This window comes from Nycticebus coucang, unplaced genomic scaffold (assembly GCF_027406575.1).
Source record: "Nycticebus coucang isolate mNycCou1 unplaced genomic scaffold, mNycCou1.pri scaffold_60, whole genome shotgun sequence".
NCBI classification, from domain to species: Eukaryota; Metazoa; Chordata; class Mammalia; order Primates; family Lorisidae; genus Nycticebus; species Nycticebus coucang.
Window position 1 is genome coordinate 737619 of NW_026515587.1, and position 72089 is coordinate 809707.

A 72089-nucleotide genomic window follows, 5' to 3' on the forward strand; every position below is an offset into this window, starting at 1 on the left:
AAGTGTAGAATATAAATATTTTAACATAATAACTAAGAAAATGTGGTGAAGGTTATGTTAACTAGTTTGATGAAAGTATTTCAAATTACATATAAAACCAGCACATTGTACACCATAATTGCATTAATATACATAGCTATGATTTGAAAAAAAATAAATGAATGAATAAATACATAAATTTGACTTGATGAAAAATTTTAAATGTGTTTGTCAATGGACACAATCAAAGAGAGAGAAAGTCAAACACTAACAGAAGAAACACATGCTGATCACATATCTGAGAAGGCTCTACTATCTCATGTATAATAGAAAGTCTCACAACTGAACATAAAAAGCAACCACCCTGTCCATGGTGCAGCATGGGCAGAGAGAAAGCAAAGCCAGCATCCTAGGCCTTTCCAACTAACAGGTCTTGGCTGGGCTGTTGCTGTCCTTTGTGGTTCTAGTGAGCTGACCCCACAACAAATCCACAGTGGAAGAAATGGCCACAGATTAAACTGCCAAGGAGTCCCTGTCACTGAAGTCAGCACTTAGCCAAGGTGAACAGCTGTCCTGTGGAGGAGCCACCAGGGAGTAAAGGGGTCCTTCTGACTGAGGACAGCAGCAGAGAAGGGGTGGGGAGCCCAGTGTTCTCCCCAGGGTCCCCTGTTGGGCATCCCAGACCTGAGCAAATCCACCCCAGGGGCAGCAAGGGGCACTGTGGAGCTGGGTGGCTGGAAACCAGCCACCTGTTCTCTGCTGGGGGCCTGGGGCTCACTGTCCCCTGGGACAGACTGGCTGCTTAATCTTAGTCCCAGGGAGGCTCAGGCCAGGCCCTGCCAGCCTCATGTAGAGAAATCTCCGTGCCCAGGGACTGGGAGGCCATGTGAGGGGAGGGGACTAATTTGAATTAAAGGCCTCTCAGTCCCCACAGTGGGGAAGTAGGTACAAGAGACAGGGGCAGCTCTGAGGCAGCTGTGGATCCCCAGGAATCAGAGATGACAGGAATCTCCACCATGGCCTGTGCCCCTCTCCTGCTCACCCTCCTCACTCTCTGCCCAGGTGACAGGCCCTGGGAAGCAGAAGTGCCTGGGTGGGGTACACCTGGTTGATTTCTCCCTTTCATTTTGAGAGCATGTGGTGGAAAATGACCCCAGACTACCTATGTGTGTCTCCACCTCTTCTGTTCCAGGATCCTGGGCACAGTCCAGACTGACACAGGAAGCCTGGGTGTCAGCATCTATGGGAGAGACGATCACCCTGTCCTGTACTGGAAACAGCAACAATATTGGAAAGTATAATGTGGGCTGGTACCAGCAGATTTCTCCTGGTGCCCCCCAAACTGTCATGCTTGGAATTTCACGGCCCTTAGGAATCCCTGATCAGTTCTCTGGCTCCAATACTGGCAACACTGACTCCCTGACCATCTCAGGCCTCTAGCCTGAGGATGAGGCTGTTTATTACTGCTCATCATGGGATGATAGCCTGAGTGCTCACACAGTGCTCCAGACACATGGAGAACTGAGACAAAAACTGCCCTTGGCCTACCGTGAGGTAAATAACCCCATGACTGCCTGTGACAAATGCAGACGATGACTGTGGCCAACCCTGTGTTGTCAGTGTTAGAGGAAGTGAGGTTCAGCACATTGCACCTTCTAATTGTCAGTGGGGTTTTTTCCCACGTAGTATTCATTTATTAAAAATAAGAGGGCAGCGCCTGTGGCTCAGTGAGTAGGGCGCCGGCCCAATATGCCGAGGGTGGTGGGTTCAAACTCAGCCCCAGCCAAACTGCAACAACAACAAAAAAATAGCCGGGCGTTGTGGCGGGCGCCTGTAGTCCCAGCTGCTCGGGAGGCTGAGGCAAGAGAATCACGTAAGCCCAAGTGTTAGAGGTTGCTGTTAGCCGTGTGATGCCACGGCACTCTACCCGAGGGAGGTACAGCGAGACTCTGTCTCTACAAAAAAAAAAAATAAATAAATAAATAAATAAGAGATATACTCGACATACTATTAAAGGTACAATTAAATCGTTTTACTATGTACACAGAATTATTCTTCCACCTCATAATCCAATTTTACAATACTTTTATGAACTCCCCCACCAAATCCCACAATTATCAGTCAGTCCACATTCTTCCCCCACCCCCAGCCACTGGTAATCCCTAATCCACTATCTATGAGGGATATAAACTTAAAGTGCAAAGAAACTTAGTGACTCAAAACCAGATACACTTAATAAAAACCATGTCCAAACAATAATAATGTGCTGAAACCAGAGATAAAGGCAAAGTCACATAAATAAAATCAGACAGAAAATATTATAATATATACAGAAGATCAACAAATGAAACAATTGTGACTATTTCATGTGCACACATTGAGAAAATATAGTGACATTAGATTTTCACACTGTTAAGAAAGAAAGAACTGTCACCATGTAATGAACTTTCCAGGTGTATTTTTTTTTTTTTGAGAAAAAAGGACAAATTAAGATCGTGTCAGCTGAAGACAACCTGAAATGTTTCATCTCCAATAAATACCCCAAAGTCAAATAAATAAATAGATAAATAAATACATTAATAAATTAAAAAAAAATCCATCAAATAAAGAAGTAAATGGTCACGTAGCACAGTTCCTGGAACAGAAACCCTACCTCTTCCCAGACACCCGCTTTCCAGTCCAGAGAAAAACACCAGTCGTCAGTTAAGTTTCGTTTGTTTCTTTGTTTGTTTGTTTGTAGAGACAGAGTGTCACTTTATAACCCTCGGGTCCAGTGCCATGGCATCACACAGCTCACAGCAACCTCCAACTCCTGGGCTTAAGCGATTCTCTTGCCTCAGCCTCCCGAGTAGCTGGGACTACAGACGCCCGCCACAAGGCCCAGCAATTTTTTGGTTGCAGTTCAGCCGGGGCCGGGTTTGAATCCGCCACCCTCGTTATATGGGGCAGGCGCATTACAGACTGAGCCACAGGCGCCGCCCCTCAGTTAAGTTTTCGACCTTTCTTTTTTTTTTTTTTTTGTAGAGACAGAGTCTCACTGTACCGCCCTCGGGTAGAGTGCTGTGGTGTCACACGGCTCACAGCAACCTCTTAACTCTTGGGCTTACGCGATTCTCTTGCCTCAGCCTCCCGAGTTTTCGACCTTTCTTTCTGATCTGTTCCGTTTTACAGGAGAGCTAGGTAGCCAAACACTGAGGCGCTGACCTGACCTGACCCGAGAGCCGAGGTTGAAGGGAAGAACGCCTAGGATCTGTCCCCGCCCTTCCCCGCACCGCCTCCTCACTGGGCTTTGAGAGGACGGATCTGTCCTTCGCGGAACAGCTGCATACAGACACGAAGAAGTTACGGGGCCGGGGGCGGTTTATCTCCACTCTAATGCTAGCATTCTGGGAGGCCGAGGCCGGTGGAGACAGGAGACGACCGCCCCCCTCCCCACCATAGTCCCAGCTGTTCGGGAATCTGAAGCAGAAGCATCCCTGGAGCTCAAGAATTCCAGTGTGCTGTGACTTGTGAATGGCGAGAGCCCGCTCTTCCTATGGAAGGTGGACTGAGAGTGTATGGGCAAAAAAAAATCTATGAATAAATAATTATATAATCGCACAGACATATATTGTCCTAGCTGGTTGTGTAGACGTGAATGAAGAAGAGCTGTTTTTTTGTTTTTTTTTTTTGTTTGTTTTTCTTAGATAGAAATGACAGACCCCCTAGGCTCACACGCTGCTCCGCTCGCTCCTCAGCTCTAGTAGTTACACAGGAGGCAAGCAGTGCATAGTGTCAGAAGAACCGTTTCAGGATAAAGGGAGAGAGAGAATGAGGGGGGTAGAGAGAGAGAGCTGGGAGAAAGAGAGGCGGAGAGGGAGAGAGAGAGAGGGAGATAGAGAGAGCAGACGAACACGAAAGCAGGAACACGGGGTTTGGAGGGGCTAGGCGAGGCTCCGAGCCTCAGGGGGACCAGAACTTATACACGGCCGCCACCTGCTGGACTAAGTACGCCAAAGCACGCAGAAGAGACATCTGGTGGACGGACAGGCGCTAAGGTGACAAGATCCCCGGTCTAAGGTCGGCCACGGACGTCTGGTCATGGGCGGGGCACTGGGGAGACCGAAGTTACCTAACACGTGGAGCACATTTCATGCATGCCTGCCTGCCTGGCAAGAGAACACGGGGTGCTCATTCCTCGCTAGCTCAGGTGTTTCATATGCAGGTGCGGTTGCCTGGGGGGGATGTTACCAGGGAAGAAGAGAAAGAAAGGGGAGAGGGAGGGAAGGAGGGAGGGATGCGTGTCGCAGCATCTCCTTTAGTAGTTTATAAGCGTCATGATGATGTGTTCGAGCACACGTGTGAGATGTGGAAAGAGAGAAACAAGGGAAGAAAGAAGAAAAAAGAAACCCCGAAAGTGGTGCCTTTGGCCACGCAGTCACAACAAGTCAGCAACCTGCACAAACGCAGGACCGGCACGCTCCGCTGCCAATTGGAGGCCCACAAGAGGTTAGGGTCTGCGGCCTCAGCGGGGGTGGGTGGGTGGGTGGGGTTGCTCAGTTCAGAAACGCGTGTGCGTTTGAGTGGGCGCAGTCCGTGGCTCAAGGAGCAGGTCGCCGGCCCCATATTATACCGTGGGTGTTTGTTCAAGCCCGGACTCCGCCAGAACTGGAAAACAAAGAAACAAACAAATTTTCGGGAGGTCAACTCAGTGAGCTGAAGCGATCCGCCCACCTAGACCTCCCAAAGTGCTACGATTACGGGCCTGAGCCACCTCACGGTCGCCCAGCCTAATTCGATTTAGTTAAATATCATTCTCCCACACCTGGTTTCACTGTATCTGGAGAGTTGTATGTGTGGCGGGGGGAAGCTTTTGTTAAGAATGGAAGAGAACGGGGGCGGGTCCTGTTGCTCAGTGAGCAGGGCACCGGCCCCATATACCGAGGGTGGTGGGTTCAAACCCAGCCCCGGCCGAACTGCAACAAAAAAATAGCCGGGCATTTTGGAAGGTGCCTGTAGTCCCAGCTACTCGGCAGGCTGAGGCTGGAGAATCGCCTAAGATCAGGAGTTGGAGGTTGCTGTGAGCTGTGTGACGCCGCGGCACTCTACAGAGGGCAATAGAGTGAAACTCTGTCTCTACAGACAAGAAAAAGAATAGAAGTTGACGGGTGGCGCCTGTGAGTGAAAGGAGTAGTGTGCCGGCCCCATATACAGAGGTGGTGGCTGGCGAGAAAAACTGCCCCCTCCTCAACATCATTTAGTTGAAAGGGTTCGCCTGCGGGCACCCCCGCCCAACCCTCCCGCATATGCGGGAGGTGGCGGGGTCAAACCAAGCCCCGGCCAAAAACTGGAAAGGAAATGAACGAGAAAGAAGGATGCAAGGAAGAGAGGGAGAAAGGGAGGGACAAAGGATGGGAAGGAAGGAAGGAAGGAAGGAAGGAAGGAAGGAAGGAAGGAAGGAAGGAAGGAAAATCCAAGAGTAAAAGTTGTTCATTGCCTGTGGCTGAGAGGGGTAGGGCACCGGCCCCATGTACTGGAGGTGGCGGGTTGAAAGCGGGCCCCAGTCAAACACCGCAAAAGAAGGAAAATAGTAAAAAAATAAATAGATAAATAAATAGTCTGGGGTGGGGTGGGGGGGTGGTGCATAGCCCAGTGGTTAAGGCACCAACCACATCCACCCAGGAGGGTGGCGGATTCCAGCCCTGCCTGACAAGCTAAACAACAATGACAACTGCAACAAAGCAAAAATACCCCGGCGTTGTGGCTGGCTCATGCAGTCCCAGGTACTTGGGACGCTGAGGCCAGAGAATCCTTAATGCCCAGGAGTTGGAGGTTCTTGTGAGCTGTGACAGCACACCAAAGCAATCTACGGAGGGTGACTCAGTGAGAGTCTGCCTCACCAAGAAATAGAAAAAAAATCAAATGAACGAAAAAATAAATAAATATTAAAATCCATCAAATAAAGAAGTAAATGGTCACGTAGCACAGTTTCTGGAACAGAAACCCTACCTCTTCCCCGACACCCGCTTTCCAGTCCAGAGAAAAACACCAGTCGTCAGTTAAGTTTCGTTTGTTTCTTTGTTTGTTTTTTTGTAGAGACAGAGTGTCACTTTATAACCCTCGGGTCCAGTGCCATGGCATCACACAGCTCACAGCAACCTCCAACTCCTGGGCTTAAGCGATTCTCTTGCCTCAGCCTCCCGAGTAGCTGGGACTACAGACGCCCGCCACAAGGCCCAGCAATTTTTTGGTTGCAGTTCAGCCGGGGCCGGGTTTGAATCCGCCACCCTGGTTATATGGGGCAGGCCCCTTACAGACTGAGCCACAGGCGCCGCCCCTCAGTTAAGTTTTCGACCTTTCTTTCTGATCTGTTCCGTTTTACGGGAGAGCTAGGTAGCCAAACACTGAGGCGCTGACCTGACCTGACCCGAGAGCCGAGGTTGAAGAGAAGAACGCCTAGGATCTGTCCCCGCCCTTCCCCGCACCGCCTCCCCACTGGGCTTTGAGAGGACGGATTTGTCCTTCGCGGAACAGCTGCATACAGACACAAAGAAGTTACGGGGCCGGGGGCGGTTGATCTCCACTCTAATGCTAGCATTCTGGGAGACCGAGGCCGGTGGAGACAGGAGACGACCGCCCCCCTCCCCACCATAGTCCCAGCTGTTCGGGAATCTGAAGCAGAAACATCCCTGGAGCTCAAGAATTCCAGTGTGCTGTGACTTGTGAATGGCGAGAGCCCGCTCTTCCTATGGAAGGTGGACTGAGAGTGTATGGGCAAAAAAAAATCTATGAATAAATAATTATATAATCCCACAGAAATATATTGTCCTAGCTGGTTGTGTAGACGTGAATGAAGAAGAGCTGTTTTTTTGTTTTTGATAGATAGAAATGACACACCCCCTAGGCTCACACGCTGCTCCGCTCGCTCCTCAGCTCTAGTAGTTACACAGGAGGCAAGCAGTGCATAGTGTCAGAAGAACCGTTTCAGGTTAAAGGGAGAGAGAGAATGAGGGGGGTAGAGAGAGAGAGCTGGGAGAAAGGGAGGCGGAGAGGGAGAGAGAGAGAGAGGGAGATAGAGAGAGCAGACGAACACGAAAGCAGGAACACGGGGTTTGGAGGGGCTAGGCGAGGCTCCGAGCCTCAGGGGGACCAGAACTTATACACGGCCGCCACCTGCTGGACTGAGTACGCCAAAGCACGCAGAAGAGACCTCTGGTGGACCGACAGGCGCTAAGGTGACAAGATCCCCGGTCTAAGGTCGGCCACGGACGTCTGGTCATGGGCGGGGCACTGTGGAGACCGAAGTTACCTAACACCCACGTGGAGCACATGTCATGCATGCCTGCCTGCCTGGCAAGAGAACACGGGGTGCTCATTCCTCGCTAGCTCAGGTGTTTCATATGCAGGTGCGGTTGCCTGGGGGGGATGTTACCAGGGAAGAAGAGAAAGAAAGGGGAGAGGGAGGGAAGGAGGGAGGGATGCGTGTCGCAGCATCTCCTTTAGTAGTTTATAAGCGTCATGATGATGTGTTCGAGCACACGTGTGAGATGTGGAAAGAGAGAAACAAGGGAAGAAAGAAGAAAAAAGAAACCCCGAAAGTGGTGCCTTTGGCCACGCAGTCACAACAAGTCAGCAACCTGCAGAAATGCAGGACCCGCACGCTCCGCAGCCAATTGGAGGCCCACAAGAGGTCAGGGTCTGGGGCCTCACCGGGGGTGGGTGAGTGGGTGGGGTTGCTCAGTTCAGAAACGCGTGTGAGTTTGAGTGGGCGCAGTCCGTGGCTCAAGGAGTAGGGGCCGGCCCCATACTATACCGTGGGTGTTGGTTCAAGCCCTGACTCCGCCAGAACTGGAAAACAAAGAAACAAACAAATTTTCGGGAGGTCAATTCAGTGAGCTGAAGCGATCCGCCCACCTAGACCTCCCAAGTTCTATGATTACAGTCCTGTGCCACCTCACATCGCCCAGCCTAATTCGATTTAGTTAAATATCATTCTCCCACACCTGGTTTCACTGTATCTGGAGAGTCGTATGTGTGGCGGGGCGAAGCTATTGTTAAGAATGGAATAGGGGGCGGCGCCTGTGGCTCAGCGGGTAGGGCGCCGGCCCCACATGCCGAGGGTGGTGGGTTCAAACCCGGCCCCGGCCAAACTGCAACAAAAAAATAGCCGGGCGTTGTGGCGGGCGCCTGTAATCCCAGCTACTTGGGAGGCTCAGGCAAGAGAATCGCCTAAGCCTAGGAGTTGGAGGTTGCTGTGAGCTGTGTGACGCCCCGGCACTCTACCAAGGGTGATAAAGTGAGACTCTGTCTCTACAAAAAAAAAAAAAAAAAGAATGGAATAGGACCGGGGCGGGTCCCGTGGCTCAGTGAGCAGGGCGCCGGCCCCATATACCGAGGGTGTTGGTTTCAAACCCAGCCCCGGCCCAACTGCAACAAAAAAATAGCCGGGCATTGTGGCGCGCGCCTGTAGTCCCAGCTGTACTACCTTATGTAGTGATTCTTCTGATTGATCTGGGGAAAGCAAATTGTAAATCTTCTGGAAAGTATTCACTAGTCTAGATGCCATTAAAAACATTGATGATTCTCCTGTAGTCCCAGCTACTCAGGAGGCTGAGGCAAGAGAATCACTTAAGCCCAGGCGTTGGAGGTTGCTGTGAGCTGGGTGAGGCCACGGTACTCTACCGATGGCCACAGAATGAAACTCTCCCTCTACAAAAAAAAAAAAATAATAATAATAAAAAAAATTGATGATTCATGAGAAGGTATCAAAACAGCAATATTAACAGGAGTTTTGAACAAGTTGATTTCAACCCTCATGGATGACTTGAGAGGTTTAATTTTTAATGTAGTAAGAAACTGGTAATAGCAAGAAAATCAGAATTGGAATTGGAGCCTAACTATATGCTGAATTGCTGCAATCTCATGATAAAACATGAACAGATGAGTAGGAGGCTTCTTAATAATGAGCAAGGAAAGTGCATCCTTGAGATAGAACTGCTAGTGAAGGTGCAGTGAACATTGTTAAAAGGATTATGTAAACTTAGTTGATAAAGCAGTGTCCGGATTTGATAGAATTTTGAAAGAAATTCCACTGTGGGTAAAATACTATCAAACAGATAAATGTTTTGTAAAGGGAAAAGTCAACAGATGCAGCAAAATGTATTGTTGTCTATGAAATTTCCACAGCCACCTCCACCATCAGCAGCTAGCACCCCTGTCAGTCAGTCAGCCATCAACATTGAAGCAGGATCCTCAATCAGCAAAAATATTATGACCTGCTGAAGGCTCAGATGATTGTTAACACTTTTTGACAATAAAGGATTTTTAATTAAGGTAGGTATGTTGTTTTCTTGAACATAATACTATTGCACACTTAATAGACTACAGTATAATATAAACATAACTTTCATTTGCACTGGGAAACCCACACATTTGTGTGACTTGCTTTCTTGTAATTTGCATTACTGCAATCACCTGAGATCTGAGCCCATAATATGTTTGAGGTATACCTGTATTTTTAACTCATCTCCTAGCAAAACAAATTTCCCAATTTTTCCTGACGATGCATCTTTTGGAAGGATTATCTCCAACCCAACATCAAATCCCAACCCTGGGGGTTTTCTTCTGCTGACTGACTGAATACTGACTACTACCTTATTCTCCCAGTCTTCATTTTTCACTACTCAGGTGATCACAAAAACAAAATCAATTCTTATCCCCCAACCCCTGCTGCGGTCTCCAATACTGGGCTTGGTTTCTGCAGTAAAGAAGATCTTGCTCCAAAAATCAGCCCTGTTACTTCTCGGCTATGAGAGGTTGGATGTGCTATTTGAGAAATTCATAAGTGCCCATTTCTTTGTCTGTAAAATGGGGATAACTGATATCTGAGAGTGGTTGTGAAGGTGAAATAACTAAAAGAATGCCAAGTCTCTGAAACGTAATTGTGTCCTCCCTACTGAATCAGTTCTTTCTCCTTTGTTTCAGAAGGCCGCTCCCATCCTCCTCTTGAATAAGGCAGCCCAAATCTACCTTGTCGCGTTGAAAAAACAGAAGTGCCCCAAAGCTCTGTACTGTTGTGGCTTACAGAAACTTCTCTGGGAGGTTTCCAAAGCATGCTCTGCAGAATAGTTGCTCTACAAGTCACTGTAGAAAAAAAGTCTCAGAAGAAATAAATGTGAGAATACTGTGCATTGGAGATTTAACTTGGAGAGTCATGGCACATATTTACTTGCTGAAGTTTCTGGAAAAAAAGTCCTGCATTAAAGAAATACATTTAATCAAGTATTTTACACACTTATTTGATGGTGAGTCCCTTACTTATGTAAGACATTTATTATCTTAAAGGACATGTTGTGGTCTGTTCACTTGGTCCCAGTCATCTCAGCTCCCTCCCTTTTAGCAATAATTCATGATTCAGAAGTTTGAACTGGAGGAAGTATACTTTAGATTAATAGAGAACAACCTGCTCCTACTTATTATAAGCTATGCATGAAATAACACAGACTTCGGACCTATTAACAGGTTGTCAAAATAAGACATGGTAAATGCAGAAAGCACTAAAGCAGTGATTTTTCAACTGCAAAAATATTTGAAGATCATTACATTATTTTCCAAAGAAGTTCAAAACACAGTCCTTTTTGATCGACATAATTTAAGTGTGCCATGAGATTAAAAAGGTTGAAAAACATTGCTTTAGAGACGCATAGATTTTCTCATTCTATAGAGCTTAGCCTCCTCTAAACCTCTGAGAGAGGCTGTGCAAATGGCACAGGTCAGTCAGAAAGGGCGATACTGTGGGAACCCCCACTTGTGTAGAAGCCAGTCTCATTCCCAACACCAGGCTGCCTCCAAAGGTGTCAGGTGAGGCTGCAGGTTCCCAGGGGTCGGCAGAGCTCAGGTGCTCCGCATCAGTTCTGAAGTCCTGCCTGACTACCCAATCAAGGATGAGACACCGGGGGCTGGGAATTCTGTCCTCCAGTGCCCTCGTATTATCCTCAAGCAGCGTGGATTCTCAGTTCTGAACCCTAAGTGAAACAAGGAACTGGGGCTAGCAGCTTCTTCCATCTAAAGTCCCAGGCCCTGCTACTGCCCCATTCCTCTTAAGGAGCCATCTTTCTCTGCACCCAAGCTTCGCTTTCTAGAAGTACTGGTATTAACCAGGCTGCAGCTGGCATTAGCTAGAATCCACACTGCCGGCTGCTGCTTTGCGGAAAGAGCAGAGCGAAGGACCAGGCTGCCCCCCAGTGGGAAACTGGCAAAGAGCAGCGACGCTTCTAATCAGTGGCCACCTTGCAGGAGGGAGCATTTCAAGGAAGCGAAAAGGCTCCCGCATTTTCTGCTCTGAGGACCCTCTTGAGAACATCTGGGGAGGAAATTGGGGGTGCGGATTCTTTACCAATGCGGGGCGTGGTGGGAGGCGCGTGGACAAAAAATGGGCGAACCCATTGTCAATCTCCCGACCCTATAAATATCCCCGGGTTAAATTCAGATTCCAGGTCCTCTCCTGGGAGATTTTCTTTAGCAAAATTTTAGTGGTTTCTAACCAGCGTGATTCTGATCATCCAGCAAAATCTGAACATTCTGGGGTGGGATGCGACTTTCTGTTTGCAGTTCCCAGACCCTGGCAGGGGCGGAGAACTTGCGGATCCCTGGCACTGGACAGTCGCTCTCCCGGCCCGCGTTTGCTCAGCCCGCAGCCGCGTCTCTGGCGCCTCCTGGCGGGTCCGACCCTAGCCATCCACAGCTCGGCAATTTCCATCGCGACCCGGCTGCGAGGTGTTAGCATCCCACCTGCTTGTGAAGAGCCACCTATCTGCCCAGGCACTCATGGCGCCACCTGCAAAGGGGCAGTCTCCTCCAGAACGTCAGGCTAAGAAGTAACTCTCATTATTCTTATTGTTAACATTGCTTATTAGTTTAAGTACGTCTTGTGTTCATCATTAAAACTAAGTTTTAAGAAGTGTTTTATGTTTGGAAGGGGAGAGGAATTTATGTGACATGTCTTTTCAGTACTTTTCCTTAATATTTTACTTTCAGATTCAAATGCTCAGGACAGACTGCCTGAGCTCCCTGGCTGAAGGAGTCTGGAAAGCCTACCTGAGCAACAATTTGCCTTTGCACATTCCTCCTACGGGGTAGAGGGATACCAGGTATGTGGCTGATATAAGGTTTCCAGACCATGGACATTTTGGTCCTTTCTTTACTGCGCTGATCTGTCTCCTGTCAAAAGCCTGCTGCCTCAGCTGAACCACATGTAGGAGGTAGGTTTCCAGGTGGCCCATTGAGAAAGCAAAGGCTGTGTTCTCTAAAGCTCTGGGGGTGAGCTGCTGCTCAGAAGCCTAGTAACTATTCTAACCAACTTCCCCCGTGAGAGATACACGGACTGGAGGTGCTGGTTTTCTGCTTATCAATGTGGCCTGTGCATCACTTACAAGGTGTTTTAGGTAGTTTGGTCAGCATGTTTCAGCTAGTCAGGTTTTACCCTACAGGTCTTTATTTCTGGAATGGCCTGAAGGACTTTCAGAACCCTGGATGACCTCCAATTCAGGATGAGTTCTGGAGGCCAAATGGAAATCTAGACATCTCAGAAAGCCTGTGCTGGGGGAGGGGGGGTTCAAACAGAGGAGATGAGGGGGAATGCCAGGGAAGGATATTGCTCTACATGTCACAGTAACCCAAAAAAAAAACTATGTCATATCCATGTCATAGACCAGAAAAGGGAGGCACAGAGAATTACATAAACTTGCCCCTTGTGGATACCAGAGTCAAGCTCACCCACCTGATATGGCTTCTAAGGTCACACTTAGTGCTTTGAATTTAACTTGACTTTCTTTTGCCCTAACAGAGCTCTTAATTCATCCTCCACCCACTCCCTGTCCCATGAATTTAACCAAATTTATGTATTCATTCATTGATGAGCTATTTCATTTCTGCCCTCTTTCCTTTGACTCTGGTTCCACAGGAACAGAGACAATCACATTTGATTTATGAAGTTCTGTTTCTGGCACATGGTAGAAGTTTGATGAATGAATAAAGAATTAAGAGAGTGAGTGCTTCTGAGTTTTTGCATTTTTGTATAAATTATAAGGAGAAGGAAATGTAAGTGACATTTACAATTACCTTTTCTGGGTCAGGTGGCTGAGTATATTTTATCCCCATTTATTCTGTACTAGGAGATAGGAAAGTAATTTAAGTCTCATTCCCCCCACTTTTTTTTAATGGATGAAGAAACAGAGGTTGAGTTAGCTGCCTAAAGACACACTGATAGTAGACCTGGGATTTAAATCCAGGATTGTTTGCCTGACTGCAGAATCCATATATTTTCTATCTATCTATCTGTTGTAGATCTTTCTGGGTTGCCCATGCTGATCTCAAACTCCTGCACTTGAGTGATCCTCCTGCATCAGCCTCCAAAATGCAGGGACTACTGCCATATGTCACAAGGCTCAGCAGAATCCATATCCTTGTTATATGCTAGACCATCTGCTGAGTTGAAGTTCAACAGAATGTTGAAGTAGTGGCCAAGGGGAAGGTAGAATCTTTTTTTCCTAAGTGAAAAGTTTACAGTGAAAATTTGATAGTAGTTGAGTTACTCTGTAACCCACCAACAAGACTGTTCAGGTGGATGAGATTAGACAGGAAGCACATGTATAATAATGAAGTACTGAGGCTGGAGAGAGTTCTTCCTTCTTTCTTTGGGGTCTTCCCTTAGGACGCTTTGAAGCTCTGGCCTTAAAGTAGGGACTGGGAACATGAGAAGAGTTTTAGCCACCAGCTACTTCCATTATAGGCTTGCTTGAGATGGAATTGCAGATTGTTTTGTTCTGCTATTTTAGATGCAAAAGGCATATTATACAAGCACCAGAAACAAAACAGTGGTGTCTGTTGGATTTGGGCAGGGAGAGTCTTGGTGCGGAACGTGTAGTGTTTTGTTAGAATCCGTGGTTTGTTTCCCAGTTTATCTTTGTAGAAGAATCTCTGCTGTGTTCTAATTGTTTACCAGTGCGCATATGGTTTGGCTTTCATAAAAAAACAACCTCTGTGTCCAGTTTGCAAGTGACACACTCTTCTGGTTCCCAGCCCTTCACTTAATGTGGTTGTGCTTCCATTTTTTCCCTCAGTTCAGTCACCGCACTAGTCCCCAGCTCTCTCTCAGTGTTGCCGGGTTTTATACTAACCACCTCCCTTGCCTCTGCCATGATTTCTGCTCTGCCTGGGATGACAGATAGTTAAGCAATCCCGCAGGCTGCTCTGGAGAAAGCTCGTGTCTTTTATGCATGCCTGTAGGTGGCATGTACAGACTGCAGTCTGAAAAGGGGCTGGATAGTAAAGCTTAATTCTTAGAAGTTATCAGTTAATTGCAAGGAACAGCTATTGATGCAACAAAGTGCCTCAATGTGAGGTCCAAAACCAAATCTTGTCATTCAAGAAAGAAAGACTTATTAAGCAAATATCTGTTTGTCTGCATACAGACACTGCCAGTTCTGCATCATGCTCTAAAGTATTGCAAACTGTAATTTTCACAACATTTTTTTTTTTTTGTATTTAGCTTCAGATATTTTCTTTTTCATGGGAAAACTAGTTTATTTGTGTATAAATTAATGGCTTGCCAGTTTTGGATATAGAAACACAACTCAAATGTGTATTGGTTATGACAAGGCAGAAGTAACAAAATAATGAAAATCAAGAGGCTGCATATCCAAGAGGTAACAGAAGGACTTCTAGAACCAGTAGACTTAGGCTGAGATTCTGGCTTTCCCACCTATATGATGTATGACCTTGAGCAAGTTACTTGACCTATTTGTACTTCTTTTTCAAAGTGTTAAGTGCTATGTGCTAGCAGTGATTGTATACTAGTACAATTATCTGACAATGGGCTTTCATACTTTTATTGTTTATAGACAGGAAGCTGTGGAAAGAACACTGGGCTTTCAAAAGCCACAGGTTCCCTCATAACTTGGTGGCCCTGTACTTCCTGTGATCCTACTATCTCTGGACCTGCATGTCTGTCTCTAATGAGTGACAGGTACAGTTGGCCTAGACAAAAGCCAAGTCATCTTTATCCCACTGGAGCACTAACAACACTCTTATCTGCATGATGGTGAAAAATTAGGCCAGTTTAAGGCAATGTGCAGTGTAATGAAAAGTGGGTAGAAAGACCATAAGTGCCCTTCAGACTAATTCCCACAGTTCTTATTTCTCACTTCTTGATGAGTGAGTCCAATCTGCTGAGGCTGTTTGGGCCAGCGGAGAATGAAATGTTCTTGGCTTCAAATGGGAAAAGAGAGAAATCAGCTACTTTGAAAAAACATTTTGGCAACTCCTTAAAAAGTGAAACACCAGAGTTACCATATGACCTGGAATTTCACCCCCGGATTTACACACAACAGAGTTTAAAACATATGTCAACAACAACAACAAAAAAAACATGAGCATGAATGTTCATGACAGCCAAAAACTGAACAACTCAAAGGTCCAACAGATGAATAAATAAAAACGTCTACCCATTCAGAGGAACACCATTTGGCTATAAAAAGGAATGGAGTACTGAGAAAGACAGCAACATGGATTAAATTGGAAGACATCGTGCTTAGTGATAGAGCCAGATACAAAAGAATCATATATGATTACATTTAAACTGAAATGTCTAGAAGCAGTCGATAAATACAGACAGAAAGTAGAAGGTGGTTGCCAGGGGAAGGCGTGGGAGTATAGAGGGGCTGTTAATAGGTCTGGGCTTTCCTTCTGGGTGACAAAGACATGCTGGAGTTGTGGTGATGATTATACAATGTTGTGAATATACTACAAAAACCACTGAACACTATGCCTGTCTGAATGATATCTCAATAAACAAAAGAAATCTCTGAAGTGAGAAGACACTCTAGGACAGTGGTATCCAACCTTTTTGGCACCAGTGACCAGTTTCATGAAAGACAGTTTTCCCTCCTGGGCGCAGGGACTCATGCCTGTAATCCTAGCACTCTGGGAGGCTGAGGCCGGTGGACTGCCCTGAGATCACGGGTTCCAGACTAGCCTGAACAAGAACAAGACCCCGTCTCTAAAAATAGTTGGGTGTTGTGGCAGGTGCCTGTAGTTCGAGGCAGGGGCAGGAGGCTGAGGCAGAAGGATTACTTGAGCCCAGGATTCTGAGGTTGCTGTGAGTTATGATGCCATAGCACTTTACAGAGGGCAAGAAAGTGAGATTCTGTCTAAAAAAAAGACAGTTTGCCCATGGGAAATTCCCAGCGGGAGGGAGGTATCTGACAGGAGGCAGAGCTCAGGCAATGATGAAAGGATAGGGAATGGCTGTCAATACAGATGAAGCTTTGCTCTTTTGCTCACTGCTTGTCTCCTACCATGTGGCCCAGTTCCTAAGAGGCTAGGGACCAGTACCAGTTCACAGCCCAGAAGTTGTGTACTGCAGCTCTAGGAATTTATAGCTAAGCAATAGCATTAAGATTTGTGTTTAGAGATTCCCATGTTTACTTTGAAACTTGGGTAGACCTGTTTCATTTTGAGCATGTTATAATATTTATAAATGGGTACTTTTTACAAAATGTAAAATCATGAATCTTATACAAATATAAAATGAACACATATCAAGGGCTTTATTTAATTCATCAATTAACAAAGGAACTAGAAAGATGTTACAAGTTTAAAGGAGAATTGAAAAAATTAGAACTATATGGGCAATAAGTATTATGAAATGAATTTTCAAATAAATGTAAAAATGGTCTGCCCTCAGGGTAATAGTCAATTACATTTCACAAGACACAATTCCTTTGCATTTCTATGGACAAGCATCATTTACATTGTTATCAGTTTTTTTCCAATTTACAACATTGCAAAGTGGCTCAAAGTCAATAAAAAGCAGAGAAAACCACAGAAAGGTGTGCTAAAGAGGACATTTAGCAACCAAACTATTTGCCCATCTCAAAATTCAAAAATTTTCCTGGCTTATCTGGGACATCGTAAGTACTTTGATGGTTGAATAATAGAAGATGAATGCTATTGTTTTTATCATGATTATCCTGAATATTACTTTGGGAGCTTGACAGAGGCTGCATAGAACATCTCCTTCTGCCACATGTTACATGCCTGAAATAATGAGTCTATTCCATCACTCAGTACTATGGTAGTAAAAATAGCACTAAAGCTGGACCAGGTGAATACGTTTCTTTTTCTCTGTTCAAACTACCTTTTGAAACTTGCAGCCTATAGGTTATTTGAAATGTGATATATTTTGCCATCGAGATCCAAAAAGCACCTCTTTTTTCATAGTGGACAGTGCAAGATTCATCAACATCTTTCTTACCACAGAAGTAATATTAAAACATAATGCAAAATGCAAGAGACTTGGCAACTTAATTAATGTGTCAAGCTAATGTCTAGATATCTGTTTTAATTTTGTATTACCTTAGACTCCATCAGACATGTACTTTATTATACTCAGGGATTATCTTTGACTATGTCAGATGTGCACTTTAGTGGATCATTTAGAGTGTTTTCTACTTTGTGCTCACTAGGAATTAGCATAATCTCATCAATGAAAGGGACTTTTATAATGCTCCGTGGAATATCTGGATAATCATAATACCTTTGGAATATCAGGGAAAATACTTGACATATTCTTAAGGCAAATATAAAAAGAAATGTTGCCATCCTTACTTATAAGTTTTTTGCCAATACAGATAAAAGAAAATAAAACAGGTTGACAACAGCGTACTAGTTTCCAGATTCTGCTTTATTTTCTCTATCACCTGGCTAAAATGCTATCACTAAATGAAGAACTGAAGGAGTCTCAATAAATCTAAAGAATATCTTCACACACCTAATTTTTGCATGACCAAATATTCTAGGTTAAAAAGGTATTGATTCATATTGACCAATTCTGCAATCTTTAAGGATTTCATGATAGTGCTAAACTCTGCAATCCCTTCTATAAACACAGAATTGCTTTTAGTATCTCTGTTCAGAGGGGCATTTTTTTGGGCTTTCATTTCTCTCTCCCTGCCATTTCTGGAGTCTGGGATATGATGCAGGAATTCTGTCAATTATATATATCTATATATATGTGTGTGTGTGTGTAATCTCAATTATGTACCCTGTGTTTATAAAATAGAACATTAGATAATCACATAGTCCCAGAAATAAAGAAAAAGACATACATCATTTGTGACTCTATTTAAAACCTTATTTTAATAAATTCTTATTTGCGAAACTTGGTAAATGTAGAATGTAAATGTTTTGGCACAGTAACTGAGATAACGCCAGAAAGGCTATGTTAACCACTGTGATAAAAATGTGTCAAATGGTTTATGAAGCGAGTCTATGATGCCCCATGATCATTTCAATATATACAGTTATGATTTAATAATAAAAAATAAAATAAAATAAATTCTTCTTTATTGGACCACGGTGATTTTTCAGGATATCATGAATTAGCATCAGTATCTCAAAATTCCTAGAACTTTCAGTTTTCTCCTATCTCAGTGGAAAACCACTTTGATCACTTCTTTCATCTTCTAGAAAAATCCTGAGATATTCATGGTATATCACTTGGGCTGTGATGTAGAGTCTTTCCTCAAAAGAACCATAAACAGTCTGTGCACTGTGGGGTCTGAAACTGAGAATAGATTGTACACAGTATTCTGCCCATAAAAGCTAAAACTCATCTTGCCTAAATGTGACAAGTTATATCTTAGGTTGCAGTCAGTTTATTTCATTTCCATGATCAATCTTTCATTACTTATGCACATCTTGATTAATAAAACAGCAATAAATGTTTTATTTAAAATTAAACATTTTATTTTAAGACAATTATAGATTCATTTATTAGTCAGGGTTCTACAGATATGGAGAATAAGGAGACATACACACATGCAGGAGAAGAGTCCAAGAACCAAGAATGCCAGTGTCGAAGGGGAGGAGAAGATGGATATCCCAGTTCAAGAAAGGAGCAAGTTTTCCCTTCTTCTGGCTTTTTGTTCTATTCAAGCCTTCAATAGATTGGATGGGGCCATAAGGTAAGGACCACTTTTAATCAGTTAACTGATTACTCATTTATTACAGAAAAACCCTCACAGATACACAAAGAATATGTTTTACCTGCTATGTGAGGATCATATAACCTACAAAAATTGAAAAATAAAATTAACTATAACAATTCACATGTATGTGTGGGAAACAATGCAGAGATTCCATTTACTCATATTCACTCAACCTTGACATCTGGCAAAATCCTAGTGAAATATCAGAATTAGGGCATCAGCACTGATACAGTAAATCACTAAGGATATGGACATGGTAAGAAAATACATAGCAGAGCTGAAGGAGTTGATAAGGGCATACAAGAAGCTTTGAAACACAATAGAGACTCTCTTAGACTGAATATGGAGAAGAAAGAATTTCAGAAATTGAAGACAAGAATTTTGAACTCTCATAAGCAGTCAAAGTGATACAAACAAACAGAACAAAAAACAAAATATTCCTTTAGTTATGGTATGATTCTAAAAAATGAAATATCTAATTTGTAGGGATTCCTGAAGGAGAAGAGGATGATCCTAAAGGCACTGATGCTCTATGTCATGATACTATGGTGGAGATTTTCCAAAACATTTTTAGAGACACAGAAATTCAGATACTAGATAGTTTCAGAACCCCAGTATTACTCAGTCCTAACAAAGCAACTCCTAGAAACATTGTAATTAACATTTCTGAGATTAATATGAAACAGAAAATCCTGCAAGCAGCCAGGTGTAAGAAAAATCTTACCTAAAAAGGGAAAAAATCAGTATGACTGCAGACTCTTTATCTAAAACTTTTCAAACCAGAAGAGGATGGCCATTGAACTTCAACTTTCTTAAAAATTTTTTTTTTCAGCCCAGAATCCAATATCCTGCTAAACCAAGCTGTCGCACCCCCGGCATCTAGCCGGGGTGAAGTGGTGCTGTCCGCATTATAAAATGCGTGAGTAGGTGGTATGTGCTCCCCGGAGCGAAACCCCCAGCACCCCTGGTTTGCGACAGCAGCGCATAAGTTGCCTAGCATGCCTTTGTTTGAACGTAATGACTCATGAGGTGCGGCATAAAAGCCTAAAAAACCTTTGCTCTGAAACTTGTCTGTTCAGTTGAATGCCTGATTGTCTTGAGAAACTAAGAATAAACACAGTGACTTACTGATCCACAATTAAACACAGCAAGTATAGCTGTGTCGGACTCAGTGGCTTCAAGAGAGCCTGCACAACAGCACGTCCCTACCATAAATGTCAGTGACTTGAGACAATGTAGGCACGGCAAACAAGATGTTCCAACATGACACCTCCTGCAGTAAAACTTTACTTAGAAAAACATCTTACTTCACTAATTGTCATATGTAACACAAATCAATAGAGTAGTTTAATGTTTAACAAACAATGAATCAAAATATAGTTACTAATTAGAGTAAAAATACATAGAATATATATAGAAGTAGTCAAACATTATACATAAAAGAATATGTTCAGCTGTTTTTAAAAGAGATCATAAGAAACTGAAACCAATTACAGAACTAAGAGAAGTCACAAACCTTGACATTCCTAGATAGGGGGAAGCAACCAGGTGTTACTGATAAAACCACTTCCCTAAAATAAAAACCTTGAAAAAATAAACTACGTCTCTCCGCCACCTCCCTCTAGAGAGCAAAACCTTGAAAATATATAGTGCATGATAAACCACATATGAAGACACAAAGATAATTTACAAGCATAAATAAAATAATGATTATATTGTTTAAACCCTGGGAAGAAAATGTATAAATACCAGACTTAAAAATCAGTAAAGTACAACTGTTCCCATCATCACTCGTGGTGTGTGACAGTTTGTCATCCTACGTCGACCTTTTAACCAACCTGTGTCGTTCACCCTGAACACCCTCGGACTGAGGCCCATCGACTGGCGGTCCGCGACAGCTGGCGCCCTCGAACAGGGACTTGAAGGACAGGTGATCTTTCTTTTTCTTTCTTTCCTCTCTTTTCAGGTTGAAGGCGACTCTCACCAGGGAGCTCGAGTCCCGCCGGTAAAGGCTGACCGGTTAAGCGTGAGTAATCCGCAGGTTTCATGGGGCACACATTAGTTAAGGAAGAACGCATGCTCAGTGTCATGATACAGCGCTTGTTAGAGAAAAATGGTTTTCATGTGTCCCTCAAAAAGTTGGAGGAGCTTATGCATTTCATAAAACTGGTTAGTCCTTGGTTTCTGGAAGAGGGCTCCCTATCTCTCTCCGATTGGAAGAGAGTGGGGCGCGAGATGCGAGCTTATGTGCAGGAGCATGGGGAGCAGGTTCTGCCCCCACAGGCTTATCCTTTATGGCTGCAGGTTAGGGAACTTTTGGCTGACAATACCTTTCTGGAGGCTTTTATAAGGGAAACTGCTTCGGAGGCTGGAAGCCCCGAAACTAAGGCAGCCCCCATTCATGATGAGGTCTCTCCGGAGGCTTTCAAGGAACCTGAGCCGGCATTGAATGCTGAGGGCGTAATTCCCTCAGCACCAACACTTAAAGAACTTCTGCCGCCGCCTCCACCAGTTAAGGATAATCTTTCTGACAGTGATGAATGGGATGTGGTTGATGAATTGGCCAAAGAGGATGAGGAGAATGAGGAGGTTAATTTTATTGATCACCGCCGCGCTTACCCAGCAGTTCGCATTCCTATGACAACACCCAGACCGGCTTTACGGGCTCCACATTCTCGTGTGCCCCCTTGCCCCCCCGCGCCGGCCGCGGGTTTTCAGGCGGCAGTACGTGAAGCCCGTCAGCAGGGAGATTTTACTTTCGCTTTCCCAGTACGTTTTCCTACAGATGAAAGAACGCCGCCGGTCTGGGAACCTTTGTCATTAAAAACACTAAAGGAATTGCAGCAGGCTGTTCGTACTTCAGGTGCCTCTGCTCCTTATACATTGCAAATTGTAGAATCAATAGGTAGCTTGTGGCTTACTCCTTATGATTGGCAACAAACAGCCAAAGCCACACTTTCTCCAGGGGATTATATCTTATGGAGAACAGAGTATGAAGATAGATCAAGAGAAAGCATTAAGCAGCACAAGGGTAAGAAAGCACAGCCAACTATGTCAATGCTCCTAGGGACGGATGAGTTTGCCTCTACAGAAAGTCAAACTGCATTACCCCGACAATTTTTGGAGATAGTTAGTCACAATGCAGTTGCCGCTTGGCGCAAACTGCCTCCTCCAGGAACCAAGAGTACCACTCTAGCAGGAATAAAGCAAGGTATGGAGGAATCTTATCCTGGCTTTATTTCTCGCTTAGAAGAAGCCATTAATAGAATGCTTCCACCATCTGAGGGTACAACATTATTGCTCAAGCAACTGGCTTGGGAAAATGCTAACACGCTGTGTCAGGACTTAATACGTCCACTCAGGAAAACGGGCACATTACAGGATTATATTAAAGCATGCATGGATGCCTCACCAGCAATCGTACAGGGAATGGCGTTTGCTGCAGCAATGCGGGGTCAGAAATTCAGTTCATATGTTAAAAATGCTTTTGATAGAGACCCCAGTAATACATGTTTCAACTGTGACCCCCCACACGCTGTGCCCACCTGTTACAATTGTGGAAAACCGGGTCACATGCAAAAGGATTGTAAGAAATTTAATAATAGTAATAATGGTAACAAGACCCGTGGAATTCCCCCGGGTCCATGCCCTCGTTGTAAGAAGGGCAGACACTGGAGAAATGAGTGTAAATCTAAGTTTCATAATGATGGAACCCCCTTGTCAGACAAGGGTGCTAATTTTAATGAAGGCAACAAGCCAAAAAACTAGATGTGGGGCATTCTCCCAACCCTAACCCCAAGGGAGAATTGGCTGCACTCACCGAAGTGCAGCCTGTCTTGCAGCCTACATCTACATTAAATTGTCTACCCCCTGAATTTACTATTCATGACCTTCCACGAGGAACTCCTGGCAGCGCAGGTTTAGATCTTGCCAGCTCTAAAGATGTGATTTTATCTAAATGGGATGGTGTCACTCTCATTCCCACTGGTGTTAAAGGTAAATTATTACCAGGCACGGTTGGTGTTATATTAGGACGCAGTTCTAATTATACTAAACATTTTGAAGTTGTTCCGGGAGTAATTGACTCAGATACTGAAAACACCATTAAAGTTATGGTGAAAGCCCTGGTGGAAACTACACAGATTCATAAGGGGCAGAGAATTGCTCAATTACTATTGTTACCATACGTACCACTCCCTAACTATCACCTACATGATGCAAGGGGAGAAGGTCAATTTGGATCCACTGATCAAGATTGTGTAGCTCTTATTCATGACTTGTATGATCGACCAGTGTTAAAAATAAAGATAGAAGGCAGACCTATTAAAGGATTAATGGATACAGAGACTGATGTAACTTGTATTGCAGCCTCTGACTGGCCAAGATCCTGGCCAGTTCACCGAACCGGGTCTTCATTGATTGGTTTGGGTTCAGTTTCTGGTGTTATGCGCAACACATCTTTTGTAGCATGGGAGTACAAAGACAAGAAAGGCTACATTCAACCATATGTGTTGCCCTCTCTACCCTATACCTTGTGGGGCAGAGATCTTTTACATGTTATGGACATGAAGTTAGTTACTGCTGATCAATTAAATGATCAATGTTTTTCATAGGGGCCACTGCAGAGAACTATGCCTGTAAAATAAAATGGTTAACAGACACTCCTGTGTGGGTTAGTCAGTGGCCCCTAACAACGGAAAAATTACAGACATTACAAATTTTAGTGCAAGAACAATTAGATAAAGGACATTTGGAGGAATCCACTAGTCCATGGAATACTCCTGTATTTGTCATTAAAAAAAAATCTAACAAATAGAGACTTTTACAAAATTTAAGAACAGTGAATACCATTATGGAAGACATGGGTGCCCTTCAACCTGGGCTCTCGTCTCCTGTAGCAATACCTGAAAAATGGTCACTTATAATTATTGATTTGCAAGACTGCTTTTTTACTATTAACTTACACCCTGATGACTGTCCTCACTTTGCATTTAGTGTTCCTTCTCTTAACCTACGAAAACCATTTAAAAAATATCAGTGGAAAACTTTACCACAGGACATGAAAAATAGTCCTACATTATGTCAAAAATTTGTGGCAGCTGCATTGGCAGCACTACGAGAGCAATTTCCTGGTGCTTACATTATTCATTATATGGATGATATTTTACTAGCTCATCCTCAGCTGTCACAGGTGCAGTTTATTTTAGAAAGAGCTATAGAACAACTAACTAAGTTTGACTTGGTTATTGCCCCAGAAAAAGTTCAAAGAGATAAGCCACTTAGTTACCTGGGACAATGGATTCATTCAGATTACATCACACCACAGAAAGTACAAATATGGAGAGATAAGCTACAGACACTTAATGATTATCAAAAGTTATTAGGGGAAATAAATTGGATTCGACCTTTCTTAAAAATTACTACAGGAACTCTTAGCCCTTTATTTGCTATCTTGCAGGGGGACTCAAATCCGCGTTCCCCAAGACATTTAACTTCAGAGGCCTTACAAGCCTTAGAACTTGTTGAACAGGCTTTAACTCAAGCCAGAGTTAAACAAATCAATTATCAAAACCCATGGTCTTTACTAATTTTTTCTACTGAATATACTCCTACAGCCTACCTGTGGCAGGAAGGTATTTTAGAATAGATCCATTTACCACATGTTCAAGCAAAAATTGTTGCAGATTATCCATACTTAGTTTCATTACTGATAGACAAAGGAAGAAAAAGGTCACAAGAATTGTTTGGTAAAGAACCTCATGTAATTGTAACTGCTTATAATAAAACTCAAGTAGAACAACTATTTCAAAATAATGAAGATTGGGTATTAGCCTTACAAGGCTATACAGGTCAAATTTTATATCACTTTCCGAAACATCCTTTAATTGAATTTACAAAAACAGTTTCACTTGTGTTTCCTCTTATGTGTTCCAGACAACCACTGTCTGATGCGATAACCTTATTCACAAATGACTCTTCTACAGGAAAGGCTGTAGTTTTCAGCCCAGGTCTGTCTCCTCTCGTTAAGGAAGTAATGCAGGCTTCTGCTCAGCAAACAGAATTATGGACTTTAATTTCAGCTTTTAATAATTTCAAACAGAGGTTTAACTTATACACAGACTCTAAGTATGTTACTTCCCTTTTTCCAACCCTCAAAACTACTCTCCTAACAGGAACCTCAACTATTTTACCTTTGTTGAAGAAACTACAAACTTTAATTCAACAAAAGAATAATCAGTTTTATATTGGTCACATAAAAGGACACACTAACTTACCTGGCCCTTTGGCCCAAGGAAATACCACTGCAGATTTATTAACACGTGCCATGGTGACATCAGTAACTGAGACTGAAGAAAGCCATGCTTTACATCATCAAAATGCTAATGCATTAAGAAAAATGTTTCAGATTACCAGAGAGCAGACAAGACAAATAGTCTTAAAATGCAAAGCCTGCCCTATTACTCATCATTCTTTAAAATTTGGTGTCAATCCTCGGGGTCTACGCTCCAATGTATTGTGACAAATGGATGTTACACATGTACCAAGTTTTGGAAAATTGACATATGTACATGTCACTGTAAATACTTTCTCTCATTATATTTGTGCCTCTGCAAGAACTGGCGAGGCTTATAAAGATGTTATGCAACACCTGTTTGGCTGCTTTCAGCAGCTAAGTGTCCCTCTTCAACTAAAAACAGATAATGCTCCAGCTTATACCTCGCGAGCATTTGAACAGTTTTGTGTACAATGGAAAATTGCCCATTCTACAAGGATTCCTTATAATCCTCAAGGTCAAAGTATTGTAAAAAAAACTAATCAAATATTAAAATTACAGATTAAACGCCTACAAAAGACTCATAAATATTTTTCTCCTCATCATATTTTAACTCATGCTTTATTTGTTTTAAATCATCTAAATGTTAACTCTAATAATCAAACACCAACATTAACTCACTAGCAGCCAAAATCAGCTGCTACATTCCCAAAAGTGCTGTGGAAAGACCTGTTATCAGACCAATGGAAGGACCCCGATATATTACTAACCTCGGGACGAGGCTATGCTTGTGTATTTCCCCAGGATACCAAATCCCCCATCTGAATTCCGAACCGGCACATCAAACCGACTCCCCCGGAAGATCAGACGCAGGAGGCGACGCCTACAACAGATGAAAAGCCTGGCGACACAAATGAAGAAAGTGAAAGTACTATCGACACCTCCCAAGATCACGTGGACACAGATCAGAACCCTGGTGAAACAAGCTAAACAACTTATTTTAACACAAAACAATCCTTTAACTCCTACCATGTATTTTGTAACTTTCCTATCTCTTATATCTACTCCTAAAGTAGAAAGTGCAGCTTATTAGTCATACATTCCTAACCCACCACTACTCCACCCAGTGGGCTGGTTAAATCAAAATCCTGTTAAAATTCTAACTAATGATTCCCTCCGACTGAGAGGCTTACAAGACTCAAAGTCTAGAAACCATGCTGCGACGTTAATTAACTTCACTGGTAGAGCCGACTCAATACCTATTTGCTTTACCCTGAGAGGCAAAGCACCTCCCTTTTGTTTACCTACAAATTATAAAGTATTTTTAACTAATACTCCAGATCCTAATTATGCAGAAAAACGTTATGTTTAAGAATATGAATTACAAACTATTAAAACATTTAATTATAATGAAACCTACTTAACAGTAAACTGACTGCCTATTCCTAATTGTAAAAAAAATATAAAGATAAGAACCAATTCTGAAAATCATCTTTAACTAAGACACCTACTTAACTGTCCTGTAGGTTTCCAGATGCAGCCAACAAACATTTTCCTATAAATTCAGAAACAATCATCTGAGACTATTCCCCTACTTCTTGTTATAATCATGATAAATATTTATCAAAACAGTTAAATAAATACCATCAATACAGATGGTCTGGCACCCCTCAACCTATACAACGATGGTTTACACCTGGTTTAGTTGAACCCATATGGGTTGCCCAAGAAAAGAATAAAACTCAAATACATTATGATTTATTTAAACTCGTTGCTACATCCAACTTAATATTAGAGAAGAAACCCGGTATGACTAAACCTACAACAATATCAGTGAGAACTTGTGTTGGATATCCATATACTTTACTTCTAGCTCCTAATAAGTATTTAACTATTACACAGTTGAAAAATTCCTATCACATAACCTGTACTACTTGTAAAGTAACCAATTATCTTACTTCTACTGATTTGTTTAATGACAGACTGTTTAATTCTGTATTAATTGTAAAAAGACCGTCTTATGTACTGTTACCTGTAGACTTACAAAATAATCCTTAGTATGATAACTCTACCTTACAAGTTTTACATACTGTTAATGAATTAATTAAACCTAAGAGATTTATAGCAGCATTAATTTTAAGAATTTTAACTTTAATCTCTATAGTCACTACATTTACTGTAGCTACAACTGCCTTGGTACAAGAAATACATACAGCTCACTTTGTCAACTCTTTAAGCAACAACATTACTTTGACCTTAATGACACAAACCAACATAGATAATAAACTTGAAACAAAATTAAATATTTTAGAAGAAGTAGTATTAGCTTTAAAACAAGATATTAAGTTCATACAACATAAACTACAGACTAAGTGTCACTCAGCCTTTCAAGCTATCTGTGTTACACCTTTACCCTACAATCTTTCTACATCATGGAAAAAAACAAAGGCACATTTACAGGGTGTATAGAAAAACAATGACATAACACACAATTTACACACCCTACAAAAAGACATCTCAACTATAAGTGAAACTCATCTACCTATTGCGTCCCTGAATACATTAACTCAATCACTGACTGATAATCTTAAAGCCTTAAATCCTGTAACCTAAATTCAATACATTGTGTTTATTGTCATCATTGCATGTCTGATATTCTGTGTTATCTTACTGTTACCATGTCTTCTTCATTGTGTATTTTCCTCCATAAAGGCTGTTCGCCAAAACCTCTTTAAATTATGCTTCATAAACAAAAAAGGGGGAAATGCCGCACCCCCGGCATCTAGCCGGGGTGAAGTGGTGCTGTCCGCATTATAAAATGCGTGAGTAGGTGGTATGTGCTCCCCGGAGCGAAACCCCCAGCACCCCTGGTTTGCGACAGCAGCGCATAAGTTGCCTAGCATGCCTTTGTTTGAACGTAATGACTCACGAGGTGCGGCATAAAAGCCTAAAAAACCTTTGCTCTGAAACCTGTCTGTTCAGTTGAATGCCTGATTGTCTTGAGAAACTAAGAATAAACACAGTGACTTACTGATCCACAATTAAACACAGCAAGTATAGCTGTGCCGGACTCAGTGGCTCCAAGAGAGCCTGCACAACAGCACGTCCCTACCATAAATGTCAGTGACTTGAGACAATGCAGGCACGGCAAACAAGATGTTCCAACATGACACCTCCTGCAGTAAAACTTTACTTAGAAAAACATCTTACTTCACTAATTAGTAAAACTTTACTTAGAAAAACATCTTACTTCACTAATTGTCATATGTAACACAAATCAATAGAGTAGTTTAATGTTTAACAAACAATGAATCAAAATATAGTTACTAATTAGAGTAAAAATACATAGAATATATATAGAAGTAGTCAAACATTATACATAAAAGAATATGTTCAGCTGTTTTTAAAAGAGATCATAAGAAACTGAAACCAATTACAGAACTAAGAGAAGTCACAAACCTTGACATTCCTAGATAGGGGGAAGCAACCAGGTGTTACTGATAAAACCACCTCCCTAAAACAAAAACGTTGAAAAAATAAACTACGTCCCTCCGCCACCTCCCTCCAGAGAGCAAAACCTTGAAAATATATAGTGCATGATAAACCACATATGAAGACACAAAGATAATTTACAAGCATAAACAAAATAATGATTACATTGTTTAAACCCTGGGAAGAAAATGTATAAATACCAGACTTAAAAATCAGTAAAGTACAACTGTTCCCATCATCACTCGTGGTGTGTGACAGTTTGTCATCCTACGTCGACCTTTCAACCAACCTGTGTCGTTCACCCTGAACACCCTCGGACTGAGGCCCATCAACTGGCGGTCCGCGACACCAAGCTTAATTTGTGATGGAGAAATTAAATATTTTACTTACATACAAATATTGAGGAAATTTGCCATAACTGGACCAGGTCTACAAAAAGTACTCAGACCCATTCTTCATAATGACCAACAGGACAGTCCATCACCCAAGTGAGAACACACAGAAATTAATGTAAAAAGCTCAGTGTCCACAATGATGAAAGAGATAAAAATAAGCTCTGGACTTCTTAAAAATGAGATGACCAAAATCCCCCCATATCTATCAATTCTTTCAATAAATGTGAATGGGTTGAATTTTTCTCTAAAGAGGCAAAGCCTGGCTGACTAGATGAAAAGCTCTGACCCTATATCTATTGTATCCAAAAAACACACCTACCCTCAAAGGATAAAACAAGACTTAGGGTTAAAGGGTGGAAAACAATAATCCAGGAAAATAGAAATCAAAAAACTGGGGTTGTAATCTTATTTTCAGATACAACTGGATTCAAATCAACAAAAATAAGGAAAGACAAGAGTGGACACTACATACTTACCAAGGGAAGCATACAACATAAAGAGATTTTAGTAATTAATGTTTATGCACTATACCTGAACACTCCTTAGTTTATAAAGAAAATCCTAAATGATCTGAACAATATGATATCTTCCTTCACTATAATAGTTGGAGATTTTAATACTCTTTTGACAGTACTGGACAGAGCCTCTTAGCAAAAACTAAACAAAGAAATAATGGACTTAAACATGACTATAGAACAAATTAGCTTAACAGACATAACATTTCGTCATTTCATGAATTCATACCCAGCCCATGGATCGTCCTCCAAAATTGATAATATCTTATGACACAAGTCTACTGTCAACAAATTTTAAGAAATTATTCCTTGTATCTTCTCATAACATCAATGGAAGTTGAAGTCAACAGCAACAGAAATCTCATACTCAAATAAAGTCATGGAAACTAAAAAAAACATGCTGAATGACTGCTGGGTCCAGGATGAGATTAAGAAGAAAATTATTTGATTTATTGAAAACAATGATAATGAAGCCACAAAATATCAAAACCTCTGTGTAACTTCAAAGGTAATCCAAAGAGGCAGATTATAGCATTAGATGCCTTCATCAATAAAACAGAGTGCAAGCAATTTGACAGGTTAATGGACTACTTCAAGCAAATGGTTAGGAAGAAAAATCCAACCCCAAACACAAACCCAGCAAAAGAAAAGAAATAACCAAAATTCTAGCAGAAGTAAATGAAATTGAAAACAAAAGAATCATTCGGAAGATCAGGGAAACAACAAGTTGATTCTCTAAAATGATTAGTAAAATTGATAAACCCTTGGCCAAACTAACCAGAAACAAAAAAGTAAGATCTCAAATAACTTCCATCAGAAATGAAAAAGGGTAAAAACAGCAGATACTACAAAAATACAAAGGTCCTCAATGGATACTATAAAAAATTCTACATGCAGAAGTATGAAAGTGTAGAGAAAATGAAACTCTACCTGGAATCATACCACCTTTCTAAACTCAACCAGAAAGAATTAGAAATTTTCAATAGACCTATGTCAAGCACCAAAGTAGCATTAACTATACAAAATCTTCCAAAAAATAAAAGCCCTGGACCAGATGGTTTCACACCAGAATTCAACCAAACCTCTATAGAGGAAATTTGTATAATCTATTCCAAAGCAAGAAGGAAGAAATCCTTACCAGCACATTCTATGAAGCAAATATCACACTAATACTAAAACCAAGAAGAATCCAACAAAAAAAGATAACTATAGAACAATATTATTCATGCAAAAATATTCTATAGGATCTTGCCAAGCAGAACAAGAATATATTTAAAAAGTTATACATTACAATCAAGTAGGTTTTATCCCAGAAATATAAGGTTGTTTCAACATATTTAAACCATAAATGTAACTCACCATATAAATAAAATCAAAAGCAAAGACTATATGATTCTCTCAATTCATGCAAAAAGGCTTTTGGCAATATTCACCATCCTTTCTTGAGAAGAACACTTAAGAAAAAGGCATATATGGGACAATTCTTAAACTGATGGAAGCCATCTACAACAACCTCATAGCCAATATCACATAGGATGGAGTAAAAGTGAAAGCATTTCCACTCAGATGTGGAACTAGACAAGGATGTTCACTGTCACCAATGCGATTCAACATAGTGCTGGAAGTCCTAGCCAGGGTAATCAGGAAAGAGAAGGAGATCAAGGGTATTCAAGAGAACATGTCTTCACTATTATGGAATTGAAAATTAATACAATCTCTATGGAAAGAAGAATGGAGAATTCTCAAAAAACTAACAGTTGACCTTCCATGTGATCTTACAAATCCATTACTAGATATCTATCCAGAAGAACAAAAATCATCTTACCACAACAACATTTGAATGGATATGTTTATTCCAGCTCAATTCATAATTGCCAAGTCATGGAAGTAAACAAAATGTCCATCAACCTGTAACTGGATTAACAAACTCTGACATAAGTATAACATGAAGTATTATTCAGCCATAAGAAAAAATGGAGATTTCTGGGTGGCGCCTGTGGCTCAACGGGTAGGGCGCCAGTCCCATATGCCGGAGGTGGTGGGTTCAAGCCCAGCCCTGGCCAAAAATAAAAAATAAAAAAATAAAAAAAAAAGAAAAAATGGAGATTTCACATCTTTTATTTTTACCTGAATTGAATTGAAACGCATTCTTCTTAGCAAAGTAGCTCAAGGGGGGGGGGGAAGTATCCAATGTACTCAATACTAATATGAAACCAATATATAAACAATTACACTTCCAGACAAATGATAAAACACAAATATGGTCTACTGAGAGGCAGGGGAAAATAGTGGAGTGAGAGGGTGATTGGTGGAATCTCACCTAATCTGTACAATGTGAGAGTGTTTATCATGGCCCCTGGATGAAGGGCTCAACTACATCTTGAAATTTACCTTGGAAGTGAAAAAAATTCAACATAAAAAATATGTACCCTTATATTATTTTGAAATTAAAAATTAGAATATTAGGGAAAAAATAACTTCAAGTAAAATGTTGAAAAGCAGCAGCAAAATGGCCATCCTTGCCTGTTTAATCTTAATGAGAAGAGTTCAGTCTTTAACCCTAAACTACAATGTTAGCTAGGGGATTTTTTGAATCCTTTTAGCATGTCAAAAAAGTTTTGGGTTTTATTAATTGTAGATTTCTGAGTGTGATTTATGACAAAAAGGTGATACATTTTTTTCAAATACTTTTTTAATGCATTAATTGTAATTAATACTGACTCTCTTATCTTTGAATATATTTTATTACATTAATTATGTTTGTACATTGAATGATCTTTGCACTCCCAGAATAAATCTCACTTAACCAAGATGAATGATGTTAATGTGCTGCTGGATTCACTTTGGTAGCATTTTGGTGATGATTTTGAAATCTACATTGCAGTACTGGTGTATAGTTTTCTTTTCTTGGGACATTTTTGTTATTGGGGCAATGCTTGCCTCAGAGACTGTTAGAAAGTGTTTCTTACTCCTCTATATATTTTAGAAGAATTTGAGAAATTTTGATATAATCCCTTTAAGCGATTGTTAGAATTCAGCTGTGAAGCCATCTGGTTCTGGACTTTTCTTAATTGGGCAGTTTTTAATTACTGGTTCAATTTACTTATATGTCTGCTCAAATTTTCTATTTCTTCTTAATTTAGTTTTAGATAATGTTTCCATAAATTTTCAACTTCATATGACTTAGTTAAATTTGTTGGCATCCAACTTTTCATAATATTCTCAGCTTTGTAATAATGGTTTTACTTTAACTTCTGGTGTTAGTAATTTGATTCTTTCCCTTTCTTTCTTTTTCAGTTTAGCTAAATGTTTGCCAATTTTGTTGATTATTTCAAAGAATCAACTTTAAGTTTAATAAATTCTCTTTTTTTAGTTCTATAATTCTTTTGTTGGAACTTCAACCCTTAATATACTCTTCCTTATGCTATTTTTGTTGTATATTGCTTTTACACCTATTTTTCTATTTCCTTAAGGTAGAAAGTTAGGTTGTTCACTTCATCTTAATTCTTTGTTAATACAATCATTTGAGTTTTAAATTTCATTCTGACAAATTTTTCTGAGAAAGTCTATATGTTTTGTTATGTTTTACTTCTATTTTTATTCTTATTTGAGTCAAAGTATTTCATAATTTCACTTGAAATTTTTCCTTTAACTCCTTGGTTGTGTGAAAGATTGTTGTTTTATTATCACATTGCAAATCTTTTGTTGTTTTTATTGTTGTTCTATATGACTTAAAAGACAAATACATAAAACAATAATTGAAACCTATGTTAATGGACACAAAATGTATAAAAATATAATTTATGACAATAACAACATCCAAGGAGTTAAAACTATAAAAGGGATGGGCGGCGTCTGTGGCTCAGTGAGTAGGGCACCAGCCCCATATGCTGAGGGTGGCGGGTTCAAACCCAGCCCCGGCTGAACTGCAACAAAAAAATAGCCGGGCGTTGTGGCAGGCTCCTGTAGTCCCAGCTGCTCAGGAGGCTGAGGCAAGAAAATCGCATCAGCCCAAGAGTTAGAGGTTGCTGTGAGCTGTGTGACCACGGCACTCTACCCGAGGGAGGTACAGTGAGACTCTGTCTCTACAAAAAAAAAAAAAAACAAAAAAAAAACTATGAAAGGGAATATCTGTTTACTGCTGAAATTAGTTCAGAGCTGATTCAAATTTGATTGTCATAAAGTTAAAATGTTAGCTACCATAGAATTAAAAAGAAATGTGCAATAATATTTGATATCTTTTATATTTACCTATATGTGTACCATTATACTTGTTTTTATTTCTTCATATGGCTTCAAGTGATCATTGAATGTCCTTTCATTTCAATCTGAAAGACTTTTTTAGTATGTATATGGGAAAAGTCTACTAGTGATGAATATCCTTAATTGTTGTTTATTCAGGAAAGTCTTAATCTCTTCCTTGTTTCTGAATTACAATTTTGCCAGATATAAGAATCTTAGTTGTTCTTTTTTTTTTTGTCCAGCACTTTAAACATTTCATCCCACTGACTTCTGACCTTCATGGTTTCTTTTAAAGAATTAGCTACTTTGTTTTTGAAGATCCATTGCATTTAATTAGTATTCTCTCCTGCTGATTCTCTATCTTTGGATTTTGACAATTGTGATTATATTATTTCTTGATCTGGGTATCTTTGACTTTATACTGCTTGGAGTGTGTTGAGTTTCTTGCACGTCTTTCCAAATATTGGAAAATTTTAGTCATTCCTTTTCAAATATTTTTTTTCTGCCCCTGTATGTCTCTTCTCTTCCTCTGAGACTATCATTCTACATATATTGTTACACCTAATGGTGGACCGAAGGCTGCTGAGCCTCTGTGTATTGTTCTTCATTCTTGACACTTTTTGTTGTCAGACTAGACGATGGCAATTAACGTGCCACCAAGTTTGTACATTCTTTTTGGTAATTCAAATCTTCTGTTGATCCACTCTATGGGAATTTTTATTTCAGTCATTGAACTTCCTAGCTTCAGAATTTCTAACTTGGTTCATTTTTATAATTTCTGCCTTTTGGTTGGTTTGTTTTTTTTTTTTCTATTTGATGAGACATTGCTTTTCTAGTTTCATTTTGCCCTTTGTCTATGGCTTTGTTAACTCTCTGAGTATATTTTTTTATTATTGTGTCTGTTCAGGCTGTTATAACAAAATAGTCTATATTGGGTGGCTTATAAACAGCAGAAATGTATTTTTCACAGTTCTGGAAGTTGTGATATCCAAATTAAGATGTTGCGAGATTCAGTGTCTGATGAGGATTCATTTTCTGATTTATAAAATAGTACCTTATGTAACCCCACATGGTGGAGGAGAGAAGGTGGCCCTCTCAGGCCTCTTTTATGAGGGCACTAACCCCATACCTTGGGCTCCATTTTCATAACCTAATCATCTTCTAATACCCCTAATATTACCGCATTGCAAATTTGCTGATTAGATTTCAGCATGTGAGTTTGGGGAGTACAGGACCATTCAGACTATATTAAGTGTGTGTGTGTGTGTGTGTGTGTGTGTGTGTGAGTGAGTGTGTGTGTGTGTTTCTTTTTCTTCATATTCAATGCCTATCTTTCTTCCCTGGTAGCTTCTATTAATTTCTTTTATTCTCTATGAATGCATCAAACTTTCTTGCTTCTGTATAGGCTTTGGACCTTTTGAGTATGGTAATGTAAACATTCTGGATAACAGATTCTCCATTCCCTCAGTAGTTTGTGTTGGTGTTTATTATATGTTGTATTTTGGTTAGCGTCCTTCTAAACTGTCTTGCAAAGTCTATATTTTGTCATATATGACCACTGAAATCTATTCTTTGGATCAACAGTCACTTAATGTTTTGAAACATTTTCCTCACCTAGATCCAAGACAAGAAAAGAAAAATACAATACTCCCCCCAATCTTTGAATATTGGCACTGTTTCAGAGCAATTCTCTGCTGCTTATTCAGAGCACTATACCTTTGTCTTAGCCTTTACTTGTGGCTTGCAGGAGGAAAGCCAACCAAAAGTACAGCTGGACTACTGCTCTGGCCTTTCTGAGTATGCTTTCAGCCCATAGCATTAATGTGATTTTTGGTATTCCCTGATAAAAATGGCAGCTTTTACAATTCCTTTTATTCCTGATGGATCTCCTTTACTAAATTTTTCTTCTTGGTATTTTTTTTTTTTAATTCAGGTGAATATGAGGATACATACAATTAGGTTACATTGTGTGAAATATAGGGGCATATGACTCACTTCCTGGGGAAGGAGACTTTCCCTTATTTTCTCAGGAGTTTTGTCTTAACTATCATTTGCCCTAATGTTATCTCTTACTCCTTTAACCCCAGCTGCTACAGCAGTACTCCAGAAGCCCCCATGAAAGACACCCAGCTTTGTGGTGAATATTTCAAGTTAGATGAAACAAAAGTAAGCCCTTGACCATTCCTTAAGAGAGCCTCCAGATAGGTGGAAATGCACAACCGTAATTCTTTAAGAATATGATCGGATATGCTGACTCTGGCACTCACAACTTGTACCAGGCATGCAGGCTGCTGTATTCAGAGCTGTTGCCCATCTGATGAGGCAAGCATTTAAAAAATAAATAAATAAAAATAAAATAAATAAAAAAATAAAAAACCGAAAAAAAAATAAAATAAATAAAAATAAAAAAGCCACAGAGCTCTAATTACTGTGCATCAGCTCCTTCCTTACTTTATCATTCTGCTGGTGGTTGTCATTTTCTGACTGGATTCCAGAGTCAGCAAAAGTTTATTCTGAGAGTTTTTGCTCACTTATTAGTTGTTTTGGTGGAGAGAGAGCAAAAAAGTTTCTTGTAGTGCCATTTTTAGTGATATCAATCCAATTCTCACTTTTATATTCATATTTCTGCACAGTATTGTGAATATTCTGAGCCTCAGAAAAATTATTATTTCTTTTGTTTTTGCCATAATACCATAACAACCCCATTTTCACTTTTTGAATTATAATTCACTTGTTCACTGTATACTATCCACTCTGGGAAGTAAAATAGAAGATCATTACAATGGAAATCATAGTTTTGCCTTAGCTGGCAAGAAATAATGGTAATAGGCATCATATATGCAGAGTCTATAATTCAAAATAAGATAAAGCAAAATTAAAATGATCTTGGTGACTTCATCAGCAAAACATAATTCAAAAATTGCATTATAGTGTGCAATTAGCCTACGTAGATTCAGGCATACCTTGTACTTGGTTCTTGAACATTTTGTGAACTGACATAAAATTTCCCTGAGGTAAGTTTATATTAGAAAATGTATTGAGAATTAATAAAAAATTTTCAGTGGAGTGTTACATTTCCATATGCAGAAATTATATGTTCTAAAAACCTATTTAACTTGCAATGTTGGTACCTCTGATAGAGTAAGAAAATAAAAGATAATTGACACATGAGGCTTGTTTAACATTTATTTATTTGCCCTTCTAATCATCTTTATTATTAATTATTTTGTAACATTAGGCCTTACATGGATACTAAACATTCATGAATTCAGAGACTATAAAAACAATTAATTTATTTCAATACTTTTATAAGATGTTAAACTGTATAGTAACTTCCATAATTAGAAATCAAAACAAACAAAACAAATCAAAATAAAAATTTATTTTATATTCTTATTTTCTTTTTGTAGGAAAGTAATTAACATTACCAGTGTTACCAAGTAATTAACATTACCAGTGTTACCATGAACATTTTTAGTAGTTTAAATCTCTGCAAATAGTGTAATACTGAAGTTATAATGTCTTATTGGCCTGTTACCTTCAATTAAAAATAAATGCTTTAATATTTTTGAGACTAGAATAGTTATTTACAGCAAATTTTACAGATAATTTTATTGCTAAAATATGATAAATTTATTCCACTAACTCACATGCTTGGTAATGTTAACCTCATGAGGTATTTTCTTTCTGAATAAGGAAAATAAAAATAATTAAACAGTGTATATTGATCTGGTTCCCTTTCTCTTCATGTTAAATAAAAAGATCATCACCTCATGATCTTCATTATCAAGATGTAATGACATACTAATTCAACACACTACATTTTACTCTTATGTTTCTCTGAAGTGTTATATTCATTTCCTTTCATATTCGTTAACATAACATATATTTCAGTGTATCTAAAGGATGACTAGAATTGATTTCCTCCCTTCCTTCTCTTCTCCCTTTTTTTAATCTTTATTTTTCCTGTGTTTCCTTCTCTCTGTCTCTTTTTCTCTCTTTCTCACTTCTTTTTTAATTTGATGTTGCAGCTTGTAGACATGGAATTTTGAGAACTTCTTTCCTAAAAATAAATTCTATCTTATAAAATTGATAGTCATTAATGATATTTCAGTATACACTTGGGTAAAAAAAAAAAAAATTCCCACTACAATCATTTTAACATGCTCATTAAGGTCTATAGCTAATTAAAAATTGTTAAATTATACTGTGTTGAAATTTATTTTTTCAATAATATACATGTATTTATGATCAAGTTTCATTCAGACCTTTTGTCATATAATCAGGTCATTTAAAAAATAACCTAATCCTAAGTATCACAAGAATGGAAAAACAAATACCGCATGTACTCAGTACTAAACTGGAATTAGTTAATCAATACCTATGTGCTTATACGGAAGCAAAGTTCAACAAAATTGAAATAGATAAGATGGGGGGGAGGAGATGGATAAATTCCAACCCAACAGAACATTGTATATTTGAGGGGCACATGTATAACTTTGACTTAAAATATATAAAAGCAAACTATGTAAACAAATCATCTGTACTCCCATAAAAAATATGAAACTAAAAACAAACAAAAAACCTCAACCATGCAAAGTGAGGAGAATTAATAATAGTAGAAGAATAAGGAGAAAACCGTCATTATTCAATAACAAAGGTAGAATTTCAATTTAAATAGAAAACCAAAAATATCCTGAGGACCATATAAAAACAGCAAGTCCTGGTTTATAAATTAAAGTGAGTTGATCATCTGTCACTGAGCAGAGCTGAGGCCATTCTGATCACATCACCCTTACCAAGCTTACTAGGGACATCCAATAAAGGAATTCTATTTCTTATGAACTCTCCTAAGACTTTGGATGTTTGCAAGTGCAATGTTTTTTGTTTTTTTGTTTTTTTTTTTTTAATATTGCCAGTTTCCTTCCCTTAATTCTTCCACTTTATTTCAGGATACTATGCATACTCTTCTCTTTCAGCCTATCTTCAGAGATAGCTTATATATACTATTGTTCAGTTCGTTTCAAACTGATCTTACATGGTGCTCTGAAGCATGTCATACAACATAGAATTGATCTCACATTGAAGTAAAGACTTTAAGACATTTCTGCCATCACCCAAATTAACCTTTGGTTGAGGTATTTCGTCCCCTTCAACCTTTACTCGGAGTTATGTAAAGTTACCTTCTTATTGGTAAGTAAAATATTTTTGATTTTTTTTAAACAGTGCCACAATTTCTGTCATTGGTTTATTTATAAATATTTTAAGTGTATTTATATTTATTAAGACACACTTGACAATAATTGCATATATTTATGGTGTGCAATGTGATGCCCTCATGTATATATTGTGTGAAATGGTTAAATCAAGCTAATTAACATATCCATAACCCGACAAGTGTATAGTTTTTTGTGGTGAAAACAAATATGATCTACTCTTGGCAATTTTTTTTTTTTGTTTCTTTTGTTTTTGCAGTTTTTTGGCTGGGGCCAGGTTTGAACCTGCCACCTCTGGTATATGGGGCTGGCACCCTACTCCTTGAGCCACAGGCATTACCCTACTCTTGACAATTTTTAAGTATGTGAAACATTATTAACTTGGTCACCTTGCTGTTTGACACACCTCTGGAACTGTTTCATTCTTGCTAACTGAAATTTTGTAACCTTTTGTTTTTATTTATTATTTATTTATTTTTTTTGTAGAGACAGAGTCTCACTTTATGGCCCTCGGTAGAGTGCCATGGCGTCACCCGGCTCACAGCAACCTCCAACTCCTGGGCTTAAGCAATTCTCTTGCCTCAGCCTCCCGAGTAGCTGGGACTACAGGCGCCCGCCACAACGCCCAGCTATTCTCTTGATTGCAGTTCAGACGGGGCCGGGTTTGAACCCGCCACCCTCGGTATATGGGACCGGCGCCCTACCAACTGAGCCACAGGCGCCGCCCCTGTATCCTTTTTTAAAATTTGAAATTCATATGAGGGTACAATTTTTCAGGGTATGTTGTTCTCAATCCCAAGGTAAAGTTCACATTGTGGAAGATCTCTTCATCCAGGGTCCTGCTGAACATCTTCACACTGTGCACGTTAGGTCAGATCCTGCCACTGTCCTCCCTGCTTCCCCCAATCCTCCCTCTGCTTCCTCGTCCCTCCCTCTTGCTAGACCATATTTGTGTTTTGTGTGGGCATGTAATTGTTTATATATTGGCTTCATATTAGTATCGAGTATATTTTTTTTCTTTTCCAGTCTTGAGATAACATTACTAAAAAGAATGTTTTTCAAATTCATCCAGATAAACATAAAAAATGTAACATCTCCATCTTTTCTCATAGTTAAATAGTATTCCTTGGTATACACTTGCTATAGTTTGTTAAACCAGTCATGGGTTGATGGGCATTTGGGTTGCTTCCATGACTTGGCAAATATGAATTGAATTGCAATAACCATTCTGGTGAAAATGCTCTTTTTTTTTTTTTTTGTAGAGACAGAGTCTCACTTTATGGCCCTTGGTAGAGTGCCATGGCATCACACAGCTCACAGCAACCTCCAAATCCTGGGCGTAAGCAATTCTCTTGCCTCAGCCTCCCGAATAGCTGGGACTACAGGCACCCGCCACAACGCCCAGCAATTTTTTGGTTGCAGTTCAGCCGGGGCTGGGTTTGAACCCGCCACCCTTGGTATATGGGGCCGGCGCCTTACCGACTGAGCCACAGGCGCCGCCCGGTGAAAATGTTCTTGTGGTAAAATGATTTTTTTCTTCTGGTTAGATACTTGGTAATGGGATGATGGGATTAAATGGAAGATCAACTTTCACTTCTTTGAGGATTCTTCATCCTTTTCCTATAAAGGTTGTATTAATTTGTAATTCAACCATCAGTGTAGAAGTCTTTTTCTTCTCTCTACACCCACACCAGCATCTGCAGATTTGGATGCTGTGATGTGGGCTAATCTTACTGCACTTAGGTGATATATCAAAGTGGCTTTGATTTGCATTTCTCTGATGATTAAAGATGAGCATTTTTTCTTGTGTTTGTTGGCCATTCATCTGTCATCTTCAGATAAGTTTCTGTTCAAGTATCTTGCCCACTTTTAAATGTGGTTGTTTGCTTTTCTTTTATTGATTAATTTGAGTTCTCTATAGATTCTAGTTATTAGGCCTTTGTCTGATTCAAAACATGCAAAAATCTTCTCCCATTTCAAAGGCTGTCTGTTTGATTTGGTTATGGTTCCCTTACCCCTACAGGAGCTTTTCAGCTTGATCAAAGTGCAGTTATTTATTTTTGGTATTGTTGCGATCGTCCAGGGATTCTTCCTCATAAAATCTTTTCCCAATATTTTCAAGCTTTTCCCCAACAAGGAAATTTTGTATCCTTTGACCAATATTTTTCTATATACCCTCAACTCTAGATCCTGGTAAATGCCATTCTATTCTTTGTTTCTATGACTTAGCCTTTTTTAGATTCCACATGTAAGTAAGTTCCTGTAGTAACTGTCTTTCTATGCCTGAATTATTTCACATAGCATAATGTCCTCCAGGTGCATCCATGCTTTTGCTAAAGACAGAATGTTTCCCTTTTTAAGGATGAATAAATATCTTCTTTTTAGTAATATGTAAAATGATGTCTCATGAAAACAATCCTAGAAATACTGGAACATATAATTTTCTGTTAAGTAAACACTTTAGATCATGAGAGAATAAGAAAAGCTTTTGGAGATAAACAAAGTGAGGTTAAAAAAAAATGATGGGTTGATATCAGTGTCATTCCTGTCATGGAGACTTCTGCTACTATCAAGAAACAAGAGTCTGGGATAGCACCTAAAACAGCAGTCGGATTGCCATGGAGGAAATTAAAAACGTACACTGCCTAAGATGGAGGATCTTGAATGTTGAATTATCAGTGAAATAATGAGATTAAAACAAAAATCACCAGAAAAATCAGACTAAGAGACCTGTCTGTCTTGTTTGAGGTCTAGGTAGAAAATAAATATGCAATTGAGGAGTACTCCTATAACTTTTGGGGAGTTAAGTTTGTATTACTTTCAGAATCTAGTCAATTACACCGTGGGAGTATAACAAAAATTTTTCCTAGATTGATAACACCCTAGGAAATCTAGTAGAAATAAATTAACCACCTCTGCAAGCTCTCAAAAACGAGTCCCACAGAAGAAAACTGTGCCTGTCACAAAGACTTTCAAAATCCAATATTATAAGTTTTATAGTTTCTGTTTCTCAGTAAAATAAAATAAATAAACTACTAGATGATATATCTTGTGAAATAAACTTGAAAAGCTGAATATAATACAAAAAGGGGATGTGGAATGAAGAGCTGCAGAGCAATCTAGTGGGGAGAATAGGCTTGCCTGGGGGGCAGAGCAGAAGCCGTGACAGTAAGTTCCTATTTCTGCTGGATGGTTTGCACAGCTAAGAAGCAGCACACGTGGAAAAGCCCAGATTCTGGCCTGGGAACCAGTAATCAAAAGGCAAAATAGTTTATACATAGCAAGGATGGTTGTGATGGACTTAACTACAATGTTGGAAAGACACACCAGCCACACTGAGGAACTGAGTGGGGATTCGGCCAGTGGCTGGTTTGCCCACGGCAAGCCAAAATCAACCACTGGAAGGAGGAGTGAATAAATTTTCGGATGTGTCAACTCTTGGATTTCAAGCCATATTGACATAAGGACAGCAGAGTTGAGCTGACCCCACGGAGCTCTGCTCAGATTAAATATTTGTGTCCGGAAGTAAATGTTTTATACCACTGACTTAGGGTGTTATTTTTTTTTAATACAAGAGGAAAATGAAATATCTGACAAAATAGACTTTGGAGAAAATAGTCTCTGGATCTACATAATTCAAAGTACATAATTTCACCAGATAATTCAAAAGTAATATAATTTCAAATGAGTCATATAACATACATTTGAAACATGAAAATCATGATAGAATGAAAATATAATATGTCCAAATTAAAAATAGTAAGAGATGTTTAACACATAATCTCTGTTAGTTGATTGATCTAATAGATGTTTTTAAAAATGTTGGGAATAGAAAAGACTTGATCAACACATTTAGTAAAATTCGTAAAATTATGCAAATTTTAACTTTAAGTTCAAAGATTATATAACGTATATATACATATATAATGATATATATACATATCTTTGATCCTTAATGTACAAAATATTGACAAAAAAGATCATGTGCAAGACTGTAAAGTTACTCTTCCGTAGTTTTAATAAATTACATAATTTAATGAATTATTAATTACTTACAAAATAGATTTTAGCAACTTCCATTCTTCTAATAATTTATAAACAAAAGAATCACAATGTAAATGCCCATGAGTATAGCTAAGTATAACGGTGAAGATTGGAATACTTAGAACTAAGCAATAATGATAATGTCACATTATTTATTTGTGGGTAACAGGTCAATAGGTACTTAGAGGAAAACTTTAATGTCACATGCCAATTTATGATAAGACATTTCTGACATAAAAAGTTTAAAACCACCATATAACCAATTCTAATTATATAGAGGAAGGAAAATTAATAAAAAATGGCAAAGATGAAAAAAATAAAGAAATATTATAAACCAATCGTTAACATTCAATGTTATATCTTTAAAGAACACTAAAAAAAAAAAAAATTCAGTTTCCAAATAGACTGAATAAAGCATAGAGGAAAAAAATTCATTAATACTATATTTAAAATGAACAAGTGAATGTAACTGAAGTATAGAAACTTAAGAAGAAAAATAATGGAGATCTTTTCTCCATTAATTTGAAGTCTTTCAGAAAGTTAATGTTTTTAGGAAAATAAAGGCCAAGAAACAAAAATATATTCTAAATCCTTAAAGCATTTGAGTCAATGGATTTTAATTTAATCTACTCATCATTATCCACCCAAATCAAAATCCAGATAATTTTAAATATATTCTATCAAAGAAATAGGAAACTTGAAGTTACTTAATCTAATGACAAACAAAATAGTTTGTGTGTACATCGGTGAAAATATAACAAAAAAATAAAATTATACAGAAAAATATAAAAATATTTTTATCGATTTTAACATTGCAGCAGTTGTTATTTTCCTTTAACTGGCCTTATGTTCAAAAATTCTACAACTGAACATTTTTTAACTCTTAAATAATTCTTCAAACTACATATAGCCTCCCTTGACCATTTGTAAACCGAATACATTTAAGATGCACAATGTCACAATCTTAATCTTTTAAATTCTAGTCATGTTATAATATCCTGGATTTCAGTTTCATTTTTTATTATTTATAGTTTAGTTTACTATATTTTACAGTATAGTTTTATATACTGTATAAATAAACTACAGTATATAGTTTTATATACTGTATAAATAATATTTATAAGCATATTTTAAAAGTTGAGACTTTTCTGCAATGTTCACTTATGTTCAATTTAGAGACAAACCAGTATTCTTTTCACACAGTAAAATAATTCAATCTAACATCTTTAGGAAATGGAAAAATTATTACCAGCGGGAAGAGGTGCAAACAACTTTCAATGTGGTTCTTATCATGTGTATTGTTGCCATGATCCTTTTCCCAAGTGGGGAAAAAAAGAGACTTATATATTCTTAATGAATATTTGTTTTTGGAAATTCATGAAATCATTATAGCCACTCAGTATTAAAACACTATTTTAATTTTTTAATATTTTATTTTATTTCAGGACCACAGGAGGTTTTTTTTTGAAATAATAATAGGAAATATATTACCCTTCTTATATTTTTATGAATAGGAAAGAAACTACACCTTTGTGATGCTCACCTCTATTGGCAGTGTATGAAATAAGATATTCTCATAAATCAAATTGAATGACTGGCAGGGGACAAAATTGACCAGGAAAACTGCCATTGAGTCTCTGGGAAGAAAAGTTTACTAACACATTTCTCTATGCCATTTGATGACAAATATGATGATGGCCATTTTCAACACTGCTGGGATACAGTAGTCTTTTTTATTAGACTATGTCACAGTACATTGTAATTAATTTCTCTTTTGTCTTGTCCTTTGCGTGTGAAGTAACTGCCTTAGGAAACATTGGCTCTTTATGACTATGACTAGTACAGATCCATTTTCTCCTTATGCATAGAAGAGAACATGGACAGATGTCTGTACTATTCCTCTTCTGAATACTGTTGTCTAATCTGGCTCACAAAAATCATAAAACCTCTTAAAATCAAATTGAAAGAATTCCTCTTTGATTCAGGGGAGTAAATCATTATTTTCTAAATAAACAAAACAGCTCAGGGAATAAGCATATCAAGCATTCAAGACCTGCTAAACATGTCACTGCGGAGATAATTGGAAACATTCACACCAAGGACACATCTTTAGGCAATTTGGATGACTGTGAGTGCAAGTTTGCAAGTGGCCCAGTGGAATCCACTGTATAATAATTCTATGCATTAAACACAAGGGTTGTTTCATTCTTAAACCCCTGGAGATAATGATTTTGATTCCTCATGACTTGTTTTAGCGTAACTTTCTGTGAGAAATAATGTGAATACATTGAATGTATATTTTTCATATTTGCATTGTGTGTGTGTTTGTATTTAATATAACATTTATACTTTGAAAACACAAATATATATATAACAGGATATGTTTTCCAGGAATGAGATTTTCCTTAGAAAATGCCAGAAAGCTTTTCAAGTCAATTGAGATAAACTACATAACATACTTAAGACATTTTCAACTATCTGAGTTAATTAAATAATTTTCAGTTTCCTAGCTCATTTTCAATATTTGGTTTACTTTTGTGTCATTTTCAAAGATTCATTCCCTCACTTACAGCCTGAAACATGTCCTTTACTATTTTGGATATGATTGACCCAAATCATAAAGATTATCTTTTTAAAAAATTTGTAATTAATAGCACTTTCCAGTATATATCTCCTTTAGAGATTCAGAGTATATATCTCCTTTAGAAATTAGTACAAATATACCTAAAATATTTACAAGTACTCATCATGTAAGAAATCCAGTTTTAATTTCTGCAAGTTTCCTAAATCTGAGTATAGGAGTCTTTGGCACAGTACAATTGACTACATGTGTATGCAGCTATTCTATCATATAGCATTCTGCTCATCCACCTGAAAATTTGTCTTGAAATAAAAAATCTGTAAGTTTTCATATGCAAAAATTATTTCATGAAGAAATTATTTCATGAATTATTATTACTTTCAAATTATGGGTAATACATTCAAAAGAAGGCCTGGGAGACACAGTACAGTGTTTATTAGCAAATATCATTCAATATAAGAATAGTTACTCTAGACTTCTGATTTTCTTCAAGTTTATACTCGGAGGTTTCTCTGCTCCCACTGAGCAATGATGAATACTATATAATAGTGTGATTTAGAAAATGAAAATCAAAAATTCAAGTATGAAATTATGTTGCCCATGTAGAGAATGCAGAGCACCTGGCACTTGCAGACACTGCTGGCGGCATCATGAAGGGTGCAGGTGCTGGGAACAATTACACTTTTTAAGTGTTTGAATTTTTAATTTACTTAGAAACATTCACTTATACATGTAACTCGGATTACTCCTTGAATCCGAATCAAAATTTGTTTGGGGGGTCGGGGGAATAACTGATTACATTTGTTACCTAAGACCAGAATTATGGAAAAATTCCAGAGGCAAAATAGCAAAGTTGGAATAAGAAGACAAAGAAGCATAGCTGCATAAACAAAGTTCCCAAAATTGGGATGGTGCAGCCACTTTAAGCCTCGATCTGCATCCCAGCAGGGGGACTGACAGAAGCAATCCCAGAATCCTGAAAGAAGAAGAGTGATACTGAAGAAGAGGCAGAAATAAGGCTGGAAAATGGAGATTCCTTTTCTTATTTTTATCTATTTCTCTCCAGGCATACTACACTCAACGTAGATCTGACTATTGCTGTGTCTATAATATATACCACACATACTGTGGCCGGAGACTGTTACAGATACTTCATGAATATTCATTCATTCACTCCTTTAACAAATTATGTGAGGTAGTCACAGAATAAACATGAAACAGAGTGAGATTGAATTTCTTGTCTCTTAGACCTACCTACTTACTTAACATTGTTTTTTTCTAATCTACGTAAAATCAAAAACTGTTGTAAATAAAAAAATTGTGTAAATTACAATAAGTAGTTGCTTTTTGGTGCCCAGCATGCAACATGAGGGATATAAGGTATTTACTTGTATGCAATGTCCAGCAGTTTGTGGAATTGATGGGCAGGAAAATATTCTGAATAATCATTTGCATGTGTTGGCTGATAAGAAGAACTTTGTTTGGATTAAAATTTTTTTAAAAAGGTATTTTAAAATGTACTTAGGTGCTTAAGTTTTTATCTGTTTGCCTGTGTGTGTGTTTGCAGGATTCTGAGAAGAAATATAATGGAGACAAGACAGTGAAGAAGATGGTATTTCTGTCAGTTTTGATCTGAGATATTTTATGAGCCTCATCACAGAAGCTTGAGTTATCTTTGAAGCTTGGGTTGATCTTGTGAATTTAAGGTGAGTCCATTTAGAACTAAAAGCACAAGGATTGTTGATTTGGATGCTGATGGCAAGATCTGAGAAGAGAACCATTCCTTTTCCTTGCCTTTCTCTGGAACACTGGGCCCAGTGGTCCTCTAGGAAAGCCGTGACTCTTAGTCAGTAGACGTGGGTAATTAGGTTCATCAGAGACCTAATTAAGACTGGGCTGTGGAAGCCAAACAGTTCACTTAGAGGGGAGACAAATCTTCAATGAAAGATTAAGACTCACTGACATGACATTCTACAGTCACATACCGAAATAATTGGGGTAAAATTCAGTAACAAAGTGCAGGATATGGCAAGATCATTTTAGGAACCAAATTTCTTTATTCAGTTAATGTTGTCTCTTACTCAGGATAAAGAAACAAGAGTCTCCATAGAGATTATAGCTGATTACATTCTGATTATAGCTCTAAGAATTTACAGTTGAAGTAAGTCATACTAATGTTCATAGGATAAACTTCAAAGACTTGTTTAATAAGTAGAGCAGACACAAAATCACCATTATAAAATGCGATAAACAAAAGGATATAAAATCACAAGAAGAGTAATTCATAATGCTATGGAGAAGGCAGGAGGAGTTTTCAGGAGAGCAACACTAAGGTGGAACTTGAGAATGTGGAGAAGATAATTAGACCGAGACAATGGAGAGGGGCGTTCCTGGTGCAGGGAACTGCAGATGAAAGACAGCAGGAGTTGGAGGGGCAGTTACACATTCAGGAGATACTAATTCGGCTGGTGCACAAGTGTGGGGGGTAAATGCAACGAGAGATGGAGAATTTGCTCAGAGATTGTCAAGGATCCTGAATACTAAGCTACATTCTTGTGAATTTTACCTTCCAAAACAAATTTATTCAGGTTGGTTTCTCTTAGCATTGCCGTGTTTCTTTCTCTTAAATCTGTTCACTTTCCAGTCTCCTCTTGAAAACCTTTCATACTACTTGAATATTGATCTCCTCAAATTTGTTCCATTATATTAATTCTGTCACACATAATTTATCTTTTATGGTTCTCATAACAAAGGTGCTTGCTTTTATCATCTCTGTAACATGTAATGTCATCATTCTAAACTGCTATTTAGATTGAGAGAAAATAACCATTGCATTCTACGTAATAGGTACTTGATAAATGTCTGTAAAGTGAAGCAGTGCCTACGAATTCCAATGTCACAGTCATCCAAGCAATTTTGCGGAGAAGCACAAATTAAAATGCCTGTCTCATGATACTCACGTTCAGTGCCTTTAAACGCAGCCTGTTTCTTTCTTTTGTCTTTTTCTCTAGTGCCTTTCCTTCTGTTTGCTTCCCTGGTTAGCTATTGACAGCTGCTGCTTACAGGTGTACTTACTGTGGAGCCAATGAAGCTTCAGTTCACAAGGGACGTTGGTCCCTTTCAAAGCACAGAGAGGCGTTCCAGGAATGTGCCTTTTGTAAGTTCTGTAAGACTTAGGTAATTGCCATCCACTAAGGACGGTTTCTTCACATTCTGACTTTCATTCTGTCACACTTTCTCTGATTCTATAAGGCATTACAAAAGCGACTGCTGATGTGGGTCAGCAGTTTGAATTAGTTTGTTTGGTTTGAATTTTGTAGCACATATTTAAATGACTCATGGTATCTTCTATTTTAGTTAGGTTATTGCTAAACATTCATGAAAGGGAATGCTCCCACAGACACTCTGAGCAACCACTGCTCTAACTCCTTGGATGGTGTGAAGAGAAGGCTCAGGTTAGGAGATGGTACGGAATGATGAGCAGGTCCCACAAGGCCCAGCACCAGAAGCAGGTGTGGAGTTGGTGCTATCAATTATGCAAAGGTATATAAGGTGAATTACTTTGCAAGAAAACTTGAAAGGCAGAAAAATCTTCATACATGTGTAAACCTCCGTCTAATAAGTGATTCTGTAATTGAACATCAATGCATAAACTTACATATTACCAGAACATTTCTTGAGGTGTTTGTTTTTCCTTCATTAAAATCATGAAGAATACCTTATTAAAATACCAACCCCTCACCAGCATTTCCAAGGTGGTAATTCACCCTTCCATTAATCACAAAACCTGTAATAATCAAATAAAGGCCATGTGATTATAATGTATTCCACTTTGAGCCTCAGGTATACTAGGGAAGATGGAGGTCTATGGAGTGTGCCCTAATGTAGAAAACTTTGAAAAATACGTGTCATTTCATCTATCTTTGTGAAAATTGAAGCTCTGTGTTCACTAACCTAAAATCATTCTTTTCTATACTTTTTAAGTACAACACAGGCAAAACCCTGATAAAGTTACTATACTCAACTAGAACTGTCAGTGAATATTCGTCAGCACCCAGCTTCCCGCACGTCCTGTATTGACACTCTTCTCTCCCTACCGTAACATACTTCCTCCCTTGAGAGGTACTACATATTTTTTAGTTATTATTTAAAATAAATTATTTCTTCATTCATTCAAATATCGTGTGTTATAAATATGTGAAAAGCCTTGTACAAAGTTCTAAACAGAAACGGAAATAATCTACAAAGATAAAAGGTGATCTTTGCAAATAAACTGTAACATAAAATAACAATTAAATAGGAGATATCATAAATGTAAAAACAAACTCATTTGAAAACATAAAAAAATTGAAAATATGAATTTATTTTTGACCGAATTGTGGGGAAACGTATTAGTTTCTGCAGTATTTCCTGAAAAACCTGCCCACAGTTGTTTTATACAAGTAGGTACAGCACACTATAAAAGATAAAAAGTATAGTGTAGTAAATAGGTGAGCCAGTAATTTAATTGTTTATTATCACTATTAAGTATTGTGCCCTGTACATGACTTCATATGCTGTATTTCTATCCCACTGGTAGTATAGTAAATTTGTTTACATCAGCATCAGCACAAACATATGAATAATATATTGTGCTAGGATAATTTCAAGACAGCTACAATGTCACTTCAGTGACAGAGATTTTTCAGCTCCATTCTAATCTTCTGAGATTACCATCATGCATGTGGTCTGTGGTTGACTGCACCATTGTTATGCAGCACAGAACTATGTGTATGTGCATATAGACACACAGGCATACATATGCAATATACGCACATGTGTATGCCATGTAATTACAGACAGCACTAATTGATGTTAGTCTACCGGAAGTACACTTTCCTACTCCCTATTTACATCTTTATTAACCTTAGTAAAAGAATTATGTAGTTTTCTTATATTTTATTTTTATCTTTAAGCTGGATTGAAATTTGATTTTCCTGTTCTAGTTTGTGCAGAGTAATGTTTGTAGGCCATCTGAAATGAAGCCTTCATATTCTGTCCCCTCAGAAGTTCAAACAATATTTTCCTTTTGCAGGATGCTCGTTTTAATAAGTGTAAAACTGGGAACTCTTTGATGAGACTGTAAATTATATATCACTGAATTGCTATATAAAGGACAAACTGTCACTTTGTCTTCCTTGATTTTATATGCTGTCTCACTCCACCTGTTTTCCCTCCCTACTGACCATCCAGTTTCATACTCATGATACCTGCAGTTCATTATATATTACTTTGAAAATTATCATAGCTTTTATTCTAGATTTCATGATTGTTCAGAAAAATAAAATGGTATACAAAAGACAGATATGACTCATTTGCATATATGGTACCCTTGCGTGCAGGTTAATATCTTGAATTAATACACTACTAAAATAAAGCCAAATTATTGCCTAACATTATTGCCTCTTAAGACATTGATCCTTAATGAAAATATTTTTTATTGCTATAGTTGAATCTAATGGTATTATTATTTTGTGATAAAACAGAGAATACATTCAGTTTTGAGTTTGATGAAGAAATTAATGACTCAACAATTCCAATTTCTCCACACAGTTACATGATGGACAGAAAAAGCGAATTAAACTTAATATTTGATTATAGGCCAATAGTGCACATTTCCTCCCTGGAAGCTGTTTGATTATCTTGGTTAGAATCTTGGTTTTATTTGTGTGTCTACTCCTCACATTTCATCTCAAAGCAAATAAACTAACACGCACACTGTCTTTTTTTTTTTTAAACAAACACATAGATGAGACTAAGATGATCTAGAACAGACTATTATTAATATATGTCATCACAGAAGCCTATGCAGTTTCAAAATCTATCTTTCAAATATCTATTGGTGGAGCTTTTTGACATGAAGCTGAGCAGTCAAAGAAACTAAGCAAGACTGTGCCACCTATAATAATTAATTTCATCATGATGTTGTTTAGGTTATATTGTGTTCTGAAACATTGAGAAGATATAGGATTAAAGAATCTTAGGCTTGAACTTTTAAAGCCTCAGCTGGGCATGGTCTCTGAAAGGAGGCAGAGTTAAGAGAAACCTATCGGAAAGAACCCCTGTTTGTATTCCGCCTTCTCTTAAGAGCATGAAGATGGCTTTCCACCAGCAGTCAGGAGTCTAGAAGACAATACCACACAAGCCCCATAAGATGTTTAAGGAGGAGAGCGAATGTGACGTAAAGTTAGTCTCGTGCTACAGAGACGTGCTGTGTACTGAAGTTCAGTTTCTGTGTCACTGCTTTCCTTTGAACACAAGCATCAGAGTAACTGAGCTGGGGATGAAGCTCATGGATGGTGAAGAAAGAGGGACATCGAGTGCATGGAGAAATTTCTCTTAGAGGAATTGAACAATAGAAGGAATGTAGAAAGTGTGGAAAGGGAGAGCTGTGCCATGTGCCGGCGTGTATTTATAGGAAGAAGTAACTCCTTTGGAAAATAAGAGCTTACATTTGTGAGCTGTTAGGCAATATCGAGTGAAGAGAAGAAGGAAAGACAAATGCAAGCACTAAAGGGCATATTAGAGTGGCCAAATTACAGAGGAGGCAAAGGCAATCAAGAAACTGGATACTGTTAAGAAAGAATGGACATTTAATAAGGATGGGGCTAGAACTAGAAGGACAAGTCCATGACAACCCACACGCTACCTGGGCCCAAGTGAATGTCTTTGAGCAAAGTATTAAATTTCTACTTCTTTTATATCTCTCAGGAATATCCTTAAAAACAGAAACTGTAACAATTTTTACACTACGTATGTTAGAAAAACAAAGACAGAATATCTTGAAAACCTAGGTCTGAAAGATTGAGGGACATGAAGAAGTAGTTTAGCCAGATAACATGAAGCCACAGTAGGAAGAAGGGAAGGTCCCCTGGGCTCTCCCCCGGCAAGAGTCATCTCCCATTGCAAAATGTCTTGTCTCCTGAGGGAAGAATAGCAACATAATTTAAAATATGAGGGTTAGTATTCCTATGTGGATAAGATGGAATATGAGCAAGTTACCTAGATATGTTTAATCTCACTGAAATTAAAGGGGTTGTCACCTTTTGCTGAGATGTGACTCAGCTGTCCCAAGTAAGGCTTCATCTCAGGGTCCAGGCAGTAGATTGTAAACCTACTCATAAATGTAAACAATAAAAAAGCATTTGTAATAAGTATTCAGGTTTTCTGAATTGACATTTCTAGAGGTTTATTAATACACTTTGAATTTCACATGTCAAATATCAAAAATAGTTATTTCTTCCTAGTATATTAGGCAGAAAAATACCTGACATAGCATGTACTGTATTTCTTCATTATCAAGCTAATGCAGACTATAGTAGCAGGTGATTTGTATACTCCATTCTGCTTTTTACATTTATCAAGAATAGAAAGTGTAAAATTTTTCTTAAAATTTTAATCATTTTAATGCAAACTCCCCTCATTTCCACTCCATGTATGCTTATTTAGTAGAGTCTGGGTGAAGATGGAAAACAGTAGTTGCACACTTTCCATGTAACCAAGAAGCAGACATTCTCTCTTCTTGGTTCCCTTTGTCCCCCCCACCTGGATGTTCCATGAATGTTGCATCACACTGCTTGGTATTCCTGAGCACGCCAGGCCCTTTTACTCTTCCTCTTCCTAGTCAGTGCTTTCTCTTTCTACCCACAAGTACAACATTTGTTCAACATTGATCGAGATTAAAGGTCATCCCTGAAAAAACATTTCCACTTTATCCTAAGAGTCTTCCCCTTGTTCTTGCTCATACAACAGAGTGACATGTTGTGTTGGAAATGTTTGTTTAGGGTCCAATCTGTCCAATTAATTATGGTCCATTTTATGGCAAGAGCATCTTCCTGTACCCAGAATCTAGCACATATCTTTGCACATTTGTGAGCACTTGAGAAACGAATGAATTTATTAAAATCAAATCAATTCTCCCCCCAAACAATGACTTTTTAGCTACAGCTATACTGTAATTTTTTTCCTACTCACATAAGCATTATGAGACTTTTAAGGAAGAATTTTCTGATCCTTTAGTTTAAGTAGACAAAGCATAAATAATGAGGGAAAACCTGTACAAATTGAAAAGCTCCACATCTTTGCTAGTTTAGTTAATCATGTAAACATTATTTACAACAAGCATTTTTCTGGCTTTAGATACCTAGTTGTGAACAAAATAAATTCTGACCTTAAGCATTTACTGAGGAGGGAAGAAAGGCCAGAGAGATGTAAATAGTAGTTAAGAAATGGAAGCATAATAAAAGGTACAATCAGTGAATTACAATGAAGAGTCATGGTATGAGACCTATTTTGATTTAGTTTCTGAGTAAGTTCTCCTTGATAAGTTGATTTAAGTATCTCATGACTCTTCACCAGTCTCTTACTTTATATTTTGTAAACATTTATGCACACATGCGCATACATGCAGTTTTAAAACTATTACATATTGAGACGGTTTTTAAACTATTACATGTTTATCAAATAACCTCCTTAAAAATTATTCCCCTGCTGGCTTTTAAGCATATCTACTTACTTTCTTTAGTGAGAGAGCATTTCTTTTATTTCTTTTGATTCTTCCCCTGGCATATGGAAAGTGATACTTAGTCACTTAAATAATTTTATGTGGTTGTTTAAAATAATGAATGAAAATATTATGAAAAAAATCTGAAGCTAAGGATGTGACCAATTTGGAAACATGTTCTGGCTGCTTTTATCTGTGAATGGAGCAAACTGCACACCCTGCACATGCCCCTTCTCCTCTGCTTTCTTAACGCTTTGGAGGGCTGGTGTTTTGCTCTATCTGAGGTAAAACTGTTGCTAAAAAGTTGATGACCAGATTTCCAGTGGTAGAAAGGTTCATTCAAAAGCAATATTACAGAGTAGGCCAAACTTAGATCAGACTGGAAAAGAGGATGCTGGGAGAAGTGAAGTCAGTACTTAAATGGAAAGGAAGGAGTATAGTGCTTGAAGCATGAGATAAAAATCTTTCTGTCAAGAGAACCAAGAAACAGAAGAGATTCTCAATTCCAGATCTTCCATTTCTATTCTTAGCTACGAATGGTCTGCATTTGACAAGCCTGGATAGTTAAGAATTGTAAGTGAGTGTGTGTGTGTGTGTGTGTGTTAGGAGGGCAGGAAAGGTCATTTAAATACGTGCATAAAAGGGAAATGAATTGGCTACCCCCAGAAGAGCTGTGTATAACCAGTTGGAAGTTGCCCATTAGCCAGGGCTGTGGTGGACACAGCTGCTCTTATCCTGTGATTCACAGTCACCGCTGACATTTTGGAATAGGGAATAACTACAGTCCCTGCTGAGATGTCACTGTTCAGTCTGCAGAACTCCTAAATTTCGTTCTCCCTGCTCAGAGAAGAAATCTAAAGCAAAATACACCTGGAGTGACTTTTGTCCTGCAGACTCGTTGTTTGCGCTGCCTCTGCTTGAGAACACGCAAAGAGCTTTTCAGTTCTTCTTAGTTGAAGAAGATCTCTGCTACCAAAATCCCATGTTTTTATAATCTGGTAGTGTCTTGGTAGGCAAATTAAACTCTGAATTAGCATCTTCCATGCTGTACATTTTGAGAGTGAAATTACATTACCTGTACTTCTTTATGACAAAGACACATTTGTGAAAGTAAAAATAATCTATTTCTCTATGACAAATTTTACCTACAACATATTACTAATGTTTATTACATAATTGTAAATGAATTAAGAAAAGATTTAAGAATGTCTTATAAATTTCACTTGATAGAATAAATTATCCTATCTAGCCAAGTTTATAAATAAAGATTTTTCTATATACTGAGAAAGGTGCCCACCCAAATAAATCAGTAAAACCAACTGTTAGTCAGAGCCTGGCATTTAGTTCAAAATGGAAACAAGGTAGGCTTGTCTTGGTTTATTCCTCCCAAAATGCATCATCTTGCAATTATTTTTCCACCTGTGTAAGTCAAGTTTGGGAACCTTACTTTGATAGTAATATTTCTCTCCTTTATAGGAACTGCCAATATTTATAACTTTATTCATTCTACAAATGGTACAGGAAGAATATTAAATGCTACTTTGATAGCTTCACAACAAATCCTGTATGAAATTTGGAGATAACATCAACAGATTCTTTAGAGAAGGAAGATCCATCAAGTATTCCTCACAATGACAGAATGAAAAAAAAAGAAATGAAATCAGATAACATGCTCATTCTTCATTTGTTTCCCTTCCTACTACCTGTCCTTGTACCAATGCTGAGATCATCTTTGTATTCACTTTATACAACTGTTGGCATATATACAAATGAATTATTGGTTGAACCATTTTAAGATAATTTGTCGTACAGGAAAAGAGTGCACTCTCTCAAAAAGGATCTCGAATTGATTAAATACATAAAGAAATCTTGGATATGTGCCATATCTTGTGTTTATTGCCTAATCCATAAGGTATTTTCTATACGTTACAAAGCCCCCAACTATTCTTTTGGGGGGTGTAAATATATAAACAAAAATATTCAACTACACCATGCAAGTTATTTTCATTTATCCCCAAGCACCAATTTTTGTTAGATTCACATCTCATTGATTCTTTGACCGATATTTTTTGAGCATCTACAATGTGCCATGTGTAAAATCAGCTCAGCAAGGTGCAACAGAAGGGTGATTTCTTCTTCTCATGGAGCTTGTACATATCATGAATCTCTTACTCCACCCTCACAAAATTTCTTTAAAGTGCATGCTGTCATCATTCTTAGCTTATCTCATCTAGATCTTCCAAAAGATATGCTAAGTCATTTAAGTATAAAATAAGGGAGTTGGGATTTTCAGCTAGGGTCTGTATTTGGTTGATTGGTTGCTATTATAGACTGACTTGTGTCTCTCACCAAATTTTTATGTCGAAGTCTTAATGCCCAGCCCCTCAGAAAGTGGTGGTCTTAAGAAGATAGGGTCTTTAAAGAGATAAATAAAATAAGGTCATTAGGGAAGTCTTTATTCAACATGACTGGTCTCCTTATAAGAAAAGAAAATTTAGAAACATACAGAGATAGAGGGAACATCATGTGAAGATGCAGGAAGAAGACAGCCAAGGAGAGACACCGCAGAAGAAATCAGCACTGCCAATAACTTGATCTCCAAATTTCCAGCATCCAGAATTATAACAGAGTACATTGGTGTTCTTTAAACCACCCAGTCTGTTGTACACACTAAGAACACAGTGGACAGAAAAACCATCTGTTCTTATGCTAAACTTTGAAACTTGTGGATGTGAACATATGAAGAAAAAGATCTTTGTAGCTGTAATAAAATAAGAATATCATTGCTACATCATCCTGGATTATTCACATGTGCCCTAAATCTATTATGTCCTTAAAAGAGGACACACAGAGACAAGGAGAAGTCCGTTGGGAGGCAGAGACAGAGACTGGGGTTATGCAGCTCTCAGACTCGGTGTCACCAAAAGGCTGGAAAAAGAAAGCAAGGATTCTCCCCTTAAGCCTTCAGGGGAAGTTTGGCCTTGATGATCCCTACATTGGGATCCTGAACTGTGAAAGAATAATTTTCTCTTGTTATAAGCAACCCAGTTTGGGCTAATTTACTACAGCAGCATTAACAGAAGCCTGAAGTCTTCATCTGAAGAATGTTTCCTACAGATTCTAAAGCCTGAGCTCTGCCTCACTGAGCTGCCTTTCAATCCATTGTACCAGACTCATTGAAATTCCTGGAGAAAAAAGCAGAATTGTCAAAAGTGATTGTTAGTTTCATAAATGCCCTCAAGTTGGCTGAATGATGATTCCTCTTTGAAAAATAATTTGTGAGCATTTTATTTCCTAATCTGCTGTGTTATTTTAATGAAATCTTGGTATTATAATTTCTCCTACTGTCCCAAACCTCTAATTTATTCTGAACAAGAGATATGCCCGTTTTAACTTAAATTACATAAGAAGTGAATTTTAAAATACTATTTCCAGCTATGCAAACATTCCCTTCTTCAGTATTTACAATTCCCTCCATTGCTTTGCCATACCAACTCACATACTCTTTATGTCCTAGCACTGATATGATTATAAAAGAAAATATGTTAAATAGATCCTAAATCTAAAGAAGGCCCCCTAGAGAAGCAAAAGACATGGGATGAGAGAGGTGTGAGGAGGTACCCCCATAAAATTCTTTGATCATTTTTCACACTACTCTGGAGAGAGATAGGCGAGAAAGCAGTCCTGCTGATTATCTGGTTAATTCCTTCCATCATGAACATGAGAGCCCTTCTGTTCTGATATGTTTGTATGGCTCTGTGTGGAAGGGTAGCTGCTGGTACCCATTTTTTTTCTGATAAGGAAAGCAAGACCTTAGGTATTAGAGGTTAGCAAGCAGATAGCAGGGCTCTGGTTGGACTAGTTGCTGACAGTTTGGTGGGAAAGCTCCATGTGATTCCAAGTGCAGGCAGCTTCATGGTCTTGTTTGCTGGAGTGATCCTTAACGACTCTGTCTCTGAAGGACTACGGTAGTCAAGATCTTGTCTTATGGAAATTAATAACTGTTAGGAGAAACAAGAAAAATTTATAGACAAGAAAAAATTGGCTGTAGTGCCTGCTTTACCACTAATTAACTTGGCAACCAAGGCTTATTTATTTTATTTTTTGAGCTTTCACCAACTTAATAAAACCACTTTGAAAGTTGTATATAAAGTCAAGAAGAATTTCTATACATATGCAATAAATCATATCATTATATTTTATCTTATAATCTAAAGACTTCATGAGAGAATAAACCACTGCCACTGTCCTAATCTCCTGGAGAAATCAACAGGTGGCAGGAGCTGGTCTAGCATTTTGTCACTTCAGGTTTTTAAAGAAATTAATACAAAGGTGGTGACAAAAGGTCTCCCAATTCCCACCATCTTTCTCCTAATAGCATCTGACACTTCTTGAGATTTTCTCTCGTAAGGAGAGGCACACATAATCAGGAGCAAACTGGCAGGACATAGTTTTGATTAATTGGCTACGGATTGCCAAAACAATTAATAGAAATGTCAGTAAGTGTACACAAAATCCAGGTATTTTTTCTTACCTACACGAGAAATGTTTTCACTTCAAAACTTGATAAATGATAACTTGGGAGGTTGATGGCCTTGAGGCAGGAAGTAGGTCCTACTGAGAGCTTCGGAGTGTAAGTCAGCATGGACAGAGGACAGAGCTGACAGACAGGAGTCAGGTCACCTTCCTCTGTGCTCACAAGCTTCAACGGGGATGCCAACCAGGACGGCAGAACTGTCAGCCAGCATCAGCTGCATGTGCAGGCCAGTAAAATTTCCTCCTATGCTTATCAACCCCTCACCCCAGAGTTTTTGATATAGTGAGACTCTAAGTCCTCCATGACTTAGTAGATTAATATGGCTCTCTGAGTATTAACTGTGTTTTCATTTCACATGCTAAGACATGGTCTAGAAAGACCAACTTGAGGGAAATAAATACATATAAAATTGAGATAATTGAAAACTAAAGTCCACTTCAATCTCTCACATTTGCTGTTGATGAAATGAGATTCTGAGGTTCAGAGAAATCAAATGGCAGCGCTGTGACAAGAATGCAATGATTACTGGGTTCGGTGTATGCAGACTCACTGAACAGTTGGCTCACTGCCACTCTTACACCACTGAAGTAACTGACTAGTTCCCGGAATAGAATTCCTTCACACCAAAAGGCATTATTAATGACCATGTCCAGAACCTTGGAAACTTTTCTACAAATTGACATATTTCAAATTCGAAAATGTAAGACAACAATCTTTGATAGTCCCAACAGGTAAACAACTAAGACAGCATGAAATAATTTATGCTTAAATATAAGCTTTTTTGATGTTATATTTACCTCTTCATATTTGAAACCTTGGAACATGTTTTCAGTGGAAATGTAAAAACTGTATTTACTTTTGAAAATACATTAGCAAGAAAAGGAAGATTGAAGTCAAGACTACGAAAGTCATAAATGAAAATGTGCTATTACTTTATTTTTATATTTTCAGTGTTCTAGGGTTCCTTGGTACCTTGTAGTTTTTATTTCTGTTGTTTTTAGTCACAAAGTGTTTTGGCCTCATTTAAATGATTTTCTGACTGACAGACGTATCCAGGGTTTGGAGAACACGGCACAGCACTGAGCATTGTGGGATTCAATGAGCAGGTCTTAAACCTATTGTAAAGAATATTTTTCTTTATCAACCTCTATTCTTCTGACTTCAAAAATTTTAAACAGATGTTTTAGACAGATTTTTTTCTGCTTTTCATGTTTCCATGGGGTTGTCCCTCACCTGCTTAATCACTTCTTTGCCCAATAAAGGAAAACAAAATGAATATAAAACACACATTCTGACTTCCCTTGTGAGAAGAAAGGTTCCTTTTAGATTTCTCTACCTTTGTTCACTTTTTCCCCCTTCAGACAGAGTCTCATTCTGTTGCCCTAGGCTACAGTGCAGTGGCATCAGCAACCGAAATTCCTGGTTTAAGGGATCCCCCTGCCTCAGCCTCCAAAGTAGCTAGGACTACAGGCAACTGCCCCAACACCCATCTAATTTTAATTCTGTTTTTAGTAAATGGGTCTCACTGCTGCTTAGGCTGATCTGGAACTCCTGAGGGCACATGATCCCCTCTGCTCTGGATTCCAGAGTTCTAGGATTACAGGTGTGAGCCATGGCACCTGACCTGTCCACATTTCCTCTACAGGTAGAGAGTTAACGTGAAATTAATAAACATGAAATTAAATTCTGTGCATGCTAGGACTCCTGAGTATGTGGATCACCTCCATGCTCCCAAAGTTTGGCATTTCCTCCATGTTTGCAATTTCCTGAATGATTGAGCTCTTTAACCAATACCTTTCCTTTGTCTAGTCTGATGACCACATCATATTTCTGATTGAAACCAGAATGAAAAGGAAAAAATAGGGAATATCAATATAGAGATATTGAAAGCCCAATGTAAGAAGTTAATAGTGTTCATATGAAAAGAGCAAAGAAATGGAGCACTCAGGACAAAGGAAGCTACACATCATGTGTCTGTGGGTTTTTAGTTTGATTTCACATAAAAATCACTTTTCTATGAATATCTGGCACACTGGCAAGGCAGGTTTTGCAGAACATGTTCTCTCTCTCACTCTTTCTCTCTGTGTGTGTGTATACACACGTACATGCACACACACACATATATATGGGGTGCAAATATATATATATACACATGTGTATACAGTTTATAAGGTAATTTATACATATATAAATTTTATACATAAATAAAGACAGGCTGGAATGCTAAATGCAACCTTTTATGGATTCTTACGTTCCTAAAGTTGTATTCAATGTATGTTTTTTAATGAAGTATGTAAGTATATAAAATTTACATATTTTATTTATATCCTCAATGTTCCAGCGTTCTTTATAATATTATGAATTATATGGATGAAGTTTATACATATATAAGTAAACACGTTCTATATGAGCTTATGTACATATGTACCTTGATTACTTATGTATAAATATAAGTATATAAAAATATGTATATATACATGAGTTTGTATATGCCCACACACGCGCAAACACACACACACCCTCTGATGTAAGCACTGGAGCAGTTACTCTAAGGCCAGAAGTAGCCAAGTGTAATGAACTTGCAGTCAGTGGGGCTGCCTTAGACAAGGAAGTGGAGTAGTGAGACACAACACAGCATAGTACTGTTATCAACTTACATCCCTGGAAGAAAACTATTTCTCTGTGGGAGAGATGTCTGTGACATACTCTGTTCAGGGAGCCAAAAAATTCAAGTAAATATGTTTAAGACTTATTTACTGCAAAGCCTTCCCACCACCAGGTTGGAAAGAAACAGTAATTTCAGAGAGGACTTGGACTATCTAAGTCAAAATAGCAGTGCCAGATGGATTCATTATAGAAATGCTCGCTGGGAATTCTTTAGAGTGTTAGAGAATTTAAATAGCAATTGAGGGTGAAGGTTATTGAAATTTAAATTATATCATAGAGTAGTACAATATCAACCTCATCCTCCTCCCGAAATCTTTTCTCCTCTGAACAGTCTGAAATGCGTAATATTACCGTTCCCGCAATCCTGTGTCTCTGAAATGTAAGTAGGCATTCTGCAATAAAGTACAGCGAGGTGAGAAGGGAACGGTGAGGCAGAATCTGTCCAGTAATGAACACAACAGCAGTGCTCTCATTTTTCTGAACGAGCTCAGGATTTGCTATTATTCCAGGCACAGCAGTGATATTTCTATCTTTGGTGGTCTGCTTTCTGTGAGCTCACTCTTGAATCTGCATCTCCATCTTTATTATGATACCGTCATCCAATTAATAACTTTTTGCTTAAACTATCTACACAGGAATTAATTATTGGAAACTGATCCCTGATTAATGTATACAGGAAATTTGACTTCTTCACAATTTACAAGTCAAGGGAGAGGGAAAATCAGCTTATGTGTAGAGCACAGCTATCCCAGTGAAGAGAGCATTCAAATAAATAACAAGAAATCAAATGAGGTATGGACACATTTACATAGGGAGTTTGCATATACAGACCAAATTCTTCAGTTTTCTGAATGGAATGTTGTCCACAGCTATCTGGAGCATACAAGTATTTCTCCCAGCCTCACTTGGGCAAAGGCTTTGAAATCCCCCTCATTCTGGGCTGGCACAGTGTGGTCTCTCCCTGGTATGCAACTCCCCAGTCTCCTTGACTTCAATGACCCCTCCCCTCTCTCCATCAGATAGTTATGTCACAACCAGCTCTCATAACCTATCAAACACGTCAATTGAAATCCTAAAATTTCTCCCCCATATTTGTTTTTCACAATAGACTTTTAGGTGAATTGAGCCTTTGACAACATTCTGGTTTAATTTTAGTTTTTTGTTTTTATTTTTCTTTTTTTAACCATTCCTCCTAAAATGTATAGGCTACTCTTCTTCCCTTTCCTCAACTTTCTCTTACTTTTTGGTGTGTATCAGATAATCAGCTGTTTTGACTGCTACATTTCCTGTAGGGAGGACATAATCTCTTTGTTCAGGAAAAACTAGCCAATGAAACATGGAAGGAGTATTCATTGCATCTTGACAATAATTTTATTAATCGACGATGTAGAACAATTAACTTTGAAACTCATCTGAGAAAATATTTTACGTATGTCATGGCCGAATATTACTATGGTCACCTTCAAAGTATTCCCTTTGTCGATTTTGTGACCATAGCGATAGTCTGCAATGAGTTATGTAGCACTTTTTCTAGGATGTGTTTGTCAACTTAATTTTCAGACCACGTATGATGACAGCTCTGAAGGGTGGACTAGGTGCTGGCATTGGTTCATTCAAATCACTCCAAGATGACCATAATGATAATCAGCAATAATCAGCAATGATGTATATAGCACCTTTTCTAGGATGAGTTGCAAACTTAATTTTCCGGCCTTATCTGTGTGTATCTGACACTAAATACACTCCAATGATCCATTTTATTTTTTGCTAGTCAAGAAAAGTCTATCAGTATTCACTCCTAAGAGAACATCTGTCTTTCTAGCTCCTTAAGAAGATAAAAAATATTATATGTGACCTTCTCTTTCTAAGTGAAAGTCGATACCATATATTAACTCCTACCTAAAACTAATTTTACATCAGAGTGCACATTTTATTCTTACTAATCTTCCAGGATCATCTTTCACTAATTACCACTTACCAATATTCTTATGTGTATTTTCAATTATTTGAATTATATTGGGTTTTCCTCCTTTAATATATTGGAACAAGTATAAACTCTAAAAAAAAAAGAAAAAAGTGAGAAAAATGAAAGAATATTTGCTACTCTCAGCTTTCTAATAAGAAGATGGTTCTGGGGCGGTGCCTGTGGCTCACTGAGTAGGGCGCCGGCCCCATATGCCGAGGGTGGTGGGTTCAAACCCAGCCCCGGCCAAACTGCAACAACAACAACAACAAAAAAGAAGACAGTCCTGAAGGATTACTCTGTAAGTAGCCAACAGAGTGAATAAAAGAGCCCTGTCAGTGAGACTGCAAAGGTATTCAGGACTCCAGCAAGGGGGAGTTGAAATAGGAGCAAGAGTAGGACTGTGTGGAGAAGTGTGCATGGAAAAAAAAGAAAAAAACAAGAATAATTAAAAAAAAAAAAGTACAGGACAGAGGCAGCCAGACGGTAGAATTACAGTGTCCAGAGGGACTTCATTTGATGCTATGTGGTTTAATATTTTGGAGGGAAAGAAAGTTAAAAAATTATTCAGAAATTCTGGTATTGTACTTGGGAGATAATTTCAGGACGCTTGAACACTCACATGAAGCCACAGTAATTATCTACATATATCTTTCCTATTATAAATAATATTCTTTCAGACTGGATATATGTTTTGGTAGACGTGAGTTTCAAATACATTATATTTAATATCAACACAAGGGGTTCTTACACAATAAAGGTTACAGAGACTGGGTTGATAACATTTTAGAAACTACACTAATTCTAACAATAGTAAGAGAAATTACTATTCCGATTAAATAAATAACACATTTCTATAAAAATAAGTAACAAACATTTAGAAATTACAAGTGTCATAATTTAGATGAGGATAAGAATATGGATGACAGATGCCTCTTTTCTAAACCACTTGATTATTAGATAGTATACTTTTACATTAATTATCATAAAATTATTTAGGCAAAGCTGCTATATGCAGGTATCTGTTTTGTATTCCAATTTATCAATTATATTATTTATTAGTAAATCTATAAAACTCCAGAGTAGTAACAAGGCTGATCCTTAATAAAGTTTAATGTTCTAAAAAAAAAGTGGCATAATATATGTCGTGAAACTGGAGCTATAGTGAGTAAGCCATTTTAATTGAAAGGACAATTTGCATAGTCAAATAGTAATTATTCAACATGAAAATTAGGTCAGTAAGGTCAGCTGAAAGTGCTGACCTTAATATATATTGAAAAACCAAAGTAGCAGCTGACTAATTTAATAGCCCAAATACATGCGGCATATGTAAGTTAACATTTTGTATCAATAATGTGTGACAGATTAGGTATTTGGGTGACTCTATTTCTTAGAAAGTATCCCATTTTAAATATTACATAGGATTTCCTTGAGAACTTCACTGTTACTAAAAAATAAATCCTGGTAACAGGCATTGTTAAAAAATCACTTTGATGAGATGAGATCTTGTGGAAATAGAAGAGATGGGAAGTAAAGGTGCAAAATTTCCTCTTGTTTATGTCTTGCTACATCAAGTAATGAAAATTATATTCCCTTGAAAGAAAGGATTAATATAGCATCTGAAAACTGATATTATCACGAGACATTGCAAAGCCTTAAAACTCTTTTATTTACCTATTTTTCTTTGTATAAAGTGATATCAATGAGATTAAAATGATTACACACACCAGGATTGGGTAAGGTAGAAGATAGGTTAATGGAGGTTAGACAGCAAAACTCAGATTTAATTTTATGTAAGTAAACAAAGGTTTTCTTCTTCTAAAGCCCTTTTACTTTAGAATAATGAACACAGCCGCGGAGATGGGTTATGAATGAAAATGTAATCAGCCTGCATTTGAGTTCAGGATATAATTATCTTACTTGTATAAACATGTTATGATGGTCCAATGTAAACCAGGCTCTGGCTGGACAGGTAGTTTATCCAAAAGGAAATTTGGGATGATAATGTCATAACAATTATAACAATTTTTATGAGAACTGACTTCTTGTAAAGAAAAATTTTCTAGAATATTATTTGAACTTATGATTGAATTCAAACATGGCATTTTGTTAAATTATTGATAATGAAAATGTATGTTCAATCTAAATGGGCTGCCTATACCCATCTGGAATGGTACACCAGTAGAGTGCGGCAGCATCAATAAAAAAGTAATCTTCCGCCTTATACCTGTCATGAGTAGTACTTGTTTCAAGTCAGAGATAGAAAGTATCTATTTTATGCAAAATTTTAAGCATACTTGAAAGAAAGAAATTTCTAGAAATGGTAGTGTTAAAATGATTATTAATTGCTAATTAAGAACGTCTTCACCCTTTCATAAGTTATTGAGCAACCACTTTAAATCAATCCATGAGCTAATAGAAAGATACATAAGGTTAGTTAAAAGATTTAAGATTCAATCTCAAGGAATATATATTGTATAGTTTAGACAACTAAATCACAAATGAAAAATGCTTCCCTGAGTTAAAAACATCTGTAACACTAACGTGACTATTTTCACATCAAATCCTTTATTTTGATCATCTTCATTGTCAAGTAACATTTCTGCCCAGGACATATAATAAAATTTTAACATAAATTATTAAAATTTATAATTGAAACTATATACATATTCATGTGGCACTCTGTGATACTTCAGTGTATGTATATATTTGTATAATGATTAGATCAGGATAATTACCATATCCATAACTTTAAACATTTACCCTTTGTTGCTTATAACATTCAAAATCATCTCTCCTTGCGATCTGGAAATATATACTACTTTGTTATTAGTTATAATAACCCTACTATGTAATAGAAGTCAAGAATTTATATTTTTTCCAGTTTAACTGTAACTTTGTACACATTTACCAACCTCTCCTGGAACCTCCTTCGTCTTATTCTGCCCAGCCTCTGGTAATCACTGTTTTACTATCTACTTCCATGAATCGACTTCTTTGATTCCATATGTGGGCAAGATTATGTGGTGTCTGTCTTTCCAGGCACAGCTTATTTAACTATTATATTCTCCTTAGCATTTCATTCAGTTTTATGGCCAAATGTATTGTGTATGTGTTTTTATAAAAGCATTTTCTTTATTCATTTATCTGTAAATGGGAATTTAGACTGATTCTTCACGTTGGCTATTGTGAGTAGTGCTTCAATAAACATGGAAGTGCAGACCTCTCTTCAATGTACTGATCATTGCCTTACTTGAGTTACTAGTCATATGATACCTTTTAATTTTTTGAGGAAATATCCTGCTATTTTCTATAATGGTTGTGCTAATTTAAAATCCATCAACAATATGTAAGAGTTTCCCTCCCTTTTTCTACATCCCAATCAGCAATGGTTACTTTTTGTGGTTTTGAAAATGGCCAGACGAGGCTGAATTGATATTTCATTGGGGTTTTGATTTGTATTTACCTGATGATTAGTCTAGTTGAGCATGTTTTAATAACTATTTGCTCTTTGTACGTCTCCTTTCAAAATCTATCTACCTTGTGTCTATTGCCCATTTTCTAAAAAGTTTTTTGTTCTTTTTGACTATTGTTCTTTTTGACCATTCTGCATATTAATCCTTTATTTGATGCTTATTTTGCTAATACTTTCTCTCATTTTTCAGGTGGTATTTTTATTATACCAATTGTTTTCTGTGATGTAGAGAAAGGATTTGATTTTGATGTAATCTCATTTGTCTATTTTTGCCATTATTGCATTATTACTTTTGTTTTCTTCTTTTTATTTTTTTACTTCTCATTAAAAAATTCTTGCCTAACCCAGTGACCTGATGTGTTTCCCCTATGTTATCTTCAGTAGTTTTGCAGTTTCAGGTCTTATATTTATGTCTTTATTTCATTAAGAATCATTTTTAGTATGTGGTGAAGAGACACCATATTTTTAGTATGTGGTGAAGAGACATGGGTCCAGGTGTTTTTAAAATTTTTTCCTATAATATCTAGTTTTCCCTGCCCCATTTATTGAAGAGAATGTTCTTTCCCCAATACGCTTTTTTGGCACCTTTATCAAAAATCAGATGGGTATAAATGCATCTATTTATTTCTAAATTCTCTATTCTGTTTAATTTATGCATGTTATTTATTTTTATGCCAGTACCAAAGTATTAGGGTGATTATACATTTATACTATACTTTGAAGTCATAGAGTGTGATATCTCCAGCATCTTTCTTTTCCTCAAGATAGATTTGGCTATCTGGGATTTTTTATCTTTACATATAATTTTTTTCTATTTCTGTGAAGAATGCTATTGGTATTTTGATAGGGATTGCATTAGATCTTACGTTGTTTAGAAAACTAACATAGATGTCCTAGAAATATTAATTATTCTAATCCACGAACACACCTTTCCATATATTTGTGTTCTCTTCAATTTTTTTGATCAATGCTTTCTAGTTGCATTGGAGAGATCTTTCACCCCCAGATATTTATTCCTAGGTGTTTATTAACTATTATAAATGGAATTTCTTTCTTGACTTCTTTGTTTTAAATAGTTTGCAATTGTTATATACAAAGGTACTGATTTTTTATGTTGACTTTTGTTTCCTACAGTTTTATTATATTTATTTATTAGTTCTCACAGTTTATTTTTGATGGAGTCTTCAGACTTTTCTGTATATATGATCATGTTGTCTACAATCAAGAACAATTTGTATTCTCATTTCCAAATGCATGTCCTTCTTTTCTTTTGTCTGACTGCTATAGCTAGAATGTCTAGAACTCTGTCAAATAAAAGTGTTAAAGTCCACATGCTTGTCCTATTCCAGATCTTAGAGGATGTTAAAGCAAGAAGATGATTTTAACCCTCTAAGCAAACATAAAGCCAAGGAAAAGGAAAAGACAGGGTAAAGAGAAACTGAACAATGAATAAAAATATGTGACTTCAGGCTGGGCGTGGTGGTTCACACCTGTAGTCCCAGCGCTGTGGGAGGCCCAGGCGGGTGGATTGCCTGAGCTCAGAGGTTCGAGACCTGTATGAACAGCAGTGAGCCAGAGTAAGATCCCGTCTCTACTAACATCAAGAACATCGCCAGAGGAAGACAAAAAAGAGTACTTCAAACAAAGAATGAACAAGGAAGTTGAAATAAAAAAAAATATATATATATATATATGTGCCTTCATAGAAGAAGCATATATTTTTCACACATCAGTAGGTTGAGCATAGTTCACAATAACTATTTGTACATTTTAAAATAGGTAGAAAATAATTAAAATTTCTCTAGTTGATAGAAAAGGCAAATATTTATGGTGATGAATATCTCAAGTACACTGATATGATTTGTAAAAATTATGTGAATTCTTAAATTTAAATTCTGATGTCAAACTAGTACTATGTACTATTACATAACAATAAAAAAAATTGGAAAACCAAAAGAGATGCACTAAAAATAATAGGAATTAAAGCATAGTACCAAAGAAAATTACATAATCACAAGGAAGATAATAAAGAGGAAATAAATGAAGAAAAAAGTTACAAAACAAATAGAAAACATGCAACAGAATGGCAGCAGCAAGTCCTTGCCTATCAATCTTAATATTGAATGAAAATGGACTAAATTCTCCAATTAAAAAATACATGCATAAACATTTATGTATGGCATACATAACAGATAATTATGTATTGTTGCTGCATAAATATAAAAAAAGACACATATGCTGCCTACAAGAAAGTCACTTCATGTATAAAGACATGCATAGAATGAGTGTAAAGGAATGGGAAAAAATATTTTACAGAAATGGGCACTGAAAAAAGAACAGAAGTAGCTAGACTTACAAAGATAAAGCAGGCTTTTACTCAAAAGTGATTTTTAAAATTACAAATAAAATCAGTTTATAATAATAAGTGGTCAATAATCAACTATAAATACAGAGGCTGCACCAAAAATGTATACACATTTTAAGGAAAGAAAAAACTGTCACATTTGACTTCTGCAAATATAAGAGGTGCTTAGTATGACTTGTATTAATCTTTTGTTATCAGTATATATTATTAGAATTTTAATACAGTTTCTTCCTTTCTTAAAATATGTATGCATGTATGCATTTTTTAGCACCTTCTGTATATATATGAACCCAACTTTGGAGCAGTCATATGTAAAGAAAGTATTAACAGACTTATGGGGAAAGATCAGTTGCCAGACAATAATACTAGTAGACTTCAACACCACAATTTCAACAGTACTGACATCATCCATGTAGAAAATCAGCCAGGAAACATAGGAGTTAAAGCCATTCTAAACCAAATGGATCTGACATATACTTACAAAACAATCCATCTAACAACTGAAACATACACATTCTTCTCAACAACCCATGAAATGTTCAGCCTAAACTATATGTTAGGCTACAACATATCTTAATAAATATTAAAAACTTAAATTATACCAAGTATTTTTTTTCTGACCAAAAGGAAATGAAACTAGAAACCAACAGAAGGAGCTTTGGAAATGGAAAAAGTACATGGAAAGTAAACCAGATCTCATGACCAACCAAATGATCTAATGAAGAAATTCGAAATATAAAATTTCTTGATGTAATTGAAAATACAAAATCTAGGGGATACATCCAAAGTTATTTAGAGACCCATTTCTATCTATAAAAGTCTACATAAAAAAAGTAAAGGTGTCTCAAATAAACAATCTAGTCTCAAGGAACAATCTAGTTCGAGAAACTAGAAAAACAAGAAGAGTTTAAATCTTCATTTAGTAGAAAACAAGAAATAATAAATATTAGAGTAGAAATAAAATAGTGATTAAAGAACAATAAAAAAGATAAATGAAAGAGCTTGGTTTTTTAAGCACCATTTTATTAAAACATCAAAACAACTTGTAAAAATAGTATTTAAATAATATTTTTGATAAAGGAGCTAAATGTCTGGGAAATATCCGCATTATGAATCAGTAAGTGATACATTATAAAACAGAGATTTGACTCAGTTTTTGTTCAAGTGTTCCTTCTTCAATAGAATACTACACACTTGCTAAAATATTAATGAAGTCTTATTGACTATACTATACTATACTATCATCAAAATAAAAAATAATCTCACTTAAATATCAATTACTTATTTGCCCAAGATTAGGTATAGTTTAATGACTGAGGATCAAATCAATGATTTTGGATTAAGAAGGACATAGAGTAAGGCATTGTTTATTTATTTCTTTGTAATGTGATAAAGTCTCACTTAAACAGCCCTTTTATGAGAGTATATTTAAGGACTTTTTTTCATATTATGGAAATACTGACATAAAAATATCTTAGTTTGGGTGGATAGATGGCTGAAATTCAAGTTCATATAGTTATACTATGGTCAAAAATAGATACTTATTTTTATATTATTTAATATTTATCTCTAAATATGAGTTCTAATGACAAAAATTGAGATGGAATAATTCTGTTGTTACAGAATACAATATATTGTTGACGAACTCAAAACAGTACCTTATATATATTTGTACCCTTTAAATGGAAGCTATTTTTTTTTACAGCATGTCAGAATGTTACAGATTCTTTTTCTCCTCTTCTTTATCAAGTCTATTTGATTTTTGTTAATTTTTAGGTTAATAAGAGGGTACATTAATATTATTTAATTTACTTTAAGTATGATCTTACTTAAAAGTGCTTGTTTTCTGTTCATAAAGTTAGCTAAATCTAGTAGTTCACAAAATTATACAGTTATGCAAGGATTATGAGGAAATAAATACATTTATTAGGGAACAATACAAATGTTTCAACTCTTTTTCTTATGATATTTCAAGAAGGGATTTTTCTTTTATTAATATATAAGTATTTAACAGTAATGCAAAGAGACTGGACTTGTTAAAAAGCTTAAAGTCAGATTCCAAATCCTATGCTTTCATTTGTGTAAATGTAAAAAGTGCTCAAGTATTCAAAAGTGCTTTGAATCAAATTATGATAAGATTAGGAAAAATTAAAATTCATATCCTTGGTAAATACAGCAATTCAAGTCTAGCCTTGTAATTAGAATGCTGAATTATTAGATGGAGATGAGATGAGTTTTTCTTGGGTGAATGAATATTCACTATATATCCCAAGACACATTTCAATTTCATCAACATTCTAAACGTGCTCTCATCATTGTGCTCTCCTGATTTATAGTATTTTCCTCAATCACACTTCCTGTATTTTAACAAACTCTGTCTATCAGTGATGAATTAAGTTCATTTTTTTCTAGTTAATTTTAGTCCACACAACACTCCCTTGCTTCAACGACTGGGAAAATAGTTGGTATCCGGATGTTTTAAATATATAAATATGTTCAGATGCTATTGAAATCACTATACGGTTACTTCCTTTCAAAATAGTTCAGAAGATTTACAACAAACTGTTCAGAATATTTAAACAGTAGAAGAGAATAATTTAACATAAAATTTAATTGAACAATACTATGATATAGTGAAAATATTTGGCAGATCTACACACTTGTGTATACATGTGATTAACACTTACTTAAAATCAAATAGATATTATAATTTCCTAATTTCAAGTGGCAATATTGATTCATTTTAGTTTATGGATACTAAGCACCTTATGCAA